General features: G+C 36.8%; 2 protein-coding genes and 1 long non-coding RNA gene across 3 annotated transcripts; all 3 read left to right on the forward strand.

Annotated features, from left to right (window-relative positions):
• Positions 1–18,261: 18,261 nt before the first annotated feature.
• LOC110709499 lies at positions 18,262–25,077 on the forward strand. Its single transcript, XM_021887720.1, has 2 exons — positions 18,262–18,412; positions 24,772–25,077. Exons 1-2 carry the CDS (start codon positions 18,262–18,264, stop codon positions 25,002–25,004), a joined length of 384 nt encoding a protein of 127 aa, XP_021743412.1. The 3' UTR covers positions 25,005–25,077.
• Positions 25,078–25,246: 169 nt separating this feature from the next.
• On the forward strand, positions 25,247–27,541 carry LOC110709515. The gene is made up of 5 exons (XR_002508968.1): positions 25,247–25,787; positions 25,991–26,117; positions 26,216–26,306; positions 26,606–26,722; positions 27,249–27,541. It is a non-coding gene; the product is annotated as an uncharacterized LOC110709515 (long non-coding RNA).
• Positions 27,542–36,413: 8,872 nt separating this feature from the next.
• Positions 36,414–54,701, forward strand: LOC110709516 (probable starch synthase 4, chloroplastic/amyloplastic). Its single transcript, XM_021887737.1, has 19 exons — positions 36,414–36,792; positions 37,983–38,016; positions 38,125–38,191; positions 38,292–38,420; positions 39,613–39,814; positions 42,338–42,472; positions 43,650–43,754; positions 43,925–44,023; positions 44,899–45,028; positions 47,766–47,816; positions 47,902–48,012; positions 50,040–50,149; positions 50,281–50,449; positions 50,749–50,826; positions 50,959–51,027; positions 53,734–53,847; positions 54,030–54,091; positions 54,202–54,292; positions 54,411–54,701. Exons 1-19 carry the CDS (start codon positions 36,689–36,691, stop codon positions 54,528–54,530), a joined length of 1,980 nt encoding a protein of 659 aa, XP_021743429.1. The 5' UTR covers positions 36,414–36,688; the 3' UTR covers positions 54,531–54,701.
• Positions 54,702–72,089: the final 17,388 nt, after the last annotated feature.

Genomic DNA, 72,089 nt, shown 5'->3' on the forward strand with positions numbered 1-72,089 from the left:
TTGGTATTTATAGGGAAATGAACCCTTGAACTTCATTCCTCAACCAATGTGGGAGAATGAATAATTTTGCTAATTAATTTATTTCTAAAATAAATTAATAAATAAATCCAATCACAATGCAACAAGTGTCAAGGGGAGAGAGAGAGTTGGGTGAGGACCATGTACCTTGGGGGGGACCATTGCCTTGCTCCCCAAGGCATGGCTTTAAGCCTTGGTCCCCACTCTCCTCACAAAACCGCCTCAAGCATGCTGCTGGGCTGGCAGCCAGCTGGCACTGCCAGCATGCCCAGCCAGCTAGCACCAGCCCACCTAGCAGCCTTCGCATCCCAGCCAGGCAGTGCTGCTTAGTGCTGGGCGATGCTTGGCGCTGGTGCGTGCTGGCGCTGGCCCAGCATCCCACGCACATACGCACACACCTCGCGCATCCAGCATGCGTGCTGCTAGCGAGCCACGCATGCTGGCCCCCTTTTGTCTCGCACCATACGCACACACCTTCGCAGCATCTCTCGCACATGCACTAGCTACGCACCATGCGCACTAGTCAAGCACAACGTGCATTGGCCTCGCACCACACGCACACCCACGCATCACACAGCAGCCTAGGTGCGTGGTGATGCTGGGCTGCTGTGCGTGGCCTAGCAATATGCTGGCGCCCAGGCCCTCGCACATGCATGGTGCGCTGCTTGGTGCTGCCATGCAAAGGCTAGCACACAAGCCAGCACGCATGCTGCGCCAATGCTAGCCAAGCACCCATGCTAGCACTTGGTGCCAGCGATGGTGCTGCCATGCCAGGCACGCATGCACGCAACACCAGTGCCAGCGATGGTGCGCCTGGTGCCTGCGATGGGCAGCGATGGTGCCCAGCCTCATGCTAGGGCTGCGATAGCTGCGATGGGTTGCTCGGTGCGCCTGGTGCGCCTATTGCTTGCGATAGGCTGCCAGGCCGCGCCTAGGCTGCGATGGTGCACCTAGGCTGCGATGGCGCGCCTAGCACACCTAGTGTGCTTAGGCTTGCGCCTAGCCATGCTAGGTGCATGCTAGCCTGAACTAGCCTAGCATCCACATGGCTAGGCCAGTGCGGTGCTAGGGCTATGTTCATACTTGTCGCTTTGTGATTTTGCAACGCTCGGTCTCGACGCCCTAGGCTCGATTTCCGACGTCTGTATTCGTAAAACTCTGCTGACTCATTAAATCCTTTCGGATTAATTCGTCGTCTCGGATCGGTGATTCGACTGGGTTCGACCCGAAGGGTTCAGTTAAGATTAAGCTGTAACATCAATTGTACATTGATATTACTGATTGGAAGCGGCCTCCACCTAGGCATTCCGATCACTTGAACTTACTGAAGAATTAGCTCCGTAATAATTCTGAACCCTCTATCGGAAGAATACACTTGTTGGAAGGACACCATTCCTTTCACATACAAGGTCATGATGTTGTAATAACTTTTACCGTCATCACATACAAATGGGTTTAACAACAAGGGTTTATGTAAACCTGAAATTAAAATTTTGCTCCATCTCCCAACAAACATAAGTAACACCACTTCCATTAAAGGAACACATTTTTATTAAAACTAAAGAGATTAAAAAGGGCAATTCCAAGAGTCAAACGACTCTATTTCATCCTCCAATTAACCCTGGATTCGACTTGTCTTCGCTTCCAAAATCTAAGTTTTATTTATTTAGAAAAATTCACTTTAATTTATTAATTCGAACTTTCATCGATTTACTCTCAATAATCGCAACTTACATTTATTCGGGAGCACTATGAAGTTTTGGGTGGATTTTCTTCCACTAGGTCGATTTACCAGTGACCTAAAGAAAGGGTGATTTTTATTTTGTAAAAGCAATGTGTGATGTGTCACAACATAATTGCTCCAAATTTTTTTGTAAAAAAAGAAAAATAATAATTAAAAACCCTTCCCAGTCAGACAGCATCCTTCCTCCCCTTAGCCCCAACCCCCAGCCCCATCGAAATTCGACCAGCCGCCTCCCCTAATAACCGATAACAGCCGGTCGGCTCCTCCCTACCCCTAAAACCACTCGGGCGACCCACTTACACCATCGAAACCACCCCCCTTCCCCAATCCCCAAAACAGCCTATCCCTTCTCAGGTCGATGAAACTGCCCCTCCTCCCTTCCCTCGTCGCCGAAACGGCCGATTTCTCAACTCCCTTAATTGGAGATTATTGCCAAGAAATTAAATGTGGTTTTGTTACTCAAGATTTTTGTGGTAGATTTTTTTTTAAATAAAATAAATAAATGGTAGTTGTTCTCAAAAATAGTCATTATAATGGTAGTTGTTGGTAAAATTTTCTTAATTTTCACAAAATTACCCTATATCTAAAGTATATACTCCCTTCGTCCCTTTTTATTGGATATGTTTTGACTTTTTCACGTTTGTCAATACACCTATTTGACTATTAATAACTTTCATTACATCCTTTTTAAAATTATAATGATTGAATATTAATAGAGTATTCGTTGAGACGAATCAAACAAGATCTCACATGGCACTTTTACTTTTGTGAGTAAATTTGAAGATTATCTAATACTCCCTCTATCCCAGAATACATGACACGGTCAACATTGCACACATGTCAATGCACTACTTTTACTTTATTAGTATATAATTAAATATTAATGAAAATTAATTTTGAAACTATAACTATACACACACACACACACACACATATATATATATAACAGCATATTTTCATGATAAAAATATGTTTTTATTATGTTAGTAAAAAATTATGATCAAAACTAATACATGAATAGTGAAAAAGTCCAACGTCTCATGTATTTTGGGACGGAGGGAGTATTAAGAATAGTGTTTAAAATCTAAACATAACCTATAAAAGAAAACGAAGGGAGTATTATGAATAAGATTTAAAATCTGATAATAACCAATAAAAAGAAACGGAGGGGTACCCTGCAAAATTAATCATCCTAAAGTAATTGAAACACTTTAATTTACATTTTTGTTGATACATAACATTATTTTACCTTTAATAATTTTGATCGTTTATTTATTATAATTAGTTGATACTATGAAATTTTACACAATGTATCAATTTCTTTGTGCCTATTATTTATAGATTTCAAGTCAATCTCTTAAAAAATTATGCTGATTAAAGTGATGCGCACTTCAAAAAATGGAGGGATTATTTTTCTTGCGTTAAATGTCTGAATTTATTATAAAATGATTTATTATAATTGTAGTTAAATAAAGATATCTTTAATGAATGTTATTTTTTGGGAAATTTTACATGGTGGCCTCATGAATTCAACTTTTCTACATGGAAGACGAACTTTTTTCTAACTCTCTTAAGTGACACCAAGGTTTAGAAAAATTAACCATAGTGACCTTTTTTAGGTTTATGGGTAACTTTTTTAGTTAAAATGGTTAACCTTTGATTTTTTTTATTAAAAAATTATTTAAATTATATTTTAAAATAATAAAATTTTAAAAAAATAAAAAAAACAAAAAATTTCACAGCCACCTATCCCCACCGTCAAACCCTAACCCTAACCCCACCTCTAGCCTCACCGGAAACCGGCCAACCACCCTTCTTACCCATCAAAACCGAATGACTGGATCTGTACACCACCTTTAACCCATCCCCGACCTCCAAAACCACCAACCCAGCCAACCTTGACCCCCCAAAACCACCTAAAGTCACCGCGAGCGCTCGTCGGACTTGTTGGTGGTTTTTGGGATGGGGTGGCTGGGTAGGCGGTTACAGGGGTCGGGGCTAGGTTAGTTGGCCTTTTAAAAGGACGGCCGGCGAGTTTTGGTGGTCAAGGGTGCGGTCGACCAATTTTCGTCGAATTTAGGGTTTCACGGTGGGGGTGGCGGTGGTTTCATTGGACTTCGTAGTTGTTTTAGGGATCGGGGTGGCGGTTTTGGGGGTCGGGGCTAGGTCAGGTGGGGTTGTGGAAGGCCGGCCGGCCAGTTTTGGTGGTTTCAGTGGTCGGGGGTTGGGCTAGAAGGTGGTTTCGGTGGCCGGATTCCAGCAAGGTTAGGGTTTGCGGGGTGACTTGGAATTTTTGGGAATTTTTTTGATTTTTTTTATTGTTTTTTTTTTTAAATTTTATTATTTTAAAATATAATTTAAATAATTTCTTAATAAAAAAAAATCAAAGGTTAACCATTTTAACTAAAAAAGTTAGCCATAAACCTAAATAAGGTCACTATGGTTAATTTTTCTAAATCTTGGTGCCACTTAAGAGAGTTGGTAAAAAGTTCGTCTTCCACGTAGAAAAGTTGAATTCATGAGGCCACCATGTAAAATTTCCCTTTTTTTTAATAGTAATAATTCAAATCAAAGTTATTAAAATCGAGATTCCACTTTGAATTGAAAGGGATTTTGATGCGTATGTGTTACTGATGATAGTAGTCGTTTCAGAAGTTTTCCTACAAGTTTTTATTTCTCACATGAAAAGGGTTTTTCTTGTTTTAGGCTTAGAATATTTTAATTATGCAATTTTATTTTGACAATAATTATTCTTACGATATAGGAGAATTCGAGTGAGATGATTTTTAGTGATTGTGACTATTCACCATAATTTTATTTGGTATGTATGAATGTATGAATTTTTAATACTCGCATAGTATCATATTAGGTATTTTATATACTTTGAAAATTAAAGTGACATCATTATAAGAAGATTATGATTCTTGGATTGTTTGATGAATTTTATTTAATGAATTATTTACAAGCATGATAAGAAGTGATAATTTAATTATGACTATGATACATTTATTAAAAGTGAACTGAATCATGTAATTATTTAATTATAAGTAACAAGAAAAAATTAATGCAAGTTTAATTCAATTTTATAAGAAAGAGCTACATTTATTATTTATGAAACATGATTATTATTTATTACTCACTCATATTTATAGATTGTGACAAGTAAGTAAATTTAATACTCTCTCATAGAATGAGTTGAGTCAAAGAAGGATTCCAACGTATAAGTGTAATTATGCACATTTTGTGTGTCATAATAATGTAATAAATTGATTAATCACAAAATTATGGGGCGAATGAAATAAATTATTATATATAACTATTTAAAAATATGACATTTAATTATATTTTCTTTCTAACGCATAAATCACAAAAGAAATTCAAAAGAGGTATGTGAATAAAAGAAAAGTGTAAATAGTGCAATTAAAATAACGGATGAAATAATTAACAAATTACATAGAATTATTGATGAATTAACAAATTACATAAATATTTATAATTATAAAAACAAATGATTTATTTAACAAAAATATTATCATTTTGCCTTGCGCCACCAAAATATCGAAAACGGCTATGAGTACCATCGGGACAGAATCTTATCAATCAGCATAAATGTAAAGTTTAACGTAGACGAGATGTGAACCAAAGCTAATCTATATCGGATATTATTAAATATACCCAGAAAAAAGTAGACTTTTTAACAAAGGTTAAGACAAGTACAATAAGTTTAGTGACAATTGTACTAAAGAGGATGAACATTACACCAATCAAATATGAATAATGCAAGTGACTTAGATTAAATGATATATTTTAGTTTTATATTATATCTTTATAGCTTCAATTAAATCACTTTTAGGACTAGCCATACCAACAAAAATTACGAAAATTAAAACGCCTTCGCCTAGAATCAACACAACTCTTGGAACTCGGTACGCGCAAAAATATATACTTATTCTAAGTACCAATGCCACTTAAATTCGTCATCCACAAACTCAACTAATGTAAACAAGAGTGTTCCGGGTCTCGAGGAAATGGGTTTCATCACCAGGGCCATTTTCATGGTTTCATCCTAATATTAAAGTGTTATAATCTATATACCAAAGCCTACATTAACGCTTTAGCAACGAAATTTGGCTCAATTATCAAACAAGACTCAAATAATTACATTAAATTCTTGAGTAATTATAATCAATAGTTCAATAATCCACTTAAGAAGAACCCTAAATTGAATACATTGACGAACAAATCAACGATTAATACTAGTTTGTGAAATTGATATTCAATTATTAAGGGAAAAAAAATTTATATATTATATATTATTAATTTTTGAACTTTTTACTGAACTAAAATTAAGTTTAATGAATTTAAATTATTTTTGCTGAACTGGAATTATTTGTTCACTGATTTTTTTTTATTATATTTCTTTTTTAAATTTACTGAACTGAAATTGTTTTTATCCAAATGAAATTGTTTTTACTAAACTGAACTAATTTTATCGAGCTAAAATTATTTTTACTAAACTGCAATTATTTTTACTTACAGAGTAATATTATTTTTGTAAGGTGAAGTGAACCGGACTTAAGTGGATATAAAATTGTGCGATTAAGGTAAATATCCATGTTCCCTTCGTTTCAAAATAAATGCTTTTTGACTCATTGCACTTTTTACATCACCCACTTTGATAGATGTTAGTAATTACTACTTCATTCTAGAACAATTGACATATTCAAACTTGATACACATGTCAATCATATTTTCTTTGTCCTTTCCTCCAATTGGCACATTGTACGCTCTTTCCTCCACATCACTTTTCACTATCTCCATCATTTTCCTTATTCTATTTTTTTTACTACATCCAATACTCTATATGTCCCTTTATTTTTAACCCATTGCTATTTTTTGGGGTCAAACTTTGAAAACTTAGACAATAAATTACTACTCCCTCCGTTTTTTTTAAGTGCCCTACTTTCCTAAAACGGCCTTTTTTTTTTAAGTGTCCCATTACTAAAAGTGAAAAGCCACTCACATTATATATTATTTCTATCTTACTTTTTACCCCACTACCATTTTATAATATTTTCTCCCTCTCACATTATTCCTAGTGGTCTTCATTCATATTTCTCTCTTTTACTTTTCCAAATTTGTTTTTCCTAATCATACCCACACATATATTATTATATTCTTTTACCTAAAACTATGTGCCTAAGGATATAGGGTACTTAAAAAAACAGAGGGAGTATTAATTTATAAGAGATAATATAGTTATGTAGGATCTTGTTAGACCGTCTCATTGTATTTTTTAATATTTCACATTTAATAATTTTTACGTGTATGGAAATGAAGATATATACGTTATAGGACATGTCTTAGAGACCATAAAAAGTCAAATGGGGCAAAAAATAGGGATAGGTGGAGTATCAATGAGGATCCTTTCTCATTTTCTCTCTCTTATTTACGTGTACTTCACCATAATATTCTCTTTTCTATTAATATACTTAATTACTAATAAAGTGTTTTAAAATGTCAATTAGGTTAATATTATTACTAACCTTTAAATAAATTAAACATGAAGAAGAATTTTGCATAAATTAAAACCATGCACATTTTTTTAGCACAGTACTACATACTTTAGTAAAATAAATTTCAAATACTAACACAACACTCAACATAAGCAACTGAGATGAGATACTTGAATTTCAATTACATGAATTACAAACAAGAAATACACGGATTAGAATAAATAACTGAAACAACATATATAAAAATAAATAAGCTAAATATTAATTTGCAACAAGCTCCTAGACCTTGCCCATAAATAATGCTCAATCAAGTTTTTCTTCAATTCAGTGCTGCCTTGACTTGTGCATCATGAATCTGTCAATCTACAATATTTTCTAGATCGTAATAATGACCTACTACATATTCATCTTTCATTTTCTTGTACATTTCTAAATCAACATCATAAAGTACTAGTAATGCTATAAAAATAAATCCAAAACTATTTCTAACAATATAAAATACAGGAAAAAGAAACCAAAATATGAAGTTAAGAACTAAAATTAAGGAAAAAAAAAAGACTAAAAACTAATAAAAATTGTAAGCAAAGACTAAAAGAGTAGACTCAAGAAGATAAAGGAAAAAGAGAAGAAAATAATGAAAGAAACATTGAAAAGCAACTAAAATTTGTTCTTTTGAGTGCCATAAAAGACACTCATAAAATTCCCCATAACTAAACTTTTGCTCTTTCTCGAACAAAACAAGAACAAACACAGAAGAAAATGATGAACTTAGTCAAATAAAGAAAAATAAAAGAGAAAAAATATACACTAAAGCTTGATGATGAAACAACCTTCACTGCCTATTTTGGTTCGGGTCGTGTGATGGAGTGTAGAATTACTTGATGAATAGTCCACTATTATATCGTAAGCCATGTTAGTCATTCTAATAGCCGAAACACTTTTCCTAGCCCGAATCCATAAACTTTAACCCGTTTTTCTCTTTACATAACCGAGTTGATCAGATTTCCGTGCTTCATAATTGTTATGCAAATTCTACATGGATAAATATCCCTTGGAATAAGCTTTCCAATGATATATCATAAGCCCAATTCCTATTTATAATGAAGGTGTTATGCGCAAAATACTAAACTCGGTCCAAAACCGACACCCTTGCACTATTGTAAGTTGTACCATATATTTAAATCTAGAAATCATAATGAATTGATTCTAAATGGGCTGGAAATTAAATACGAATTTTAGAGCTTCCTTACGATATTTATTTGCCTTATTTCAAGTTCTAGATCAAAAGGTATGATTAAAATAAAAAACAACAAAAAACTAAAAAAAGCGATGTCCCTCGTTAAATTAGCCGTGGTGCGCCAATTATAGCATGTCATGTTGCCTTCTAGCTCGGCATGCCACTTTGCGGCATGGCATAGCGTGTCGCGCGACACACTTTCGGCTTTTTTTCTATCCTTTTTCGCTTCTCAGTATATAAATACTGGCCTATTTTCTGATAATCGGGAGAGAAATTCAAACCCAACACTTAGTTTTCAATCCCTGACGACATAAAGACTTAGACAAAAAGCTTCAACGTATAATTTCCATTTTTCTTAGCTTTATTTATAATCTTATTCAATTAATTTGAAGTCAAAAACAAGATCTGAAGGTTCTACCTTTAGACTTAGCGTGAAGGTATAATGCTGAGGGTGATCTAATCTTCTAATGTCTTAATTTTAATTTCATTCTTTTGATAATTAATATATTGAAGTTACTAATAATTTATTCACGATTAGGGGTGGGACCAAGGGGGAGCTACGGTGGTCCTTAGCCTCCCCTTGGTTTTAGTTTTCTAATAAATAAATGTTGCATTAGATTATGTTAGTTGTATTATATATGAGTTGATTTTTTTTTTGGTGAAAATAGAGATAATTTTCTAACTCCAAGTTCAAAGCTTCCTCGCCCCTAAATAACTTTTCAGTCTCATTCTTTTTTGATAATTCAATATACTCCGTACTATTTTTGTGCGATACATATTACAACATATATTACGCTTGACTCCCCTTATAAATTTTTTTTGAATCTGCTACTGTTTGTGATGTAGCAATTTAAAGAGCTCGTTCGACGTAAGTTATTAATCTTCCCTATTTTAATTACTTTATTTGTTTTGTTTGTATCATGTTAGGACTAATTTAATAACTAGAATCATTCTAAGTTGCTTCCAATATTTATTAGTCACATATTTTCTGTGCTATAATTTTTTTTTTCCTATTGATTTATTGGTTTAATCACAATATTGCATGTTAATCAAGATCGATTTTAAATATCACACTTAATAACTTAATTATGGACAACCTATTAGGATCCCATTAATTATGTTTGTTGTTAGTCAAGTGTTACATTATTAGCAATTAGATGTTGATTGTTCAACAACTTAACATATTCTTGTTTGGAGCAAATCAAATAATTGCTTGTATATCTTTTCAATTGCATTTAATAAATGCCACTATAAGAACCGAGTAGAAGCCAATACAAGCGAAATTGTCTTCTTATCTCCTTTTCATACCATCTTTCCCGCACCCTCCTGTCATGTTTAGTGACTACATGGAGTTAGAAATCTCATGGATTGTGAATGGAGGGGTGTAACCTTTTTTTGTTAGTAAATTGCAGTTACCTTTGTCCTTTTCCTTAAATTCCATAAACGGTTTACAAGTTTGTTAAAAACTTGTTGACGATTCCCTACTTGTCCCTTGTACCTTTCGAATCAATATCAATTCAACATGCATCTTCCTACGATTGGTAAGCATATTCACAAGTGCTAAGGTAGGCCGCAATTCTACGACGTTCACTGCCTAATTTTGTTCGGTTCGCATGGTGGTTCTAAGAAATACTTGAATGAACCCTTAATCCTAGTCCATTATCATTCCATAAGCCAATTTAGCCTTTTCAATAGCTTAAACCTCTTGCTTAGCCCAAAATCCGTAAACCTTACCTAATATTTTCTTTTCATAACTGCAGCCCGAAACCGAGCTAATCTTATTTTTGTGCCTCATAAGCTTATGAATATCCTACATGTATTTATAGCTCTTGAAATTATCTTTCCAATGATATATTATAAGGTCAATACTAATTTGAAACGAAGGAGATATGAGCAAAATACTTAAATCGTTTCAAAAACGACACCCTTGCACTCTTTTGACCTTATCTAATATCTAGATATGATATTGACCTTATTTTAATTGGGTTGAAAATTAGACTTCCGGAGCTCTCCAACAATATATTATCTTCCTTCTTCCAAGTTCGGGATCAAAAGGTATGATAAACACAAATAACGCAAAAAAAACTAGAAAAGGGCCTGGCCACGCCAAAATTGTCGTGGTGCACAAGTTGCAGCATGTAGTACCACTTTCAAGCATGGCACGCCACTTTCTAGCGTAAATAAATCAAAACTAATCAAAGAAATTAAATCAAATAGGAAAATTATTCAATTACCACCTGTAAAAAGGGCGCTTTGTCAAACCTTTAAAAAATAAAGATGTTATTTAGTACCTTAAAAAGTGATTCATTTGTATGATTACTACCTGATGGGTTGTCGTACACCTGTCAAAAATAAATTTCTAACAAAACCAACTAACAATGTAGTAGGGTAAGTAGGGTCAAATCCACAGAGAGATGGCTATTCAATGTAACTTCTAAGAAATTGGAGAAACTAAACTATGTCACGAAATTGGGATAGGAAAGTAGTCTAAATTAAAACAGGGATAAAACAATTAATAAAAAGATATAGGGTTATGGTTCACCGACCATGTTTATAATTTTAAATCTATCAAATATCAATAACAATTCAATCAATTAATTGTCTAGAGCAATTGCTAAGCCTACGGTCGGGTCTTAACGCTCTCAATTTAACATATGTAGCTCGATCTCTAACATAATCTGAATTGCTAATTGTAGGTAAGCCTCTGAAAGAAAGATCTTTCGATTCAAACTCCTATTAACAATAATTAATCAAACAATTGATCAGGTTGCAAGATTAACAATAAAACACTATCAATTAGAGAAATCAATAATCAAAAGATCAATAATATCAATCAAGATTCATTATATAAACATGAATTCCAAAACCCTAGAAATAAACTACTCTAGCATGAAATAAATAAATAAAACTAAATCTAATGAAGAAAGCATAATTAAAAGAGAGAATTAAATACCTTAATGAATTAAAGTAACAAACTCAAGAACAATCCTTGGAGAATCCATGGAGTTGTCCATGAAAAACTAGGGCCAATTAAATGAACGTTGATTAGGGGACTTTTATCCACCAATCAGCATCCGACACGTGGACCAGCCAGGTTTCGCCACGTGTCCTTCACGTAGGCCAATAGGAGCCTGCCACGTGTCATCAAGAGATACGTCCTCCATGGACCAATTGTGATGCGACACGTGTCCATCATGCCAAATAGGTAAATCAGCCCACAAGGCCCAATCTTGGTAGGAAGCCCAGTCAGCCTTAGGTTTAACCTAAACCTAGTACTGGCACGCATCCCAAGGCATATAAATATGCCCATTAATCCTCATTAAAGGGGATTACGCACCTTAAACACTCTCACCTAGAGAGACCAAATTACATTTATTTTCCGCATTAATTACTCCTTAATCAAGTACTAACTTGACCGTTGGAGGCGAATCTCCAATCATCCGGAGCATCCGTTTGTTTTACAGGTACAGGCGTCCGGTTCTAGTCTCAGAATTGTAACTCTCCCGCAGGACATCAAAAACCCCGAAACAAACGTAAAACAATAAAAGGCATTAAACAGCATAAGGGAAAAATAAAATCCCTTGGAGTATTTATATTATCCTAAAACTAATCTAAAAATAATTAAAGAAAAGAAATAAGAAAATATAAAATACATAAGTTGTTGAACGATTAGATGATAGAAAATGACGTGGCACGAAGATGCTAGATGGAACCAAGGGACAAGCGAAGGACGTGCATCGATGATGCCTCGTGGGCTGCTCTTTACTCGCCAAAACCTGCGGGTGCAAGCTTGCGGCCTGCCAGTGGCATTGGGAGTCTCGCGTGGGTGCGGGATAGGCTCGTAGCAAATCCTGCGGGTAGCTGACTGCATTACTCATATTGAAACACCTATAAATTCTGTTCCAGCAGGCTTCTTGGGCTGTGTAACCTTTTGTTGGAATGCTCTTCAAGTCTAGTTTGCGACGCAACTTGAATCAGTCAAATCCGATCTGTAGAACTATAGTTATGATTAAAAGAGTGGACAACGGTTAGTTTTGACACTTTGCAAACCATCGGTTTCTTCGTTTCTAACTCAAATTCATTTCCGAAAGTTGTATAGAGATCCTTGTGGATGCATATTCATTCCTCATGCACATATAATTCATTCAACGACTTCGATTCATCGACTATTCATCCTTTCATTTTCCTATTATTCCAAAACCACTCCAAAAGCGTTCAAATAGTTATGAAAACTACATGAAACAATAAGATAACACAAACAAAGCTTAATAGAGCACAAAATGGACAACTTATGCATTTTCAACCTAAAAAACGACAAAAAGACCTAAAAAGAAACTATAAAACTGCCATAAACGTGCCTATAAATCCTATGTAAATGTGATTCATCAAATTCCCCCAAGCTTAACTGTTGTTGTCCCCGAGCAATACTAGACTCAAGACGGAGAAACATGACAAATAGGACTTCCAGGGAACCAGAATAAGACCAACATGACTCTCGAGCAAACAATCAAACCAATGTTATTAAGACCAAAATCTAGCTCGGATACAATTACAACCACTCAACATCATGATCCACAATTGAAACTAAACTTAGCCACAAACGATTTCCCAATCAAGCTAGTCGTTGCCGCACACCTTGTAGAATATAAATATTTGATACAAAAGGGTAATTTGACGATAGCAAGAGATAACGTTCACTCAATCACAAAACACACATTCCGATATAAAGGACTTATATACTTGTAATGGGGCTAAAGTAAAGTAGGGGTAGGATAATATTTAGGAAAATGTGAGTAAAAAGCCAATGTGGGGAGCAATAACATAAACGCGACCAAATAATGATCTAAACTTCGTTCTCCAATTGACAACACCAACTTTCTCCAAAACATTATAAAGAACCAAAATTGGAATCAACTATACATCGTCATGAATACTTTTTTCTTTTTCTTTCAATTTAAGTAATTTCCTTAATTCTTTTCCCAAACACAACCTTACTCTTCTTACACCAAAAACTCAATTTTCTTCTTTTCTCTTACTCTTCTTTTCCCTTAACCTTTTCCTACTTTTTCTTCTCCTCTATTCTAAAAAAAAACAGCTCGTATAACTTTGGAGCCAATTTTCGGGCACTTCTGCTCAGTTTTGAGGTTTTTTATTTCACAGAAAATTGTTTATCTCAAAAAATCCTTGAGGCTAGGCTCAAGAATCACCCAATTCGTAGTTATATTGAAGGAGTTATGGCCTCTGCAAGTTCTGCCAATTCTTTCCAACGCAAATCCAATTTCTTTAATTTCTCTTCTCCTTTTCTTTTCTTTTCTTTTCTTTCTTGCGCCACCACCACCAATCACCACAACCGCCACCTCCATCCACCTGCTGGAAGGCTTCCCCACCTTGCCGCCACCTCTCTCTATTTTCCTTGGTTTTCTACCTCTTCTTCTTCTCTTCTCTTATTTAATTAATTATTATTATTATGGGGGATTTATAGAATTATGAGTGGTTTTAATTAAATAAATCAGATTTTTATTCATGTTCATGAAAAATAATTTAAAAAGTTCATGTATATATAGTTAGGGGGTTTTTAATTTAATTGTTGTGATTATTTGTTAACCTTATATTAATTAAGGTTATATTTATTTGTAGGGTGTGTTTGATCCAAGTTCTTGAGGTTTCTTTGTGTTTGCTAAGCATGGACCAAAGGTACATTTAGGTGGCTAGATACCTTTGAAATTGATAGAATTGAATAAGCATGTTTTACATGATTTTCATAATGATTGAATTAAATTGAGTTGAATTATGATTTATGAAATAAAGCATGTTTTAAAAATTGGTTTTGATAAGGATTGATTTAGTATCATGTTTTTAATGGTTTGAAATTATTTATTACATTTAAAGGAGTTTGATTTTTAAAAGTATGTTGGATGGATTTAAAGAGTTTTTTTTTTTTATAAAAAAAAAGAGGTTTGATTTTAAAAGCTTATTGAATTAAGTACAAAAGGAATTTTTGAGTTATTCTATTATAAAGGTTGATTTTATTCAAAGAGGAATTTCATGAGAATTATCGAATTATTTATTAAAATCTTTACAAGCATTATTATTATATTAATCCCACTATGCGGATTCATTGAAGGCTACGAACTTTGTATGACCTAGTCTTTCTCCAAGAATAACCTTGAAATAGTAGGAGACTAGCTTAGGGGTGTGCACGCTTAGAGAAGAGGTTGAGTTTTTGAAAATAATTGATTTGACTAATCATTATTATTGAGTTAACGAGTTATTGGTATTATTTTGAGAATATTGAGAATTGGTTTTCAAAAGAGAAATTGGTTTTCAAAAGAGGAATTGGTTTTATAAATCGTTTCATCGAATCATCAAATTATTAAGAATTGGTTTGATCATGAGTTTTGGAATTCATTGGATTGATTATTGGAATTGGTTTTAGAAAGCATGTTTTGCGAATAAATTAAATTTACTTATCTTGCAATTATCGTACTTAGCATATTTTGCTAACCCGTATTTCTTATTTGTTTTGGTTTGCCCTGTTTATCGTAATGATAAGTAGTGTTGACTAATTTTCGGTGGAGTCAAGAATAATGCATATGGGAGTCCCGGGAAAGTTCTTCACCTAGATTAGGAATGTTGGTCTTTGTTTAATTATGAGTACTCATGACTATGGTTACTATCTATATTATTAATAATAAAGAAAGTATTGAAGTTTCCGCTGCAAAGTATTGGTTTTGGTTAGTAAGTTTGAGTAGCCTTGCGTAATCACACGGCGGTAATACACCTAAGTCTATCTCTACGGTATAATTATACGTATTATACTAGTATTTCCGTAGAGGGAGATTTGGGGGTGTTACACGACCTCTATTTATGGGGAAAAAAAAGAGAGTCAAACAATCGGAAAAAGATCAGAAGTTCTGGTTGAGATAAAACTTTTTGTCGCGGCGCGAGAGGGCTATCGCGGCTCGCGACGCGATGGTCCTGTCGCTGTATGATGGCTTTAAAAGATTGAAAAGTCGTAAAGAGTTTGTTTATCTTTGCAAAATATATCCGAACGTCTTCTGATAAATCAAGGATTACCATAAGAATTCTATTCGATCTCAAGCTCTTGTTCTTTATCTTTTCGGAAGGATAAAATAGAACTTTCTAGAAGATCCTAACTGATTTAGGATTAGGAATATGATCATACGGGGCCTAAATAAAATATTTGGACTCCACATAATCATTGGGTCGTACTAAAGGTGGACCTAGGCTCGGTTTGAGCTCGGTTTAGTATTTTAGCCATATTTCATTCGTTTTAAGTCTGACTTAGGCTTATAATATATCGTTGGAAAGCTCTTTTCAAACCCCATCCATCCAAACAATAATTGGACTAGTAAAAAATGAACCAAAATAATCAGATTGGAAGATTTTTATAATATAGGTACGAAATGAATGTTTTTAATGACACGAAATGAATGATTTTGGATTTAAGGACACGTAATGAATGTTTTGGGATTTAAAACATTTTGGGTAAGGTTAGAAAGATGGTCTAGGCTTAAGGAAACTTTGCGCGAACCTTCAACTCTATGTCGAACTCATCAATCAAAATGTGAAAGACACTCATCATTGGGTTTGGTGTTTGGGGAGACACAATCAGGTGTCTACACTCACCCACATGAGTTTTAACCATAAAATTCCTTTTACGTACCTTTCTCCGAAGATGTCCATATCTTCCAAGGGCAGTCTTTGTCTTTATTCTTCCAATGACCACCAACCCTGTTTTTGTCATTCCTACTAAATTGTACTCCTTCGTTCTTTTTTACTTGACCTGCTTTGACTTTTACACTATTCACGACCTCCTTTGACCGTCTATTGTGAATAATATATAAGGAAAAACATATTCATGTAGGATCCTTTTGAATTTGTCTCAATAAGTACTATCATAATATATAACTTTTATAATTTTTACTTATGGAGAATTAAAGTTATTGATTGTTAAAATTTTACATTCGCAAGCGTGATAAAAGAAACAGGTCAAGTAAAAAAGAACAAAGGAAGTATGTTTCTACCAGTTTCAATAGATTAGTAAGTCACAACTTTCTTAAAGTTGGTTGAATTCTCAAATGACTGACCAACAAAAAACTTTGAACTACTCCCTTCATATTCTTCTTTAACATTAACTCTCTTACTTTCAGGTTGAACTAGATAACCGAAGATGACTAACAAGGGTTGTCTATTTCACTAAACCCTTCACAATCACTTGCATATCCATTAGGATCCTTACCTTTTGATTCTTCTAGCCTTTTCAACATCACCAATTCATCCTCATAGGACTTTTCCTTCTCTTTGTCCTCATTCACCCTTGTTCTGGCATTAACAAATTCTACATCATCTTCATCTGAGCCCTCAGTGTCATAGTCTATGAATGGATCAGTACACCTAGACACACCTACACTACTCAGAAGCTCAACAAAAGATCCTTGGCCCCCAAGTCCAATCCCTATTTTAGAAGCTATATGTCCAAGTTCATGTATTGTTGAGGTGAGTGACTCTAAGCTAATGTAATAGTGTAAGTGTAGGGAATTTTTCAACTCATCATTGAGCCTTACTGTGGTTCATGTTTTTCAGCATGGTGGCGTCCAAAGGAAAAGAAGCTAGAGATAAAGAGTCGCAAACAAATTTTAGGAACTTGTAAACCGTTCACGGGTATGAAGGTTACACCCCATTCATGATCACGGAGATCGCTAACTTCATAGTGGTCCAGAACAATGACTGGATGTTCAAGGATGATGGTACGAATCCAACCTAAAAGAGATTGAACCCGCCCTAAATAGGCCTCTATTTAATTCTTATGATATTCATGTGCGCTTTTCTATCAACATACATACATTAAGTTAATTCTTAACGTTAAACCTGTTTAATCTACGTTGGTTGATTATCAATGCACAATCAAATTTATTATTGGTGATCACTTGAATTATATCATATTATCCTAAATCAAATTATTAATTATCTTATTAGGCGTGATTTTAAGTACAATTTCCCTTTAAACCTGAAAAAAGGGGCGTGATCTAGTAATAACAATAAATTATATTAATCAAGCAACATATGATTAACACAACAATCATCATAACAACATCATCATCAAAACATCGTTAATGGTAAGATCCTAGGTGATTAGAGGATTTTTTCCCCCCGCGTGGACCAACCAGAATCCGCCGCATGGACCACTCAAGCCCTGCTACGTGGACCAACCAGAGTCCGCAACGTGTCACCTCGTGAGAGGTCCAAGGTGGACCAATCAGGCCACGACACGTGGCAGACAGATAACCCATCAGGAAAATGGCCTCCTACGGCCTAATTTCCTAGGCAAAGCCCAGTCAGTCCTAGGTTTCTGAAACCTAGTACTGGGCGAGTTTTCCAACACCCTATAAAAGGGAGATGTTCCCTTTGAGGAACATCATTCAGAAAACAATTAATTCACATTAACTCACAATTAGAGAAATTCAGACACCTGAGAACTCGAACTGAGCAATTACACATTGCAGATACTCTCTTGGAATCCTAGAGAGACCCTTTACTTTTCGCACTTTATTCCTCAAACACGTTCTAACTTAATCGTTGGAGGCGGAACTCCCACCCACAGGAGTCTCCATTGTTTTGCAGGTACAGGCGTCCAGAGGTCAGTCTTGGTGTTGTAACTCTCCCGCATGACATAAAAAAACCCCGAAACATTTGGCGTCGTTTGTGGGGACAGTACTTCTGAGATGACTTCACAAGAACCTGTACCACCTCTTTATGAGAAACGGCCTATGACCGATGTCCAGGTCTACTCAGACCAGGATACAGATGACGACTATGAAGTCGCCACCCGTCCCACCGAAAGGAGGGAATGGAACACTGACCAGGCAGGGCCCAGTGAAACAGTCGGCCAGCCGACTGGTCAGCTCCAGGTGGCTGAAGGATCCACCCCCATCACTAGAAACGAGCTCATGACAAGTTTCAAAGGGGAGATAAAGGATCTTATTGATAAACGGACGACTGTCCCTACCAAGGAACAGTCGGCCAAGAAGCCCTCCCATTCTGGGAGGAATAAGCCGGTCAAAGATCGAGAGGCCACTCCTTACCCTAAACTAAGGGAGGGATAGAAGCCCGTGATAAACTTGGCCAGACTTCGGTTCCCTGAGCTAGGGAAGAGGAAGGTCATCCGGCATGTACAGCCGGATGGTTCTAAGAAAACATATTCCGATGCTCGAATGATAATCCAGCAAAAGAAGAATATGCAACTGTCACAGTCGCCCTCAACGTCGAACTTCAATGACAGCTTTCAGAATACCTCAATGAGGTATTCTCAATCAAACCGAGAGGACCAGACAGGCGGCCTGTCCGCTCAATCTAGTCCTCAGATGTTCCAAGCGGCCCCGTATGCGCCTCAACAGCCATACATGCCGTATGGACAACCATATATGCAGCCTACCTTCTTCGGGGGGCAGGCGGCACATAATGTCCAGCCCTTGGACTGGCAACTCCGACTGCTAAGACTTGGGGAACAACCTTCAACTTTCTCTAAGGAAATAACTTTTTGAGGCCGCATAGCCGGCCAAGATGAAGAATGTGTTGGTAGGCACTTATGATGGTACCTCCAACCCAGAAGACCACCTGATGGCATACACCAACCTTATGTATCTTCAAGGGTTGGACGATGCCACATGGTTAAGATGCTTCCCGGCCACGTTGAAGGGCGTCGCCCAGCAATGGTTCGGCAACCTGCCAGCCGGATGCATCAATAATTTCAAGATGCTTGCCTACTTGTTTGCGTCAAACTTCTCAATGAATATCCCTGCAAAGAAAACAAGTCTTGACTTGGGAGCCATACAGTAGGGAGAGAAGGAAGGGCTACGCTCATATATCAGGCGGTTCAATTTGATGAAAATTCAGATTCAAGGATTGTCTGATGAGGTGGCCTATACTGACTTTTTCAAAGATCTGAAGGACGGGTCGGCCTTCAATTTCGACCTCGTCCAAAAAAGGGTACCTACCCTCCAAGAAGCACAGATGGAGGCGGACGCCTATATACAGGCGACCGAGCTCTGTAATATCAATAAACAGTCGGACTCAAGGAGGTCTGACAAAAAAGAGAGTCGGCCATCACAGCCGGCTAAGAAAGAAGAAAAGAAGTCTGGGTGGCTGATACTACTGAACAACCATCCTAGAAGAAAAAGAAAGAAGCAAAGACAGTTACTCCATCCTCATGGAGATTAAGTACCGGGTCTCTATTGAGAAGCCGGCCCCCATGAGAGGTTCTGCCAAAAATCAGAACAAAAACAAATACTGCCACTACCATGAGGATATTGGCCATGACACCAACAAATGCTATAGCCTCAAGCGTCTGTTGGACCGCCTGGCAAACAAAGGGGTACTCAAGTCCTATGTTCTGAGGTCCAAAGTTCCTTACAAACTAACACTGGGCAGCCGCCCAAAAAGAAGCCCTACTCTGCTAATAGTTCGGATACTGATGAAACTCCGATCTATACAATAGCAGGCGGCTTCGCCGGAGGTGACCCAATAATTCGAAGTAACAAGGACTACATCCGAAAGCTCGACATCAACTTGGTCGACGAGGGGCAGGCGTACAAACATTCCTTCCCTGAAGTTGTAGTTACTGAGGATGATAGGGGCAAATCAGAAGGTCGCATGATGACCCTATTGTCATCGAATGCAAAGTGGCCAACCAAAGAGTTGGCCGGATCCTCCTTGACAACGGGAGTTTGTCTGACCTCATCAGTCACAAGTGCCTGACCAAGCTCAGGTACAAGCTCGAGAGTATGCACCAGGTCTCTCATCCCTTAATGGGATTTGGGGGTGGTGTGGTACATCCGGTAGGTCGAATAGACTAACCTATACGTCTGGACAAGAAAGGGAAGGGACGCCACATGGTGGTCCGGTTCTTAGTTTTTGAAGAACTAACGGCCTACAACATGATTTTGGGGCGTCCCACCCTGAATGAATCCAAGGCTGTTATCATTCCGTCTCTCATGCTTCTCAAGTTTGAGAGGGATGATGGAACAGTCGGCTCCCTCCGAGGAGACCAGAAGATGGCCAGGGAGTGTTACCTCTCTGATCGTCCTGGATGACTCTCGTCCTGACCAAACTGTTAAGGTTGGGACGACTGCTTTTGCTGAACTCGGTGCATACTTGCACCACTTGTTAAAAGAATTCAAAGACATCTTTGCCTTTGAGGTGGACGAGATGCCAGGCATCAGCCCGGATCTAGCCGTCCACAAGCTTGCTGTGGATCCCAAAAAGAAGCCTGTAAGGCAAAAGAAGAGGAACCATGGTGAAGAAAGAAGCCAGGCGGCAGCCACCGAGGTGAAAAAATTGTTAGATGATGGTTTCATTCGGCAATACTACTTCCCTGATTGGGTTGCCAATGTTGTCCTAGTAAAGAAGCCGAATGAAACCTGGCGCATGCGTGTAGATTACACAGACTTAAACAAGGCATGTCCGAAGGATAGTTATCCTCTCCCAAAGATCGACAGTCTGGTCGACTCTACAACCGTCCATGCCTTGATGAGCTTCATGGACGCCTATTCAGGCTTCCACCAGATACCCTTGTGGAAGAAAGATCAAGAAAAGACGGCATTCGTCACTGATCAGGGGTTATTCTGCTATATTGTGATGCCGTTTGGTTTGAAGAATGCGCCTACTACCTTCTAGAGAATGATTAATACAGTCTTCGTTTATCAAATTGGAAGGAATGTGGAGGCGTACATTGATGATATGATTGTCAAATCCAAACTTCAGACGGATCATCTTACAGATCTCCGAGAAACATCGCCACACTCAGGCGGCACCAGGTCATGCTCAATCCCAAGAAATGTGTTTTTGGTGTTGAGTCTGGGAAGTTCCTCGGATTTCTGATCGATCAAAGGGGGATAAAGGCCAATCCAGAAAAAATACAAGCGGTCATAGACATGCAGTCGCCCCGTACTGTAAAGGAAGTTCAAAAATTAACAGGTTGTCTGGCAGCATTGGGGAGATTCCTCAGTAGGTCAGGCGACAAGTGCCTCTATTTCTTCCAAGCAATCAAGAAGAAGGCTATGTTTGACTGGGGGACGGATGCATAGGCGGCCTTCCAAAAGTTGAAGAAACACTTGCACTCTTTGCTAAGGCTCGTCGGCCCTCTGTCAAAGGAAGCGTTATACATGTACTTGGCCGTCTCTGATCATGCTCTCAGTGTTGTTCTCCTTGCTGAAAGAGACGGCTGCAAGCTCCCCGTCTATTTCATCAGCCATGTTCTGAAAAATGCTGAGTTACAGTACCCCATGGTTGAAAATTTTGGCCTGGCCCTCTTCATGGCAGTTCAGAAGTTGAAACCTTACTTCTTGGCACATCCGGTCGTGGTCTACACTGACCAACCAATTAAGCGGCCACTGACAACCATGGAATCATCCGGCCGAATGATTAAATGGGCAATTGAAATGCAAAGCCTAGAAATTACTTTTGAGCCAAGGAAAGCAGTGAAGGGGCAGGCACTTGTAGACTTCATTGTTGAAATGACTAGGCCGACTGATCTAGATAATCTTGACCAAGTCTGGAAGGTATATACGGACGGGAGCTCCACAATGAACAGCTGCGGCGCAGGCATCATATGTTAGTCTCCTGAAGGAGACAAATATGAATATGCACTGCGTTTTAAGTTACAGGCCTCGAACAATGAGGCAGAATATGAAGCCCTACTAGCCGGAATGCGCATGTGTAAGGCGGCTGGGGCAAAGAAAGTGGACGCTTGTTCAGATTCGCAATTGATTGTTAGCCAATACCATGGTGACTATGAAGCCACACATCCGGCTATGATCAAGTATTTACAGGTGGTCAAAGATGAGGCTGGGACACTTGAGGAATCCCATCTAAGTCAAATGCCCAGGTCCGAGAATATCCAAGGCGGATGCCCTCTCTAAATTGGCATCATCCGCCTCTTGTGACACACCAAGGTCTGTTTTCTGGGAAGTGATGGAAAAAAGAAGCATCGAGGAGGAACCTATTGGAGTCCTTGATCGAAGCTCAACCTGGATGGATGGCATCCGGGTATACTTAATAGACGACACCCTGTCGGATACTTACCCAGAGATGATCGTAATGAAAAAGCGTGCGTCTAACTTTGAGATTCACAAAGGTGAACTTTTCAAGAAAAGGCTATCTACAACCTCTTTTGAAGTGTGTTACCCCATAAAGGGCCGAGAGGTCCTCGAAGAATTGCATTCAGGGTTCTGCGCCTCCCACATAGGCGGCAGGACCCTATCAAAGAGACCAGGCGGCAAGGCTACTTCTGGCCTACCCTAGAAGCAGACGCCATGGAGATGGTGAAAAAATGTGACAAGTGTCAAAGGTTTGGCAAGCTCATCCATCGTCCGGCCACTAACCTGATGGCTATCCATAGCCCAGTACCATTCGCCAAATAAGGCATGGACATTCTGGATCCTTATACGCCTGCTACAGGCGGACGAAGATATATTTTGGTAGCAGTCGACTACTTCACCAAGTGGGTAGAAGCGGAAGCAGTCAAAGGCATTAAAACAAAAGATGTCATCTCCTTCATTTCACTAGTAGAAATTTTGAAATAGGCACCCCCCCCTTTAGCACCGGTTCTTGAAAACCAGTGCCAAAAGAAATGGGCGGGAAAATTCAGAGTTGGCATCGGCTCCAACCAAAACCGGTGCCAACCAAAAAAAAAAAAAAAAAACGAAGAAAGCAATAGAGTTGGCACCGGTTCGTCTCAAACCGGTGCCCACTATAGTAGTTAGCACCGGTTTGAACCGGTGCCATAAAAAAAAAACCGGGCTTCTCGTATTTCTTCTTCTTCTTCTCTTCTTTCCCCATGATTTTTCAACTTGTTTTTTCCCTCATAAGCTCGTTCTCACCTTCTCTTCCAGGCCACCACCTCCGAATTCCCACCTTCTCCATTGAAGCCGTTTTTTAGCTCTCTCACTCCATTGAAGCAGCTGCATGCACCTCCTTCTCTCTCCATATCTCTCCTCCATTGAACTCGTGCTCTCTATTCTCCATTGAAGCGCATTCTGAGTTTTCTCACCTCCATTGAAGCAGCTTTGAGGTAAGATTTGGGCCATTGTGGTCTTCTTAATCTACCAAATTTCTTCGCAACCTAGGGTTTGTCGTTGATTTGGTTTTCAATTTTGTAATTTTAGGGTTCTGGTTTTTAACTTGAGAGCTTTTTTAACATTTTTGGGTAAAATTTCGCCTTTGAATTGATTTAATCAATAATCGTAGTCGGTCGATATAATCATGCAAGGTAGAAAACCCAATTTGTTTGCCGAATTATTCAAATTTTGAGCGTTTACTGGAGTCGATTGATATAATCAATGAATCCTGCTAACACTGTTTTTGGTTGTTTTCTCTAATTTTTTTCAATTTTTTGTTGCGATTTTTAGTTTTTGGATTAGATATGTTTATTTTCTTGCTAATTTTGTATTAAATTGTTGCTAATTATTTTCTTGCTAAAATGTACGATTACGTTTTTATGTTGATGTTCCTTGTGATGTTAAGTGGGTGACTTAGACATAGCATGACATCAGTGTCAAAGCATTGAAATGAGAATATTGGGCTTGGGAATTTAAATAGATTTCATCCTGGGCATACATACATCATGTTCAAGTTTTCCTTTGGTGTAGTTGTAGTTTCTTCTCCCTGTTTATTCTAAAGAATCGCTGATTATGTTTGTTCCAAGCTTATACTGCACTGTATATGAAGCCTGAAATTTTCATTGTACATTTGCTCTGGTATTTTGGGGTAGGGAGATATGTTCCTCTGGTGAACCTTAATGACCAATGCATACTTTTCGTTTTTCATTAGTCCTTTTCTAATAAGGGGGAAGTTGTGCTAACATTTACTTCTGATATTGGTGCCTTAGGTTTGTGTTTATGTGATTTGCTTATGTCCTGGGATTAGGCTATCCATACTTGTGTCTTTTATTTGATTGATGTTGGCTACCTTCTTGTCCTCAATAGAGTTTGCTTTTTGGGTATAACACCTACTAAGTTGCTATAGTACTCAGCAATTGATTTTAGTAGCATAATTGAGTTAAACATTTGATGGGGAATGTCCACACTTGAGGTATATTTTAGGACCCTTTGTTGTTTCTTTTGATTTTTATAGCGTGGTACTGTTCTAGTGAACACTGTCTTCGCAAATATGGTTTGGACCCTTTTTTGCTCTCCTTTTTTTTTTTTATTGATTTTGACCTAATTATTGTGATTGATTTTGTGTTTTTTATTTGATTTTAGGTTTGAGATTTGATGATTGTTATGATCCAATGGAAGATCATGATATCAAAGAAGCCCCAAATCGACTTCATCGTGAGATTGTTGACGCTCGTAATCAGCGTCTTTTGCGTGCTATGGACCTTTCTATGATGCACGAGTACCTTCCTGAAGATCTTCAGGTTCTCTTTCTATCTCGCTTGTTTAATAATCTGGTTTGTAATTTGATTTAGGATTATTGCTTTAATTATTGCAGACAAAAGTATATTTTGGATTAGTAATTACTTTTGTTGATGGTTTTATGGATTAGTGAATTGCTTTGTCAGCTAATTCTGTAGATTGTGAAGTTGATTTTGCAAATGAAATGATTTTTTTGTTATAGAAAGAGAAATTTGAATCAATATTTGCTTGAAATGGCTTGTAGGTTGTTATTTAGTATTTACTGATGGTTTATATAGTGATTACATTTCAACTTAATTATTGTTATAATTTACTTGCTGGTGGTACAACATTAGTTTTGCTTCTCTCTCAATTTTATGCCTCATTTTGCTGCTAGGTACTGTTACTCTTACCACCATTTTCACTCTCTTTTCTATGATTTTTTTTATGGTCTGTGATAAAAGATTGGACTTTTATCTCTGGGTTGCTTGATTGATTGTTTCTTTCATATGGGTATTTGATTTTTTGGTAGGATATTAAATTGGTTTTGTTGGGCTTTTTTTGGTTTAGGTTTATGTGTGATAGTGAGGTTCAACTGATAGCTTGGGAGTTTTTTCTGGGCAGCAACCATGAGGAGTCGAAGCAGAGAGCAGCGCTGTGTAGCTCTATTGCGACGGAACAGACTAACTGTTTTGTTGGAGGTTGAAAGCCGTATTTTGTGAGGAATTTTGGGCATCAAATAGAAGAAAAGCGGCGGCAGCCTTGAAGAAGCAGTAGATTTGAAGCTCCGGTGAAGCACTTCGCTTCCTTGGGGTAGTTCGTGGCTGCTGTTTTCCCCTCTCAACTCCAGGAATTTGGTACTCTTTGTTTATTTTTTCAGTTCATAGTTTTGCATGTAGTGGTTTAGAAACTTATGTTTTGGTTCAATTAATTGATAGAATTTGCTTAGATTATTCCATTGTCTTATTAGATTAGATGGTTTGGGATAATTATAATTAGAATTTTGTTAGTGCTTTCTATATATGCTATTGTTAGGCAGCTTATATTTATCTGTTATCAGGCGAGCCGAACGTGATTGTGAGTTCCTTGAAACAGAAAAAAGCATGCTTACATTCTTTTAGTGGGTGCTCATATCTTCGATGACAATACAGGGGATAAGATGGGCCTATCTCCATTCCTACTTTGTGGTACTAATTCAGCCATCCTTCTTCTCCCTAAATTTTTAAAAATGTCTTGTGCTTGATTATATAAGTTACTTAAGTGAATATGTCCATGTCTTTTCCAGCCAAGCAGGATTCGTATCAGAATGAGTACTTGCGTGGACACTGCTTCCTCATAGCTGAACTACAAAATGTGGATCTTGTTCTTGATGGCAGGTGTGTGCTTTCTGTCATGGTCATTTTAAAGTCACCATTGAAATTCAAAATTGTAATTAGGAAGGTTTTGCATTGTAATTGTTGGCTTTTAAGGAATATATATGCTATCAGTATATGCCAAAACATGATTGAAAATGTATATATGTCTACTTGAGCTGATTGCCCAGTGAAGACATGCACTTTATAGCAAGCAATTTTTCTGGATAATTCCAAAAGTAGTATAGGGATTTCTTATACAATTTATGTGATAATTGCCGCCGCAAATCCTTTTAGTTGATTCCCATTTTCGATTGAATTAGGAGAAAGAAAATTTCAAGAGAGAGAAATGGCATGTGTACGCGCGATCATAGCTGTGAAGATTAAGATTGTTCAACAGTTCAACTAATTGATCTCTTCACAGAATACTTCTTCCTAAGGTAAGAATCTTTTCTTTATGTTCTCAATTTACCCACAAATTCCAATATTGTTAATTTTTAGTCAGCTTAATGTTTTTTTTAATAAATATCCGGTTTTTTTATTCAATTTAAAGGCACCCCAATAGTTTGAAATTTCTGGAAAACGTGTTTGTAATTAAAGAATTTCAATTTGTAAGTTTTGTTTATTTCAGTTATGTACTTCTTCCGTAGTAGTATGATTTTTTTTCTAGCGTTGTTATTATTTCAATTTTGAGTATGTTAGGCTAGATTTAATACGGGATAGAGGTATATTATACATTGGATTATTATGCTGTGAGAATGAATATGTTATGATTTGAGATTATTATGTTTATATCTTGATTGGATTGATAATTTGTATTTTTTTTTTCTTTTAAATTCTGTCCCTTGTTTCAAAAAAAAAAAAAAATTATCTATTTTGCAGTTGTTAACTTCATATTCCCATCAAATTTTTTGTCCCTTGCTTCAAAATTTTATTTTTTCTTTTAAATTCTGTCCCTTGTTTCAGAGCTTCTGTTTTCTGTCCCTGCTGGTTTGCTATGGTCTGTCTTTCTGCTGGCCTGTTGTGTAGCTGTTCTGCGTTCCTGAGCTTGGTTCTGATGTGGTGGCTACTGTGCTGGTGTCTTTGCTCTGGTGCAGTTTGTGTTTCTGTGACCCTGGGACTGTTCTGCTATGGTTCAGATTGCTATGATGCTGTTTGCGTTTGGTCTGGTCAGTTTTTCAGTTGCGGTTTTGCTGATTTGCTTTGCTCTGATTCTGTGTTGCTGAGTGCTAGGTTTTATGGGCTGATCCTTGAAGCTTTCTCAGCTGGTGCTGTCTGACTGTTGTTCTTCAGGGACCTACTGGCGCCTGCTCTGCACTGGTTGGGCTGTTGGTTTGGGTGCTGTACAGTAGTGGTGTGGTTTCGTGTTGCTGTTTTGGTGGGCTGCTAGGTTGTAATATTATTTAATTTTTTTTGGACGAAAATTGTAATATTACAGCCTTTTTTAATGAAAATATGTAACTTTATATATATGTTAATGTTTCTATATCAATATAAGCGAAAAAAATGCAAAAAATTTATTTTTTTTTTTTTATTTTTTTGGGGTATTTCTGGCACCGGTTTTAAGCAAGAACCGGTGCCTATAGTGGGGTTTTTTGCACCGGTTCTTGCTTAAAACCGGTGCCAATAGTGTTGATAATAATAAAAAAAAATTCGCGCCTTTGAAGTTGGCACCGGTTAACCAGTGCCAAAGCCTTTAGTTGGCGCCGGTTTTGAACCGATGCCAAATTTTTGAGGATTTGGCATCCCTCAAATCCCCAACGGCTCAAAACCGGTGCCTTAGGGGGGTTTGAACCGGTGCCAAATTACCTTTTTTGTCTAGTGTTTGGAGAAATGTCATCACTTGGTATGGGGTACCCATGCCTATGGTCTTTGACAATGGACCTCAATTTGAGACGTCTGCTCTCAAGAACTGGTTGGGAGACCAAGGGATCTCTCACTGTTTTGCATCAGTCGGTCGCCCCCAAGCAAATGGCCAGGTTGAAGCCTTTAACAAGTTAATCTCTGATGGCATCAAAAAGAAGATTGAAAAAGCTGGCGGCCTATGGGCTAACGAGCTACCGCATGTTTTATGGGCCATCAGGACGACTGAAAAAGGGGCAACTGGTGAAACTCCATTTCTCATGGTTTATGGGGCAGAGGTTGTTCTGCCTATTGAGCACTATGAGCCGACTCTTCGAGTCATGATTTATGACGAAGAAGCTAACTGGGAGGCCATGCGGCTAGCATTGGATTCACTTCCAAAACGCAGGGGCAATGCAGCCTTGCGCCATGAGATCTACCGTCTAAGAATGACGAGAGCTTACAATAAAAGAGTGCACAAGCGGCCCCTAAATGTAGGGGACTTTGTGTTATGAAAAATGGAAGCAGTCGGTAAGGCCAACAAGCAGGGAAAGCTGACTCCTAATTGGGATGACCCCTACCGAATCTATGAAGAAGTTAGAGGCGGCACCTACCGCCTGGAAATTCCAGACGGCAGGCAGCTAGCCAGAACTTGGAACGTAGACAACTTGAAAAAGTACTATTTCTGAGATTTGTAAATTATTTGTATATGTAAGCCAATTAATAAAACTTACAATTTATCTTTCAGTTTTTTACAAGTCTCCTCAGTGGGGCAAGCCGCCTGTATAATACACAGTCGGCCTTATTTCTTTTAATCACTTACTCTCGCATGAGTAAAAATGATATGCCTAGACAACTTAGCAAACTGTTCTCTGAACAACCTAATGAGGCCACAGGCCGGATGATCAACCTGAGGCCCATGGCCAAATGATCCTTATGAAATTAAACTAATACGTCTGTCCCAAAAAAGGGCAGGCATCCGGCGACATCCATCCGGGTAAATTCGTCGCAGAGAGCATCTCCCATTTGGGTGGCACATTACTCTATAAACCTAAAACAAACGACCCTACCAAGCGTCTCCAAGACAACCTCGCAGTCGTTTGACCTGAGACGAAGATAAACGTATTTATTGCGAACACGCGGTAGACAGTTAAAATCTAAGTCAGAAACCGCCTGTTATTGCTTGGGGCAATACAGTCGGCATGATTTGAGTAAATAGCTAAGCAAAACTTGGCAAATAAAGAGGTACCATGCGGCCAAAGACGCATGTTTCTTCTACTCACTCAAATAAAAGTGACAGAGATTGATTAACCCAAAGGGTTAACTCATAGTCACACTGGCAACCTTTGAATGGAACCTAAACAGTGCGAACCAAACCGCCTGCTTTCTGGTAAACAGACGGTATTCGGCCACTATTCCTTCTATTGGTTAGCAAGAAATAACCGCTTGTAAACCTACAATCGACTACTACGGCTGAATATTCCAAGCGCCGCCTGTTTCCATACGAGAAACGATTAATGGCCTAAAAATTGTAAACAGAGAAACAACATGCGGCCACGGTCGACTGATTCTTCTGTTTACTCAAGTGACGGAGAGTGATTAACCTCAAAAGGTTAACTCATAGTCACTCACCCAACCTACAATGGAATCTAAAAGGTACGAATGAAGCCGCCTGTCCTTGTAATAAATAAACAGACGGCATTCAGTCACTATTCCTATTTAGGTTAGCAACACCGTGGAAGCTACTTTGATTAAAAACATCCAGATTGGCGCCTGTTCTGTACAAGCACCAAGCAAACAGACTATTTACGATCAATAAAATAAACTAAGTACAAACTTAGTATAGTGCGGTTTACTATAAGGCCGAGAGCCGAGTTATGCTAGGTATTCGCCTATGCAATGGCCGACTGAACGCCTGGTTTGGGGCAATCACCATAGTGATTGATTGACCTAGAATTAGTAATAATCAAAAGTATAAAAAATTCCAGGTCAATCAACTCACCTTCGAAAACCAGGCGCCAGTCGCCCTGGGGTAAGAACAGTCGGTATATAAAGCATTCATGAAAACAAGAAGCAAACTACATACACTTAGCAAAATTCGTGAAAAGAAAAAATTCAAAAATTCAAAATTTGGAGAAACCGGCAAAAACGACCGGATAATTAATATAAACAGTTGGCCAAGTGACCGACAAGAATGTTAGAAATTGAAATTGTCAATAAACCCAGACCCCTTGGTCGGGTAATGATACAAAGCAAGTGGCACGCAGGCCAAAGAAAGACTTTAAGCTTCTGGAGGAGGCTTCTCAGATTCAGGAGCCGCATCCTTCTGGTCCCCAGCCGGCTTCTCCTTGTTCTTGCCATCCGCCTCCTCCTCCTCTTCATGGTCCGACTCCCCAAAGGTGGAATCAGACGACTCGCCACCCTCCTTTTCTTCATCATGGTCTTGCCCCATGATCTTGTCATTGTACTCTCGAGTACAGGTGGCGAACTGATTCTTCCAGCTATCATAGCTGGTCTCTGGAAAGAGGGTCGCCCAGGTCATCTTCATGATGAAGTTGGTGTCCTCCATCATGTCCTTGACAAGCGCCTGCTTATCCTCATCGGCCCTTGAAGTGTATTTTTTTGGCAAGCTGGGTCTCCTGGTTGGCCAGCCGCTGCTTCAGTTTGTCTACCCGACTGCGGAGGCCGGCTGCTTCTTGGTCCGCCTCCTTTAGAGGCACGAGCTCAGCCTTGAGGTCTGATACGGACTTCTCCAGTTCTGAGATCCTCTTCTGGGCCGCCTCTAAGTCCTTATTGACTTGTAAATTGGTAGACGCCTGATAATATAGTATGTTAGTGGTCAGAATTTCGTTTTGTGCAATCTGGAACATAGCTTTGTCCTAATCAGAGGCGGCCCGGGCCTTCGCAGCCTTTATCTCTTTGTTCTTTTCGCTCAGGGGCTTGTGGAGACCATACACTCGCAGCATAGGCTGCACTCGGCCAAAAACAGTCATCAGTTACAGGCGCTAGACAATTATTTAAGCAAACAAAGAACTTCTTACTAAGTATACCTCGGCCAGGAGAGCCAGGATGGCTTCAAGGTTAAGGGTGCCGACTCCCTTAACAGACTCCCTTTCCTCGACAAGGATGGCCTTCAGCATGGACTTAGCCATCTGAACCAGATCCGGCTTTTGAGGGACATCTGCACAATCAATACCCTGTAAGTACTTGGTGTAAATTCGACCAATAGACCGACTCCTCTCAGAGGTCCTAGACGACTACCAATTGAATTTGACCCTAAGAGGGTAAGGGAAAGGACACAAGTCTTTAATACCTTCAGTAGCCGCCTCCTTCTCCTTCCCCTACCGACTGCCAGCAGGGACGGCTGGAGATTTTGGGGGTGGATTGCCTCCTGGCCTTGAGGCCACATGTTTCCTGGCTCTCCCAGGAGTCGTCACATCACCAGCCGTCTGCTTCCTAACCTTAGGATCCGGCTGGGAGGAGGAGGAAGGCTTTGTTAAAGTGCCCTGCAAAATAATCGCAATAAGTAAGAAGTAGGCAGCAGAAAAGCTAAATGAAATCTGTTTAGTTGAAAGTTCACCTTTGACGCCTGCACAACAGGCAATTCTTCAGCTGGCCGCTTGCCAAGGATGGCCGAGCGGTACTGAGCATCAGCTTTCTTAGAGGCCGAGAGCTTTTCCATAGCTTTTTCTGCAAAAGATGAATCAAGGAGTTAGTTTGACAAAAAATAATTCAAGTTTCACAAGACATTTAAACAGGCGGTCAGCTACCTCTCGGCATCTCTTCACTAAGGCCACAGGCGGCCAGATATGTCCCATCGTATAACCACTTATACTTGGGAACATAGTTTTGAGGAATGAACTCCCTCGCCCCAGTCTCGGGGTTCGCCTGTATATTTACTTTGAAGAGCCCTCTGTCAAGGATCTCTTCTTTGGCTTTACGGGGAACAGGCGGCAGCTCAGAGCCGCCTGTTAGGAAAGGTGGGTTCCTGTTCCACCTGTTAAATTTTTTGTTCCTAATTGTGTCAGGACTGGAGACGATGTAGAAAGTGTTCCTCCAATCTTTCCACTTGTTCTTCTTCCCCACAGTCATCATATAGCCTTTGTGGCTAGACAGCTGATACCAGTCGGTCCCGCTTGTCTTTGGGGTCCGGCTGAGGTAGTGCATATGAGCGAATGCCTCAAAGCTTGGCTCTACCTCATGCATTTCACAGCCGGCAACATAGCCCAAGATGTTGAACCAAGAGTTTGGGGCTAGTTGCCAGACACCTAGCTGGTATCCGTCCAAAATATTCTCTACAGCCGGATGTAGAGGAAATCTCAGGCTGGCCTTAATTACCGCCTCATAGCAGCAAAAAATAAGCTTCCCTGTAGCTGGACTGCTCAGGCCAGACTAAAGTGTCCTCGACATCCGGCGTGCAAAGGACATACCCATGTCCCATGACATGGTCAGCTCTGAAGCTCCCAATTAATTCAGCCATCATTTTCCGCCTGCCTACGGATGATGATAGTAGGCGGTGTATTGCTCTCGGTTGGTGGCAGACGGCTCCGCCCAGTTTGGTCCCAAGTCTACTATAAGGGACTCTCGCGCAGTCTCTAGCCGAGAGTGCCTCTCTTCAGACTCATCCGAAAATTTGCTTGAAGTGGTTGGCTCAGAATTGCTATCTGAGCTCTCGGATGAAGAGTCCGCCTGGCGGGCCAGATCAACAAAGGCTGGCATAACATTTTCAACTTCTTTCCTTGATTCGTCTAAAATGGAATCACTAGGGGTACTTGGGGCACCAGGCGGCACGTCAGACAACTCGCTGACAGGCGCATGAAAGAAAGAGCGGTCTGAATTTGTCACCCTTGTTGTTCTCTTAGTTCTGGCCATGGTGTCCTGCACACACACATAGACAGTCAGACTTGGGGCAGTTTGCAAAGGGTGATCCAGCAAGGGGCAGTCGACACTCCTAATTCTAGATTCAGCCTTCCCCGGTGACCGGCTGATCACTAACCTAGGCCGTGCCGTGTGCTTTTGGGAAACCATCTTAAAAAAAAACAAAGTACGAAAAAATAAAAAGAAACAGACGGTTACCTTTAGTTGATGAAGATGAAAGTACTTGAAAATCTACAACGGCTGTAAGAGCAGGCGGTTTGTAAAACAAGCGGTCTGGTGCAGTCGGATGCTCTCTCTCAGAAAAAGACAAAAGCTCTCCAGAATTTTTTGGAAATGTCCAAACAAATGATTTGGACATACCCTATTTATAAGGGGGGTGAATTCCAAGAAACAGTAAAAAAAAAAACGGTAAAAACCATGGCGTGACACCTGTCACAGGCGCCACGTGGCATGCCACGTCACCCCTGTGAGGGGCAAATGATTAGGGGATTTTTCCCCGCCGCGTGGACCAACCATAATCCGCTGCATGGACCACTCAAGCCTTGCCACGTGTCATCCACGTGGACCAACCAGAGTCCACCACGTGTCACCTCGTGAGAGGTCCAAGGTGGACCAATCAGGCCATGACACGTGGCAGACAGATAGCCCATCAGGAAAATGGCCTCCTACGGCCCAATTTCCTAGGCAAAGCCTAGTCAGTCCTAGGTTTCTAAAACCTAGTACTGGGCAAGTTTTCCAACACCCTATAAAAGGGAGATGTTCCCTCTAAGGAACATCATTCAGAAAACAATTAATTCACATTAACTCACAATTAGAGAAAGTCAGACACCTGACACCTCGAACTGAGCAATTACACATTGCAGATACTCTCCGTTGTTTTGCAAGTACAGGCGTCCAGAGGTCAGACTTGGTGTTGTAACTCTCCTGCAGGACATCAAAAAACCCCGAAACACTAGGTATGATACTAAATGGATTAATAACAAACCCTAGCATGTCACTAATAATCACAATCAAAGCTTTATCCTAAACATGATACTAAAAATCATAAAAACACCCTAAGCATGATATTAGGAATTAAAACATGATTTCTACTTCAAAATAAAAAAATAAAAATAATAGAATTACTCACTTTGATGCCTCGGCTTTCTTGCTATCAAAACAATAAACACGTTAGTAACTTCAAGAAATTTAAATCAATAAAGTAAATAAATCAGCTATGAATTGAAATATAGTTTTGGGACCAAACCCTCAGAACTATCAACCTTTCATGTCGAGGTCAAAGGTAACGTCGAGAATGGCTAGGGGTATTCAAGTCTCGTGAATGAGGTATAGTGGATGATTTGGGAAAGTATCAAGGATAAGAACATGGGGATCAAGAGAGAGAATAAATGATTATGAAGATTGTGGTGATTGTTGATGGCTATTGTCCATGACCTGAAACGGGGAGAAACGACCTCTATTTATAAGGAAAAAAGAGAGTCAAAGCAATCAGAAAAGATCATAATTTGAATCAAAATAAAACAGGTTTCATCGCAGGGCGATAGACCTATCGCGGCGTGCCAGGGTCCATCGTGGCGCGATGGTCCAACAGTTTTGCGGTTTTTGTTTTTATCATGACTTTTGATCCAGAAATCGGAATAAGATAAATAATATATCGCTGGAAAGATCTTGAAGTTTAATTTCCAACCCAATTGGAATCATATTAATATCTTTTTTAGAATTTAAGATATGATCAAAATAGTAAAATAGTGTCAATTGTGGATAGAGTTTAGTATTTTAATCATATCTTTTTCGGTTTCAATCGGAATTGGGGATTATGATATATCATTGGAAAGATATTTCAAGGGCTATCGAACCATCCAAGATTTGGATAATAACTATGAGGCACGAAACTCAGAATGGCTCGATTTGCAAGTATCCAACAAATTATGGACTCAGTTTAGTATTTTGGCCATAACTTATTCGTTTAAAGTCGGATTTGGGCTTAAAATATATCGTTAGAAAGCTCATTTCAAGCCCATCCAACTAAGTAATAATTGGACCAGGATTATGGACCAAAATTTTCTAGTTTGGACGTTTTTATAAGTTGGACACAAAATGAATGATTTTGTGTTTAAAAGCACGAATTGAATGATTTTGGATTAAAACATTTTAGGAAAGGTTAGGGGTATGGTCAAGGGTTAAGGGAACGTCACGAGACTCTTCAACTCTTTACCGAACTCGTTAACCAAAGATGTGAAAGGTACTCATCACTGGGTTTGGTTTTTGGGGAGACACAATTAGTTGTCTATAGTAAGGAAAGGATCACAAGACCTACTGTCAAACCCCAAATATCTTATACCAGATTGGAAATCCTTTCTAGGGTCCCAAAAGTGAACTTTAACTATGTCTGTATATCCTAAGCTATCAACTATTTGTTGCACATATTTAACATCAACATCTTCTGGTATATCATCAAATGAATTCACTCTCCCCCATTGTAAATCATTTGACCAGTTTCAACCCATTGTTCATATGCCAACATTTTTTAATTCCATTAGAGAGGTCTTCTTACACTATGGCTCTCTTTAACAAACTAACAACACAGCTTAATTTATCTATTATTTAACAACAAAAACTTCAAACACCACACACTAATCAAGATTAACAACTTAGTTTAATCAAAAACAAAACCTTTGCAAGAAAATTATCAAAAAATTAGTATTTACTCATTTGTAAAAGACAAACAAAGACTTTATATAGTAGTAAACAACAAACAACCCACACAAGATTCAAGAAGGAACATACAAAGAAAAGAAATATACCTTTAGGTGAGGTCAATTTCGAAGCTTTGCGATCTCTTTCCTCTACTTGATAAATGGCAGGCCAAGTCATGAATATTTTAACAAAACTTTCTATTTTTGGAGAGCTTTTTTAATGGAGTAAATGTGACTGTGAAGGTCCCCCCTTTGTACTTGCTTATATAGGGAAGTGGGAAATAAAGGTTGTCTGAAATGAAATGAGGAGGGAGAAATAAGGGTAATCTTGGGAAGCTTCCTGAAGTGCATTCCCCCCACAAGTTGTTGGAGCCTTGGAATATGAGAAGGCATCAAATCCCATTTACCAATGCAATGTCATCATTGCTCTATTTTTTCGAATTTGATTAAATTATTATTTTAACTAAAACCGATTAATACCGATTAGAACAGGTAAAGTAGCCGGAATATTCTCTCCGACATGTACTATTCCATAGTTTAGTACCCAATTTGCAACTTCTGTTAGTTGAGTAACGAATTTACAACAAATATAGTACCTAGTTTTTTATATATATATATATATATATTTTTTTTTTTTTTTTTTATTTTTTTTCTTTTTTTTTTTTGAGGAAATTAGTACCTAGTTTTATACTCGTAGTTCACTCAAATATTGGGAGTAATCTAGTTGAGTCGTTAGAGGAGGTTCTATTTTCCTTTTGAAAAAAAAAAGAAAAAAATAAAGGTTCCATTTTAGCTGTGGTACGGGCACAAGCCACAAGGCGAGGAAGAGTAAAACTGTATTTGTAGGAACTTCCTTCATCAATGCAGATATTCTTTCTTTCCGACACTCTCTACATTCAAACAAGATCATTCTTCTAATTCTAACTCTATCAAAATTGGAAAAAAAATAAAAAATTCTTTGAAATATTTTGTACTTTATTCAACTATTAAATGGCGGTTTTAGCGAATCCGCTTATTCATCTGCCACTATATTTAGCAAAAACCTCTTTCAAATGCTCCAGAAAGTCTGTTAGAACTCCAATTATTCGTTTGAGGTAAATTTAATTTCCAATTTCGTTAAAATTGTAAGTACTGTTGAAATGATATCAAAAGTAGATTATAGGCCACGGCGATGGGGTCAATAGAGTTTCACGTATTAATATTTTACTTTAAGAGGATTACTTCAACTATTGCGGGGTTTAGGAACGCCTTTTGTTTTATTAGTGTAGATTTATCTGTTAATTAGGTACTCAATTTAGTTATTTTTGTATTTTAAATTTGTTGTCATGAGTATTTATGGATAAAATCTTCAGAAATAGTTTAGACAAATGTGTTATGAGTTAATTGTTTGTTAATTTTTGTATTAGTTACTTTATTGTCAGGCACGTACTATATGTTTCCGGGATACAATTGGCGAAATTTGGTAGTCATTGATCAATCTTACGAAAATAAGTTACTCATTATGTGATTAGGAGTGTGTAGTGGTAACCAACTATCAAGGCTGAATGATTATTCAGAAAAAAATGCTACAAGAAATGATAATATGAGGAAGTATGGAGTAAAATGAAATCATAGTCGTTTCATGGTCGAAGTTGCAGGTTTGTGGATGATTCCTAGTCAAGCTAGTAAGGTATAGAAAAATAATTGGGGAATCGAGTAGTAGATTGGAAAATAAGGCTCGGTTTGTTTTCATGGAAAACAATTTTTGGGAAAATGATTCTCCATGGAAATTAAATTCTAAGGGAAAACTCAATTGTAAAAACAATTTTCCTTTGTTTGTTTCCTTACAAGAAAAGTTATAGAGAAAGGGGAATATAGGAGTGGAAGGAAGAAGATGGATGAAAGGAGAGATAAGGGATGTAAGGAGTAGGAGGGAAAATGTGGCATGCCTTCTTTTCAAAAAGAAAACATTTTCCACTCTTGGGAGAACTATTTTCCACCTTTGAGAAAATTGTTTTCCATTCTTTACTAACCAAACAATGAAAATGATAAAATTATTATCTTGGAGAATGTTTTCGATCAAAACAAACGGAGCCCACGTGTGTTTGTTATTTTTCATTTCTCTCCATTTGTCAGTGGAATACAATATAAGGCATGAATTGATTTTGTTATGAATATTCTTGTTTAAGGTGCCTTATTGGAGTATGTTTTGTGGAAATTCAAATTTTTAAATATAATTTTATCTATAAAAAAAATTCATTGTTGAATATTGTAGTTATGTTTGTATTTAATTTTTGTTTGACAGTTCGGAAGATCATGATAGCATGGAATTATCTCAGGTATGGTTGTTTGGTATTTCACTAGTTGACTTGATACTTTCTGTTGTCCAACAAAATGTAGATTGTTATTTATTACTGATTTTTATTTTTACAACGAATAATGAACAGCCGTCTACTAGCCAATCGGAACTGCAAACTAGTGATGTATGGCTACTCTTCACAGAAGCTCAGCAGAGTAAGAGCCCTGCTGTCATAGAATCAAATTTGAAATCAATGTATAATTCAATAAAAATAGTAAAGGAGCAGTTGCCTATGAGATTGTTTGGTTTTTGCAGACATATTGTACTTGAACAAACAACGTACGGCAGCTTTAGAGGAGCTGAGTAAGGTGAAAAATGAAATTCAAACTTTGCATCAAAGAATAGAGACTCTGGAGGCTGGGAAGCATAAAAGTACTGGAAGAGGTGATTTAGTCATAGATTTTAACTTTGAAGGAGAACTAGGAACTTGATGCGATTTTTTTTTTTACTTCCTTCCTGACGGTCCATTTGTGTGATAATGTCTGTATTTATTCCTTATCAGCGATGCAATAAATATCGTAAAATGAACTTTTGAATTATTGTTCTTAACTAGACTCAAAACTATGGGTTATGATCTTGGATCATCTATGAATTTCAGAAACATAACTGTGCTGTTGTGTCTGTGCTTCTTTAGTATAGACCCTTCGGGCTATTCATAAGTTTTTTTTTTTTTTTTTTTTTTTTTTTTTTTTTTTTTTTTTTTTTTTCACATGAAAAGGACTAGTGTTATTATTTTTTCTACGCAGTATCACAGTTGCCCAAGCCATGAGGATCAGGTTTGGCTTTTCTTGGGTGTATGTATGGTTTCAGTTTGCAAATTTTAAGTTTATAAGATTGTAGCTGCTGACTAACAAATTGAGAGCTGGGTTGAGGGTTAAAAAAGGGATTGTGTTTCCCTTTCATTCACAAATAAGAGTCAAATGGGAGACCTCCCAATCGTAAGTCTGGGGACTGGGGGTTTGATTCTCACCTTCCCAAAGCTTATGGTTGGGTGTTATTGTGAATTTTTTCAAGGGAAAATACCAGTTTAATACTTACCAGCAAGGCTAAATTGTGGGCTGGGTCCCCTTCCCCTTAAACCATACACCCCCCTGGAGCAGCTTTACACAATAAGATTAACTTTAGTCTGATTTGTGCAATATACCATTCCTCTTCCACTTCACATACACATTCTTAGATTGACACATAAATATAACAATACGTACCAATTTTCTTGAAGTGGTTAGAGCAAAAGTGGCGTTTGTTTCTTTTGAGAGCTAATATCCCAGCCATCTATCATGTTATATACAGATGCTTAGTTGACATTCAGACCCTTTTTACATTGTCTGGTTAAAAGAAAGGGAAAGGAGAATGTGTTAATATGGATGGCATGTCTACTGACTTTGTCCTTGGGATAATATTTTACATATTTTGAATGCTTTGATATTCACTTCTAGATGCATATGTCATTTTTGTCATACTGATTCTTTGTAACCTTGTATTTTTAAGTATGATACATTTTCAGGGAACTGTTTGCTTTTACTTGTGGTTCATCTGAAGTTGTAATAATTTATTTATTTATTTTTCTATATAACAGATGAATCAATTCTCTGGGAATTACTTCTTCGGATTGATTCAATGGTCCTCACAGGCATGATTGAGAGAGGAGATGCATGTGATTTACGAAAGCTGGTCATGGATTCTAAGGTCAGTTTACAGGATGACTTCATTCCTCTTTTGCAGAAGAGGGATGCTGAGCTTTTGGCAGAACTGCGCCGATTGTCAGAGCAAACTAAAAGGTGAAATTTTAATTAAAAATTTGTGGATTCCTGTAGTTATTAAGTTTATTTTGTTTTAAAGATTGTTGCTAGGAGTGTTTTTGAGAGTGTAAGTTGTAGCATTGAAAAAATTGAAAGTTAAAGGGAAGTTCTGGAAGTTGCAAGAGTTTACAATCAAAAGAGGAATTTGTTGATTCTTCACTGTATCTGTAGTTAAGATCAAGGAAATGAAATTAATTTCTTGAATATTGAAATCATCACTTAATACAGTAAAAGGAGACCAAGTACAGAAGGTGTTCCTATTATCTACAGGTATTACATTTTACATGCAGAAGATGGGTGCAACTGCTTTAGCTGCTAAATGCTAGTAGTCTATCACAGAATTTGACCCAATTCTTTAATTTCTAAAATGTTTCTATAGATGGCAGCCCATAACAAGTTTACACCATAGAATTCCCAAAGGTTTTTTTGGTGTAATGAGTAGTACTTGGTACTCTGTTAGATTGGATTCACACTATTGTGTAAGGATTATTTTCTCCAAGTTCTTGAGTTTCTCTTTTGAATCTACAGGTGTATTGAGATTTCTAATAGAGGAGTGTCAGGATTTTAATGAAAACGAGGGTAAGAAGACTTCCGATAGGCGTTGTAAATCAACTAGTAAAGGAGATAGTATGTAATTTATGGCTTTTGACAAGAACAATGAGGTGGATCAACCTAATAACGTGTATGAACCAAAGAAAAATCCTTTTACTAGAAGTGTGACGTGCTCAAGTGTTCCAAGTGCCAAGTAAGAGGTCATTAAGCTTGTGATTGTCTGAATAATTATATTATGACCGCTAAAGAAAAAGGTAAGAGTTGGAGTACGAAGAGGTGATTATGTGCCCCGAGAGGGGTGATGATAGTTGGGTGAATGACTATAAACCCACGAGTGGTCATTTTCTTTTTTGTTCATGAATAGAACTTACTACAAAGAGAGCAAGAGAAAAATGGCATTAAGGAGGATAATATATTTGTCTCATGTTTGTTTTCAGACCCAATTATGATTCATGGAAGAATCATGATTCAAGAAGAGATTGATATGGATATCAAGGGTATTTAGGTTTTTTTTTTTTTTTTTTTTTTAAATTTAATTTTTTAAGTTTATTTTATCAAATTAATGTGAGCCCAAATTATAAGAAACTTAAGATTTTATTTCAAGTAGGATAATTTTTAGGGAAGTTGTATGGGTTTTCTTATTCCTTAAGATTAGCATGTGACAAAAAAAGATTGTGTTCCACTGCAATTTAAAAACCTGGCTAACATAGGATTAATAAGCCTATATAAAGGCCTTAGCTCCTTAACTTGTAACAGTTTAATTGGAGTGTTGAGATTAAAAATGGTCAAAGGTTAGGTTTGATTTGACTCTAGATAAAATACCTAGATTTTGTGATGTCTCTTTGACGTAGCAAAATCATACCACCTTAATTCTCATTAGAAAACAAAGAATGCCCTTGTAAGTGTGTATTCTACGAACCCGCTTACCTCTTTACCTTTTTTCACTTTATGTTTTCCTTTTATTCTTCCTTAATTCCTTTTAGCCTCACCAAAGTTTGGATTTTTATTTTTTCAAAACTTTTGGTAGGTAGAACATCTGATGTTTATATGCTTGTCATTACTGGCAAGTCGTAATGTTGCCAAACTTCTATGAACAACTTGCTTCTTTGTCAAATTTAAGGTCACTGTTGGCCTGCAATTGTCTGTTCCCTCTATTATTTTCTTTTCCCTTTTGTGAAATACTCATCTTGTTGTGCCCTTCGTTATGTCACTTGTAGATTGTAATTCTTATTCTCCCTTCCTTTTGACGAGGAAAAGGCTATTAATAGTATTTTCCATCCAGGCACGTGAAAATCAGGTAGGCTATAAAGTTTCAACAGACCATACCCTTTTTTTGTATACAATTTACTATATGAAATTACTTTGGAAAAGGTGTAATTTACTCATTATAAATGAAAAACCAAACCATATATACAAACAATATTTTAATGATTTGTGGAAATGAAGATGTACTACTATGAAATGATTCTAAAATTCATGGATTAGTACAGTAATGACCCACTCGATACAAAAGAAATAAAAATAAGCATTTGACTGAATGAAAACTGAATAACCATGGAATTTAAGAAAATGAATACCTTGTAAGTTGTTAATGTGCAATTTATCAAGTTTACGCTTTATAAATACAAATTCATTTCTAAAACACAAAAAGATCATTTGTGTTTTTGAAATTCTTAAAGCAATTAGAAATTAAACTAAACAATTTCGAGAACAACCTTTTATAAATAAACTAGAAAAATTTTTTGAAATGAAAAACTAAATAATTGAAAGGATTGAGATCCCTATAACTAGAAATTAACAAAAAAGGAAACTTGATGCCCTTTGATCTATAATAATTGAGATTTAGACTTTACAGGGCTTTATGAAACTCTTGTTGCATGTGTATTCCTTTTATATCTTTTGATGTCGGGGCTGTTCCTTAAACTAATAAGCATTCAACTTTTTGTTCAGGAATGGCTTTTATATTATACACGTTTGCACCGAAATGGAGCCAATGATTTCTGTTGGATCTTTAGGACCTTATGTTACCGGCATATCACGTGCTTTGCAAAGGAAGGGAAATTTGGTTGAGGTTATTTTACCAAAGTAATCATGGATCTCATATTTCATGTTTTAGCTATGTTATTGACAATATACATGCAATGGACTACGTTTGCTTTTATCTTTTTGCATTCTACTAATGTCTGATCTTTAATTTTTTAGATTTGACAATAGATTTATATTGTCAAAGAGCACTAACATTAACCCTAAGTTTGTCAAGATTTTGATTAAGATTATCTTTACGCAATTTTGACCTTTAGTTATAATATGGTGATAGAAATTTGGGGTCAAACCTAACAATTTCATACTAGAAATGTGAAATGAGGCCTATCGTTTTGGGACAATTAGGAATAACACTCCCTTACAATCTGGCTTTCAAATTGAAGATTAGGGATTGAACCATAGCCTTAAGAATCAACCCTAATATTAGGAACTTATATGTTTGTTTTTTTTGTATATTTGATTATTATCTTAAGAGGGGATAGAAATGTCAAACACATGTCTTACCTTCTGATGCTGAAGCTAGAGAAACCAGAATATGTGCTCTGGTGTCTATCAATGCCTTCCTGCTCAGTTGTCTATGGGTTACTACAGTTGACTTAATTTTCTATGGTTGTTAAGGTAAATTGGATATCTTGATATGTTTATATCCATGGTGTATGGTGGCATTGGTATTTAGATGGTGAATATGTGAGTTGAATGATCAAGCAATGCAATTTATGGTCCATTAAAGTGAGAAGTTAAAATGGCTAATGCATTTCCGCTGTTGTTTCTAGGCTCATATTTTTCGAAATACATGCCTCCTCCCATCTCTTTTTGAGTGCCTTAATAGATTATGCTTGCAATGTAAGCTTGTAGGTAGCTGTTGCCAATAGATACATGGGCAAATGGTGATCATAATAGAAAGCCAGTATTACCAAGATTATTTTAATTGATTAATCATATGTTTGGTAAGAGATTCCTTTTTGATCCCCTATAATTCATTCCAGTAGATATATTGATAAGAGATTCCTTTTTGATCCCCTATAATTCATTCCAATTGATATATACAAAGTATATAGGATGATGATTAGAGTATTTATGAATACTTCAGTGTGCTTACCCTGTTTGAGAGTCTCGGATCTGCTACTGAAATAGAAAATATAAGGTGCTTGAGAATCCAGTGATTTGGGCCCAATCTTAATTGGCACATGTCTCACAATCGAATACATTTTATAAACAGGTATAAAAGCTTGGATTTGACTGAGGTACAAGGATTACAAGAAATACAAACGGAATTTTATTCATATTTCAATGGACAATTACATGGAAACAAAGTATGGACTGGGTGAGAATTTATCCCTTTTGTCTATATGTCCCTTCTGTACATGAATTTGGGTAACTAAATTTGTTATTGAGTATTTGATATGGGAAAATTGTATTTGGTCTATCTATTGAATTGTTTATAATTCATGTGTAATTTGATGCTGAATGCATATGAATTCAATTTTGAAACAGTGTGGTCAATGGGATTGGAGTGACTTTTATTCAGCCTCTGTACAATTTGTCATTCTTTGACCGTGAGATGGTTTATGGCTACTCTGATGATTTTGAAAGGTACATGTATGCACATGTTCAGTTTTACCTCGTGTAGTCATGCTACATTGGCTATTGTACAAATAACTTTGTCAATGGTGTCCATCAAAAGAATTATTAGAACTTCAGTTATTTTCTTATTGCATTATGGTGAATTACATTTTGCTAATTGGTACATGTGAAATCACAATCTTGTCTCTTGGTAGAATTTGTAGAGGACTGCATGCTTGCTTTTTCTTCCAAGTAACTAAAGCTTAGGACATGGTTGGAATATGTCCTACAATTATTGATGATATAAAGTTATAAACTTCTGGTAACATCATCACTAGCCAACTTTTATACCAATATGTCATCACATGTTAACTTTTATACCAAAATGTCGCTGTTGGCTAACTTTTATACTAATCTGTCACAACTTGCTAACTTATATACCAATCTGTCGTCGACGATAACTTTTATACCAATATGTCACAAGGGTGCTAACTTTTATACCAATATGGCTAATTGGCCATACTTAAAATATGCTTTCCAACAACTTATGGTGTTACTTCATAGTGAGATGAGAAGTTTTAAACGCTTGTAAAGATTAAAATATGAGTTTGAAGTTTTCCTTCAATAAAATCAGTAATGGTTGGTGTATATTCTTTTCTCAGAACTGTTAGTTGAATATATCCTTCATAATGCATAATTAATTTAAATAGAGAATATTTATCTAGTTACATAATGTAATTTCTTGCATTACTTTGTGAGAGACATTTATGTAAAAGATTTTTTAACTTTAAAGTTCTTCGTTGTATTAGGCTTATGAAGTGTGGAAAGTGCAAGGTTTTTTTTTTTCCTCTGTTGTATGATGAACACAATTATATCCTAATGGGTTGTTTATTAGATGTTGTCAGATTCACATACTTCTCTCGTGCTTCATTGGATTATTTGGTAAAACTGGGAAAGTATCCTGATGTTTTACATATACATAATTGGGAGACTGCTATAATTGGGCCACTCTTCTGGGATATATTTTCTAACCAGGTATAAATGAGATACACTACCTTTTTTATTTTTATTTTTGAATGTTTCTGATAATTTTTAGGATTATGAACATAATAATTTCTAAAATATGTCTGTTTTATGTCAGATCCTTCGATATTAGTTTATCGACAATTAACATCTCCCTTTGTACTTGATTTAAAGTTGCATCACTGTGAGGAAAAAGTTTACTTATTTCTGTAATAAAAAACAACATTAAATGGCTATGGTTGGCGACTATTATGACTGATTGTCTTACAACCATTGTAAAGGTTGATGCATTCTTAGTAAGTAGGTTTATCTCTTTTGTCTACATATCCTCCTTGCCAGTCATCTACACATGCACGCACACAACCAAATAACTGAAACCAAGGACTTGGGCCTCTAAGTGCTAACCAAATCAGCTATATGGATCTCATAAACTCCTATTTATTGAATAAGTGATGATCCAATTGTTCTAGTACTAGGAACTTGCTGAAGTATATTAGTGAAATGATCTATGAGCAATTTGCAAGGTTGTTCAAACAAGCAAATAATTCAAACAAACAAATATATACCTCCTTTTACTAACACGTGTAGTAATGAGTAAGAGACTGTTCTCTAGGAGTGGTGCGGCTAAACTGAATGCTAACAATTGTTTAAGTTAATTTGAAGGACTGGGTAATGATAATCTTAACTAATGCTAATAAACTAAACATGACAACAAAAAAGAAAAAAAAAGGGGAGTTAATAAGAATAAGATAGGATAAATGAGTGATCGGGCATGGAATCAATGATACAAGAAATTTTGATGATTAATGATCGCATGAGCACTTATCGTATGAGAAACAAATTTATCAATTTGCACATTTAGAATTCTCTTTCGTGACGTATTTGTCCTAAATACTGGGAAACCATATTCTCATTAGAAGAGTGAGTATTAAGGTGTCAAAAACAAGCTCAAATTAGTGATGATAACCTAAGATGAGTAGGATCATGTTCTCATGCCATTTTTAAGCTATTCACCCCAAACAATGCTAATAATTTGATTGATCACATCATTTGCTAGTCCCTTACCCTTACAAGGAATTTACTCACTCATGGAAGTGAAATCAAACATGATCATCATAAGGAGAATACACTTACAACAACAACAACAATCAAAGCCTTCATCCCAAAGATGGCCCCTGTACTCGTCAACCATGATACTCGCCTTTTATTCCATAAGAGAGAAAGCAATTAAACCAAGTAATATCATCAACCTAGCAATTACTCTACTCAAAACTAAAACCAAAATTCTAAACATAGTTAAGCATGTAAATCAACTCATTAAGCGTGAAATTAATAAGAGATAAAGCAAAGATATGAAAAACAAAAGCAAAGGATAGAAAGATTACTGAATATGGTCATTGGATTGAACTTGAAATTGAAGTACAATGGTTTTCTCTCTTTAATTAAGCTTCTCTCCCTGGAAATTGAAAATATACTAAAAACTAATTCCACAAAGCTTTGAAATCAGATTCTATATATATAAATAAGCAAGGAGAAAAGAAGAAAATATGGTGCACATGCAGGTTGTTGGTGGTGCCAGCGCATCACGTGGGTAGGTTGGTGTTGGCCCACCGCCCAATGCCCGGACTGAGGACAAAGTTGCTGCGTTTATGGTTTGGGGGTGTGGCCATGCTGATGCATGCTCGGGTGTTGCTATGGTGTGAGATTTTGCTCTTTTGGTGAGGGCACACCGAGGGGCAGTATCCACACCATTTGTTCACGTCACTACTTAAGGCTCTTCTCCTTTGACTATCTTATTTTCAATCTTCCCAAGTCTTCCAAACTCCAATGCTTCAACATCAAGCATGCTCAGGGAACCAAGTAACACACACATGAGTCCAAAACATCGAAAATCAGGAGAGAAATCATCAAATTAGGGCATTAAACCAACTAAATGAATCCTCTCTCAACTTTCACTTAGTAATTAAAGATCATGAAAATGAGCCAATTATTGAACTAAATTAGCTAAAATCCTTAATGAAAATGGCCAAAATGAGCCAATCTGGCACCTTGAGCAAGGTTGATTTGTCTCTGTCTTACTTTTACTTACACCCACCAACCTCTTTATACATTCTCTTACTATATTGACCTTGCTCTTACACCCACGCACCACATCAATACTATCTCTCTAATTGCCTTAATTTCTACTTAGCATTACAATCAATTACCCATAATGCTTGATTTCATTTCATCTTACTGTATATTTTCTCTCATATACATCAAACGTCCAGTTTATTACTGATAATAATCATCTACTTCCCTTGGCTCTCATCACTAACTTTCCAATATTATATTAACTTTCACATTAAACTTGCAAATATCACAAAAATAAGCATAGGTAAATGAGTAGAAGATGATCACAAAGAATCACTTGCAAACATCAAAAGATGTGGTTCACTTTGATCCCCTAGAAGGTTGGAGCATTTAATGCCAAGGAGATATGCCTTCTAAGTTTTGTAATCAAGAAGAGATGGTCTCATGCAATTATAACCCATGGGTAAGACCAATTTTGTGAGTATATGATAGCCATCAGACAAAAGGTAGCTTATGTAACTTTTGTGGCTCATAATGCTTTGAATGCATGACTTACTGCACCAATGTTAAATAATGGTTCTCAGACATGGCAATGACATTTGGGCATTTCAATAAGCTTTATGTTTCTGATTATCTCTAGAGTGTGGTCCTCTTGAATAATGACTGTTATGTTCAGGGATTTGCAGGTACCAGAATACTATTGACATGCCAAAGCTTTGCTTCCCAGGTATACATTTTTTTTTGTTCTTTTCCCTTTATTTTATGTCTCATTATCCTATGATATGCTCTAACCATGAAAATATGACCTCTAGTGCCTTGAGCAGCCTGAAAAGCTTGAACTCTGTGGACTTGATCCCTCTAGAATTAATCGTCCAGATCGTCTGCAAGATAATAATAAGCCGCATCTTGTGAATCTTTTGAAGGTAAAGTTTTAGAATGATATCCAAGAGGAATGATTACTTTTGACTCGAGATTATAGTTCTCAACCATGTTTTTCTTTTTTCTGGATATTATCTTGGAGTGATGGTTTCATCCATGTTTTTCTCTTTTCTTGCATATTATTTTTAATCAGTCGTTGCATTGTCCGTGTAAATAGACCTAACAAAAATGGATGTAACTTGAATAATCTCAAAATTTGGGAGTTGAAAAAAAAAAATAAAAATCATTTCAAACCTAGATCTATGTCATCAAAAAATTTCTTATTTTGGTTGGGTGGAAACAATTGGTGTATTTTGTGAAAGCACCATGTGCAAAATTCGTGTAACATATCATTCCCTACTACACATTACTACCTCCATCCAAAATTAATGCTGGAAGTGCTTTATTATGCTTCCCAAGATACAACTTTAAGCAAATATCATTTACTTTGTATTGAAAACAATAAATAAAAATTGATATTTAGGAATGTCACATAATGATCTCATTTGACTATGATTTTTTCTTTTTTATTAATGAGAATGTATAGTCAATAATTTTGGGATAGAGGGAGTACATGTATTGTGTTCTCTTTTTTCTTAACTTCTTTATTCAGTTTCCATTAATTTCATTGGTTTCACTTTCCTACACTTTTTCTTTGGTACTGTGGTGTATGTGTTTCTCCCACCTCCTTTGTTCTGCGAGTACTATTTTTTTTAGGGTAGTATTGATTTTAAGTGGTTTTTTAGACTACATGTTTGATTTTATTGACTTTTATCCTTGATAAAAGTATTAGCTTTGCCTCAATTTAGAAAGTCTCAAAATATTTTCTTTTCCTCATAGTTTGCCAAGATAATTGCCTTTCATAATAGGTATGCATTGAAGATTTGAAGCTGCATGTTGTACCCCATTTTCTAATCATCAACATAATGGCAGAAATGCTGATCCAAGATTTAAGTCTATTCATTTATACTTCTCTGTTTTCTGTTATATTTCACATTTGAAGGGAAATAAGGAAATTCCAAAAAAGAGAAAAAGTAGGTAGAACATAAAAGGAAGTTCCAAGTTGGAGAGTGGAAAGGCAACGGTAGTACTATATTAATATGAAAAAAATACATCATGCAATATAATGGTTTCTTCCTTTAATATCTGTTTTGATGTTTTGCCATCCCTATATACTCAGTTGCTTCTTTTTGTGTTTGATCTGTTGGCAGCATATATTGTACCAAATGGTGTTAATTCATTAAGAAATTATTGTATTTGCATGTTTATGATCATGATTTGTACTTGTAATAATATAGAAGAAATGCGTTTTTTCTTACACTTCATTTGAAAGTTATTTGGTGTCATGGTTTGAAAATGCGGTTTTGGTTACGATCATGGGAACGGTTGCGGTGTCGCGGGAACGAGTATGATGCATTGATTGCGGACCGTGTCACGGTTATCGCGATGCAAATTTGATTTAAAGATAGTAGAGTTTTAGAGCCATCAATGGAGAGATATGGTAGAATAGTAAAGGATTTGAGCCATTAGTGGGGAGATCTTTCACTATATCTTTGAATAGGAAGTAACTTTTGAGTGAAACAATTGATGTAACTTTCAATAAGGGGTGATTTAGGGTTGGAATGTTTGATTCGGACAAAATCGCGGGTTTTTTTAACACCCCTTGTTGATACGGACAATCTCGGTTCGGTCGATTGAAAATCCTTTACAAAACGGCCCAACCTAGATGTCGCGGCCTTGTTTTTACACCATGTTTGGTGTTGCCAAGTATTAATTGCCATGTTAACCAAAATCTGGAGACTTTGAATTAAATTCACAGTCGCTTTCTACCTGTCCACCTTCAGCATGTCCCAAGGCCCCAACTAGTGAATTGCCCAAACGGCAAAACCCAAAGTAGACCTGACGTGCTTACCCAATTTTTCTCTGTAATACATGTAGTTCTTTTTTTAGTTTGTGCCTGTATCTTAGCTTATTTCCTAGTGATAATATCATCAAATTTTCAATTAACTTTGTTCTCTTGTTAAAATTACAGGGTGGAGTTGTTTACTCCAATAAAGTAGTGGCTATGTCATCCATGAATTCAAAAGAAAGAATCATCCAGAGTCTAGGTCATGGCTTGGAGACAACGTTGTCCATTCATAAGTAATTCTATCATACTTTTATTTATATTGAGAATTTCTCTCCGTCTTCTCTAGCCAAGATGGTTTAGACCTAAATTAGTGGGCTGCCTATGTGAAACTCTTACAAATATTGTCATTACACTCTGGATACAGGGATAAGCTAGTTATTGCTCCATATGGATTTGATCAAACCACTTGGGATCCTTCGAGGGATGAATTACTTCCTGAAAACTATAGTGTCAGTGACATGAATGGAAAAGCCATTTGTAAAGGTTCACTACAGAGACGCATGGGATTAATTGAGGATGCTTCATCTATACTGGTTTGTCTTTTGAATACTCTCATTTTTTGTGCTTGCTGTGCCTACACCCTCTAGCGGACCATGTTCTTTGCAGAAAACACAATGTTTAAGTAACGAGAAGGAAAAAGGGACCCAATATATTTTAAGCATCTGATGAAACATTATTAATAGAATATTTGCTCAGTTGGCGATGAAATGTCTAGAACAGATATTACATTTTAGTCTTCTCAAATCCTCTAATAGGTTGACTACATATTGGGGAGTTGCTATATTTGTTCTTGACCTTCTTGTTGTGTATCTAAGCATTGATCCGCTGTTAGGTTGGATGCATCTTCTTTGAAATTTCAGATGTGGATCTGGAGAATCTGATGCAGATTACTGCTTTGAGTGGAATTCAGGTTCTGCGACATCTCTATCATGTCTATTAAGCCCCTTTAAGATGCATTCAGTTTTCTGTTGGTAGTGTTTCTAATAAAATGTGTAAATTATATTACTATTAAAATGCTAAGTATGTCCATGTTTTATCACAGTTTGTCATTATTGGAGAAAGCAAGCTACCTAGCATCAACAATGTGCTACAAACTCTCAGTGGAGTTAAGGTGAATTATCTTGTAACTGCTTCAAATCACAATTTCTCGTATCTTCATGTTTCAAATTTAACTTGTTTGTCTTTGCATTCAATTTTAAATTTATTGTTCATACCTAATTTGGATGGAGGTGTAAAATCATTAAACGATGTTGGAAAAGATAGCTAACTTTGTTTTCAAAACTTCATCATTACCCCTGATTTTCCTTCAGGGCATGCTTGGATTGGGGGAGATGTATTACTAGGGTAATAAAAGTCAAACTAAGCAAAATGAAAGTGAAAATAGGGAAGGAGGAGATAGTGATGGTGTGATTGTAAGGAAAATTATGTAGTGATGGTGTGGTATGAGGTGAAAATAGAGGAACTAATACCCTCATTTTGGGGGTAATAGTTACACTAGGGGGAGGGTGGGTAACTATTACCCTCATTATGAGGGTAATAATTCCTCCATCTCTCTCTTTTCCTCATGGCACAATTACTTTATTTCATTTGTAAACACCATGCCTCCTATAACAACACCTCTAGTTACTTATGTTTTTTCAAGTTTGACTTTTATTACCCCTTAATATATTACCCCCAATCCAAGCAAGGCCTCAGAAAGAATCTTTGAGATTTGAGATTACCCTGATTATGTGGTATTATTCAGAATGATCAAATCTTTATAGGCTTGCCTCATTCAATTCTTTCATGCGTATTATCTAAACTTATCTTGCATAATTATAACATCATAGATATTTGGAAATCTTAAGACACTATGCATATCCGCTATAAGACTTTATGATTGCCGCCTGATGTTAGAAGATTTCTGAATTCTGATACAAAATTTCCGAAGTTACATGTAACCCGGTAATTATCCTTTCTATGATATGAGAACCCTGAAAATGGATTTTAATGCATACAGAGTTTAGATTTTACTTAACTCAAACCTTATCCAGTTTCTGTGGTTATAGCCCTTATAGCAACTGAGCTGTAAGTGTGGTTTATTGATTAAGGTCTAAATCATACGGCTGAGCACAGATCGCATATCCGAAATTTTATGGGTCAGATATATCAGATATCCAATATCTGAAATACTGTTTTTTTCCTTGAATAATTTGTCAATAACAATATCTAAAATATCCCCAAAGTTTGAATAATTATATCAGATATCCGATTAAACAAATCATAACATCTTAGCCTAAAAACTTTCAACTTTGGATTTATATGTACATTTTTATGAATTTTTTTTAACATATCACAAAGTTTGGATATTGGAGTAGATACCCATAATCCAATACTTCCTCCGTTCCCCTAATATTGCAACAAGGGGGTAAGACACAAAATTTAATATGATGAGAGAGATAGAGAGAAATAAAAATAGGGACTCATGTGATGAGGAGTGAGAGAGAGAAGGAGAGAGAGAGAAAGCATGTGTATATATGGTAATGTTGCAATATTTGTGAAACTTCCTAAAATAGTAATTGTTGCCAATGGCGGAGCCACCATAGGACCTGGTCGTGCCCTACCAGAAAAAAGAAAAGAAAAAAAAGGTGCAAATTAATTAAAAATTACATAAATAGAATACAAAGCAACTAATTATGTTCAAGCTTAGCAGCAGCTTAGTGGTTGGAAATATACCTTTTCTATCAAAGGTCATGGGTTCAATTCTCGTCCAACATTCAATTTTTCCAAATTATTTTGCAGATTTTGGAAATAGGATATCCAAAATCTGAAAATTTTGGATAAAAATCCTAGATTATGGCCAGACATTTGGATATTCAGATATTCAAAGAAATTTTGCTCAACTCTATTAGTAAAACTTTTTATTGATGTGGCGACTGCAAATTGGGTCAATGATCAATAGTGAAAGAATACTAGCTGTTAAGATGGGACGTGTACAAAAGAGCAAATGAGAAGATGCAGAATTAATCTTGTTCACTTTCAAATGAAGAAAATCCGAAATATATCTAACCCATTTTGGTGGCAGTAAATTTTTTTTTAATTATACCATGGTAGATTTACTTGGATGAAGAGTTTGAAATTAGAGTCTTCATCTAGTATTAGGTAAGGTTTGTTGGAGGTTTTTGAAAATTTTGGCAGTTGTATTTTTGCTAACATAATTAAAAAGCATGAGTGGTGGGTGGTTAGGGTCTGATGGCTAGATCTCTCAAATAAACATAATTTGGTTGGATTTATTTCATGTTTAGGTTGATAAAATTTCCATTGCTTTGCTTTTCCTGGTTATAATCATCACTTTAGCTCAAATAACATATACCTATAATATTATGTTGTGACTGGAAAGGCAGCAGTGCTCATTTAAAAACATAGCAATTAACAAAAGTTGATGCATAAAGTCGAGAAACAAAAATGGATATAAGAGAAAAGAATGGTGTGTTGATAGCTTGTAATACTCTTACAAGATACTTCAAGGTCATTACTCATCTCATGTAATCTTTGAATTTGCATCATATGATTCAATTATTCAAGTATCAAAAGCTTGGGAAAGCTGGTCATGCTTCTTCGTTCAAAATCTTACTTCAGGAACTCTCAACTTTGGAGTGGTTGGGAATCCATTTAGCTATAAGAGAGCATGTGTTTTGTTATTTTTCTATATATTTCTTTGAGGGGATGCTAATTCGATCCGAAGCTTCACGTTTGAAAGAAGGGGTATGAGCTACAGCTCCATACCTCATCCTTGTAATTTTTTGTAAATCACTTGCTAAATTACTTTGTTCTACAGGATAAGAATGTGAGATTTATAAACAAGTATGACGAAGCTTTATCGCACTTGATATTTGGAGGATCAGATATAATATTGTGCTACTCATATGAAGATCCAGTGCTGCAAGTGCCGGTATGTTGATGAAATAACTTTGGTGAAATAAAGTTTGTTCAATCTGATATTTTTTTCTTCCCTTAAAAAATAATGTTCTTCCATTGAAAAAGTATGTCTGACTTCTGGCATACTGTCTTTTGGGAATTTCTTTCTTATGTTCCTAAGCCATTCTGATATGCTTAATTGTTGGTCTAATACAGCTTAAAGCTATTAGATATGGAGCTGCCCCCATCTTGGTGACTTCAATTGAAAGAAGATTCAGGTTATACTTTCTCTAATCCCTAAGTAGCGCCATTCCCTCTGTCTCTCCTCTGCTTTTACCATTCTCGCTATCTTATAAAGGACTTATTTCATCCGGCATTTTTGTAACAGGCATTTTGTAGAGCTTGACTTTGGAAGCACTCAGTTTTCTCAGTACATCTCATTTTCTGGCATGTCATTAAAGCAAGCTCTCTATGAAATTGTGAGTTCTCTGGTTTAATCATATTGTTTCTTAACCTACTGTACTGCTTCATTTCTTCTTTTTACCTTAAAAACCCAAGTTCATGTTGCTTAGCTTTAGATTTCATTTTCTTTCCTAGAAAAATAATCCTGTAGAGTGGAGCCGAAAGATAGAAGAGGCAATGTTGAAGGACTTTTCATGGGACGCCGAGTGTTATGATGTGCATATATCTGCTTATGAATCTTTAAAGAACTTGTAAAACCTTGTATTATACATTTGGTGTAAAATCATGGCTCTGTTAGTTGGATGAAAATGTTATCCCAGAAAATGCTTTCCCCACTTTCCGCTGTTTAATTTAGAACGAGAAGAAGCGGGAAATCAGGTCTAAAAATTGATTATACATCATGAAAAAAATTATTTTTCTCTTTTATTTTTTTTATTTACAAAAAAGAAAATATATAGGAAGAGTTAGGACAATTTTCGTTCAAGACGAACTCCTAGCTTATTATGAAGGATCCTAATAATTAGTATGCATGAAATGTCCTAGGTAAGCAATATAATCTGTGGGAAATTTTGACTTTTGGTACCCATTTAAAATTTTATTTTATTTTGGTACCTCCAAAAGTTACAAAATATAGATTTTAGTACCACTTAACAGAATTCGTTAGGGTGAGAGTGAGGGATAACTCAAGTGGTAAGAGCTCCCCTCCCGATTCCAAGAGATCTTGGGATTGATTTCCATCACCTGCCCTTTTGGCTCTCTAAATGTCAAAAAAAAAAAAAAAAAAAATCCGTCAGAGTTCCGTTAAGCCACTGCCACTAGGCCTGTACAAAACTATCCGATCATCCGATCTGCAACCGATCTAAATTTTTAGATATCCGATCCAAATTTTCATTTCGGACCGGTAAGATCCGAAAAAGCGGATATCGGATGCGGATTTGGATATTGATTTCCAAAATTTCGAATATCCGATATCCGAAATATAAAGGCTGAAATAGTGAAATATATATAATTTTTTAAAATTATTTATATAAAATTGACCCTGTATTAATAACTTATTATAATATTCTTAATATATTTGATGATAATATTTATTGCAAAAAGATTACTATTTTGTTAGAATATGTTGTACAACTTAGCGATAAAAGAGTGGTAAAATTAGTGAAATTTATAAAGTAATTATAATCAATTTTACTTAATATTGGATAATGGATATCTGAAGCATCCGATCCGAAAAATTTGGATATCAGATATTAGAAATTTTCGGATCGGATTTGGATATCTATTTCTGATATCCGAGTATTCAGATATCGATCCGCAATCACATTTGGATTGGATATTCGATCCGTGAACAGACCTAATTGCCACCCCTCCCCCCTCGCCGTCAGCCGCCCTACCCCCTCCTCGTGCCGGCTGTCGGTGCCCAAATGTTCCCCTAGCGCCCGCGGCGACCCCACCCCCTCCCTTTCCCACTCTCGGCTGCCCCAACTCCCACCCCGACTCCACCAGCCGCCACCACACACTGCTCTCACCTCTCAATCACCCTCTCACGCACACCACCACCAACATCAACCCCGATTTCTCTACTCCATCTCTTCTCACTTGAATCACCAGCAACATCCTCGCCGCCCCCTTTAACTCCAGCAGCAATTCATCATTGTCGCTACTCTTCCACCAACAAAATCACAGCCTTCACCGCAACTCCAGCAACCGTAACATCGGCAGCATAAATTCCAGCCGCACCAGTCGCACCGTTACTCCCTCTGCGCCTCGCAAACTCCGGCACCTGTCGCCAACAGAAGCAGCATCAACCTCAATCGTTTGGCACCTCAAGCAACCCAATTATACCAATTTTACACCAAATTGAAAAGCCCTTATTTTGATATGATATCGTCGCGGTGGGCAGCGTGGACGGGGGAAAGGGAGGGGGGGTGGGGTTGCCGGTAGTCGGCATGGGGAGGGGGTTGGGGGGCTGGCAGAGAAGGTGGTTGAGGAGGAAGGGGTGGCTGGAAGGTTGCAGGATGATGGCTGGGCCCTACTAACGGAAATCGTACCGTAACAGAAATTAGACAGAGGTACCAAAAGCTATAATTTTTACCCTTGATAGGTATCAAAATGAAATAAAATTTTAGATGAGTACCAAAAGTTAATAAAAGCCATTTTTTCGTGGTACCAAATTTCAAAATTTTCTAATCTGTTGCTAATTTGTCTTTTGCCTTCTCTACAGATTTGATGTGACATTTTCAAATCACAATAGCTGATAAGCCTTGCACTTTAAAATATGAATGATAAATAAATTATCACCTTCAATTAAAAATATAACTATTATGGAAGGGCTATGAATCCATGATAGAGTTTATAAATCAATTTTAGGCTTTAACCATTAGTTTAAATTTTTGACTGAGTTGGTCCCTTGACATGGTCAAGACCAAGAGGTCACGGGTTTAAATCTCAAACACCCCTTTTTAAAGCCCATAAGGCTCTTGTGTAAGGGGCGTGATAAATTGTATAGCTGGACTTTAACCATTAGGTTACCTTTAGATTGTGTTGGTTCTTTAATAGGCTTAAAAAACATTGCAGAGAGTAGTAGCATAAGCAATAAGAGGGGTACTCGTGCCAATATTTACAGATGGACTATAAATATCATTACCTAAATGATCCTTGGAGCCACACGAATGATCATAGGGTTAGGACAAGAAATACATGAGCTAGGAGGGGTATCAAAAGAATCTAGGCAAGAACAAAAGTTCCATACAGAAACACATTTTGAGCTCAGGAATAAATGACCTAAATAAAAAAGTTGTTCCATCAAATATAAATGCCCTTTTAGTTTTCCAACTACTCTAAGAAAAAGCTATAATTTGAATAGTTGACACTAAGTTCCCATCCATCAAAATGCTTAGGATACAGTTTGATTTGTTTTGATTCCAAGGAAAATACATAACCATCACCTAATACCACTTTACGTCACCCTTATTATCGGCTAATAACAAAATTGATGAGGTGAGTAGGCTAACTTTAGCTCCAGGATATCCTCAAAATCTGTAGTTTTTATTGTGTCTCTCCTTGATGAATCAAATTGTTGGAAAGTATGGGTGGAAGTGTTGGTGGACTTTTAAATTTTGAAGGAATAATTGGTGAATGATGAATTGGAAGCAGTAGGGACTGCAGTGTAAAAGAAGATTAATTATTTTATTATATGATATTGCTTAACTTACACTTTACATTGCATCATCTAATGCATATATAAGTGAATGAGGAGTAGCTCATGGTTAGAGATTTCCTCCCGATTTTTATGGCTCTCTAAACACCAAAAAATAATAAAAAAATAATCTAATGCATATATATAGTAGTAGTATGTTGGTTAATATTTCTCGATACTTAATTTTCCTACATGCTAGATTTTTCGCAAGATATTCCATAAAATTTTACTATGATATTTTTACATTGTGATAAATCATTCTAGAAGTTTTTTTAGATTACTATATTTAAACACAAACTACTCTATCAATTGAGTAAACGCTTCCACCTCAAAGACCAAATTTGGTGCCTCTTTGTGTTCTGCCGATGTGTCATCGCTATAACTCCGCAAGATTTTACTTTTTTCCTATACTGCTACCTCATCAGATATAAAAAGACAAATACTATAATAACAACTTCCTAACTCACATTTGTGTAAGATATTACACCGAATCTAATAATTTTTAATAGTTCAGCAGTCTAACTATTTTGGTAAGTTGGCAAAATTATAACGAAACAATAACCAAATCATCAATTTCATTTATATCAACCTTACGAAAAATGGGAATAAATTAAATTTTTTATTACCTTCTACCTTTTCCTATTGTCCCTTCTCTTTCCACTAGTCGTCTTCTTCTGTTTCCGTCCCCCCCCCCCCTTTTTTTAAACATTTCTCTCGGCTGCTTCTCAAACTAACCATTGCTTCGAATTCCCTATCCTCTAGTTTGATGCATTAGTGTCGATCATCATATAACACATCCAATTTCTCCTTCTCAATACATTCAACATCCTTCTTGTTATAATGGATGTGTGCAATGGAACGATTTGGAAATTCACCCTCTCATACAATATAAAATAATAGCAAAACACGATAATAAAAGAGACAATGTTTATGAGAAAATTTAGATTTCCTCCCCTAAAAAAAATTATTGTGTTATTGAGTTCCTACAAAATAAGGCAATAACCCTCTTGATGAATTTTATCCTCAATAAACCATCGTTATTTTCAACCTTTTTATATTAAGCCTAAACCCTCTTACATAGGCTAACCGCCAGAAACCCCATCAATTAAAATATTTTACTTGCTCTCCAAAACTATATAATCCTAGATTGATTATATATCTAAGATCTATCTAGTTTTCTAATTACAAACCTCATCTAACTTTTTTTTTGAACAAAGATTGATTTATAAATAAAAAGTCATACGACATCTACAAAGAGATTTATATCAAACAAATACATGACAATTGAATTAAATAAAAAATCCTTTCAGCAAAGCTACGATCATTGTAGCAAACCCTACATTATGTATACCCTCTTTCACATCGCTGTGATTTATAGCCTTCTTCGACGATGTATAACACCCCAATAATTCTCTATGTGTAATAAAATACAAGAGAATTACTGACGTGCTACGCCACGTGTTCAAACGTTAAGGCTAATTCAGAATTTAGCATCGGAAAAACTAACTCAGTTATAAATAAGTTTCAAAACCAACGAACAAAACAAAATTAAATCTTACAAATTGGAACCATTAAGGCCCTTATTCAAAACCCAATAAACAAAGTATTAAATAAATCAAACCAGAGTTTAAATAATTCAAACTTATGAAATGAAATAAACTGCGAACAATAACCAACTCTCCACTCAAAATCCCACCACCTTGATGCATGTCCAAACTATGTAAACACCTGTGATAAGTCTGCTCCCCAATATTACAAGTGTAAAGATTGGATCATTACAGGTCATTGAAAGGCGAAGACCATGACCAATAAAAAGACACACAAAAGCACGCAATCAGCAACACTGAGTACATACAAGCTACGAAGTATAACAAAGAATTCCTAGCATGCTACTAATTATCAATCACACACAACAATTTCATTATTGATTCAAACACATGACTCAATAGTTAACATTACTAGGACTTTCTAATTAGTAGTGATTATTTCATTTCAATTTATTCATTGGATTAAGTTCATTGGATTAAGCTATAGAGAAGGTTGTCTCCCCGTGCTCCAATTTGGAACATCAATAATAGAAAAACCCCATGCCTCCTTTCGGAAACATCAATAAACTTCCAATGGCAGACGGGCGTGATTCCGTGGCCATAGCTAGTATGAGATCCCATCTAACTACTTATAGTTTTAAAAAGTATTTGAAAACAAGAGACTCGTAGATTAGACGGCTCTTAGAAAAGTGCATGGCTAATACCCGGTGTACCCTAACCCCTGTTTGTCATTACTCTAGATGTGCACAAATCCAGAGTTTTATTGCTCATCCTTCTTGCACTTTATGTGAGTTACAAGTTTAAACTTGGTGGTGACTCATTTACAAAAGCAATACAACCAATCAAGCATTAATCATTCAAGCAAGTTCAATTTCCAATTTAATTCTTGAATTAGTAGTGACAAATAACATTTAGTATTGAATTCTTTAAACTACCTCGATGTATAAACACCTTAAGTGCATAAGGCACCTCAAATTCTCAACCTTTTCCTATAAGACTTTTATTCTTCCTTTACTCATTCCTTTTCAATAATCATGAACAAGTAATAATAATAATTCAATCCATATGCTCATGTATTTTTGCCTCCAAGTTCATCTTGCAAGTTAATGCATATAAAATTACTTACAAAATAACTTAACAAACATGAAGTTATAAATCATGCACACTCAAGCATAAATACCAAAGAGATTTATTACCAAACAATTTCAATCAACCACAAGTTTCCTAATCATGATTCTAAGTTCCAAATCCTTAAACATGCTCCTAAAGTCAAGGTTTTTCGTATCATTGTACGTACCTTGAGTAAACGAATTGGATGGCCACTTTAGAAACTAGAAATCGCCCTCTACTAAGTCCTCTCCTAAACCAAACAACAATAATTCAATCAATACCCAAGCAATTAAATTTACTGCAATACTAACTTACTTTAAAACCTTCAAAATCCAATTAAACAACACTTTAAAGCCTTCCCTTTTACTAAAACTAAAAGCTTATATATAGTTCTTTAAGTTTCCTTCATAAAAACCTTAAAATACATACTTATTCATAAAATTACAGCAAGTTTAGAGCTTTATAAAAATCTGAAAAATTTACTTTATGCATAAAATCTTAAAATTATAGTAATCTTTGAAACTATCTACATTATAGATTAAGCTAGTAAGCTTTAAACCCAAAAATACACCAATTCAATATAACTAGAGACTTCAAAAACATTAAACAATAATATGAAAAATTAGACTTTAAAGTTCAAGGCTTTATAATCATAACATACTCACAATCATTGTTTTATAAGATTAGGAACATAAAAATATGAAATTAGTACAATTTAAACCTAAAATTGAAATCTTAATAAATCTGAAATTTTATTTGTAATCATAATATTTATGCTTTAACATAATTTAGACATAATACAATTAGATAACTTAATCAACACGTTTTAAACCCTAAAACCATGAAAAATCAAGAATTTAAACCTAGTTTTCATACTTATTAAAATTTGAAATTTTTGTCATTAAATTAAGCATAACAAAGTTCAGAGTTTTGTAGTCTTTTGCAATTCATATGCATAATCAAATCATAATAATAACAATTTAAGAACAAAAACTTAATAAAGATTGAAACTTGAATCAATTCAACAAAAGAAAAGAAAGAAGGAAGGGGCGAGAGAGAAAGGGGCGAACTGGGTCGCTGGTGGTGTGCTGGGCGGTGCGGTAGCAGGCGGACGCCGGTGGTGGTGCTCGGCAGTAGCGGCGATTCAGCAGAATTTTTTTTTATTTTTTTGTAGGTGCGTGAATGGAAGAAGAGGCAAAGCAAAAATAGAGTTTGTGAGGGAGTGAGGTTTACGTGAGATTGAAGGGGATAATAAGGGGAAAAATTTAAGGTGGGGTATAAATAATAAGAAGTGGGTTTGAGGATTTCCTAATCCTAATATAATTAGGATAACTTGTTTAGGCCCAAATATACACCAAAGCTTAAAAAAAAAAGATGTAAGGTTGGACTTTGAGGTAAATTGGACTAGGCTCTTAGTTTGTATGGTAAAATGATTATTGCCAATAGCTAGTAATGACTAAATAATTTAAAACTAATTTATTATTTTTGAAATATTTATAAAATAATTATGTCTTTAATAATAAAGTTTAATTATAAATAATGAAATATAATTTTAATAAACATAAAATCATGGGGGATTACAGACGAGGGGGTCTATCGATCTGTTGTAGTGGTGAAGAAAATTTTTGCCTGATTCATCTGATTGTAATTGAAAGATTAACCTCTATTTCGATCCCGCGTAGATCTTTACCCATGAAACAACCCTACGACAATCCATCAAACAAAAAAGCAAATCCTCCCTCAAAAGAGAGAATAAAAACCTTTTCTTTCGAAGGAGAAAAAGCCTCTTAAAGAAGAAGAAAAGCCCTTTCTTTCAAGGGAGGAAGGTTCCTCCTAGAAAAGGAAGAATTATTATAAATCTAAAACAAACGAAAACAAAGAGAAAAGACACGCAAAAAAACAAAGATTGGGGCTTTCCACCGGTAAAAATCGATGGAAGCCCCTCCAAAATTAAACAATGGAGGCTAGGGTTTGTAGAAAGAAAAATACGGGAGAGAGAAAAGAGCTTCTTTTTGTCAATAATACAAACCTCATCTAACTAGGAAAACATAAAAGCTAGAAATAAATAAAAGATACATTATATCATTTCCCGAAATAAATCTCGTTGGTACGTATTTGGTAAGTTTAGTTTATTTCCAAAGACTTCTTTCTTCTCATCTTTAGCATTGCTTTTGGCTTCTCTATATCCATCACTCCTTACGGTATCCTCAAAGATAAGAAGTAACCAATTTGTTTAACATTCAATCACATGAAACAACAAGGAAAATTTGCCAAAGTGAGTTTCCTTTGGAAACAATTTCCAAAAGTAGACGCGTGGAGAAACTATTTACCAAACTAAGCTTCCAGGGTAAAACGCCAACCAGGGTGGCGTTTTTACCCTGGACAAATATTTTTTTAAAATTTCAGGCAAGGCAAAAACACCATCCTGGTTAGCGATTTTACCTTGCCAATTTTTGTAAAAAAACCCAGTCAAAGTAAAACGCCAACCAAGGTAGCGTTTTACTGTTGGACCTAAAACACCAACCTGGTTGGTGTTTTTGTATCGGGTATTACAGTGTTATTTTTTTCATTGTTCTTCATTATTCGCAAAACCCCAAATTGCAAACCCTAACCCGCGGCTCCTTGCTCTCTCAATCCTCCATATTTGCAGCAATTTCATCACATCCCATTGCTTAGTTTTGCATCATAGTCACTAAAAATTAATCCTCCTTCCTTGTTCAACACTTCTACGCACTATATTGATCGAATTTGAGGTATGTAGTGAATTTAACTATTTTACTTGTGTATGATTTTTTTTGGGAATTCATGTTTGTAATTTACAATGTATGTACTATATTGTTCTTCAAGTATGCGAAATTAGTATAACTACATAATACATTGTTGTTTAATTATTGAAATTAAGTATATTTATATGCATGTTGTTTAATTTCGAATAATGTATATGAAGCATACATTATTGTTCTTACTTAGTGAGTTAAAATGTTTACGAACTACATTGTTGAAATAGGTACATTTAAATGTATACTACATTGTTGATTAAGTAGGTAAATAAGTACGCTGTTGAACACTACGTTGTATATACGCTTAGTTTGAGGATTTAATGGAATCATTGTAGTTTTAGTTGTGTATATGTGTCATCTAATATGTGTTCCGGTTGTTATGTAGAACATGGCTTCACAATTGATTGTTTTGTTATGCCGTTGGGGGGGTGAAATTTTGTGTGTCGGATCGAACGTCGAGTATAGAGGAGGAAAAATGGAACCATTGGCATTGAAACCTTGTATGACTTACAATGATTTGTTGAAGAAGGTTTATACTATAACTGGTTCAAACCCAACGAGTGTTGAACTGAACATTAAAATGAGGTTTGAAAGTGTTAGTGGTATTCAAATCTTACCTGTTTTGAATGATGACCATTTGGAGGTTTTGAGAGGTGTCGTTGCAATGAGGTCTCTTCCCAATGATTTATAATTGGAAATGGTGCCTATATGTACTCTACAGATTGTCCGAGGACATGGTCGGCCGAAGTCGAAGCGTATACGAAATGAGATGGATGAGAGTAACCGTTCACCAAGCAAATGTAGTTATTTTGTCAGGAAGGAAAATAAGAGATCTTGTCCGTTTCGAAAGGGCAGTGATCGGTAGTGGTCTTAGTTTATGTCTTATTTTAATACCATGTTGTGTGTATGTTTGCAATTAGGATGTAGCTGACTTCTTGTTTTACATTGTGCACTGAACAGAGATCATGGAGGGACAGGAGCAGGGGCCGCCACGACATGACCCAGGACCAGCTGACCCTTCTGTCCTGACACTTCAGGACACCCATCGGAGCCGTGACATATGGGAGCGGGCAGTAAGTTTTCATCTACCAAATATTTAATGTTTTGGCATTTTTTTTGTTAACTGATCCAACAATGTATTTTTTTGTTGTTGTACAGGGTGATCCAGCACAGTGCTTGCTTTGCAGGCACCACGGTGGAAGATTGGGTCGTCGACCCGCGTGTGCTACAGTACATCGATTTTGTGGGTTTTGGCGGATTTCAAAGGATGGTCTTCACACCGATAGATCGAGCGCTAATTACTGTGCTCGTTGAGAGATGGAGACAGAAGACTCACTCCTTCCATCTACCAGTTGGGGAGGCCACCGTCACGCTCCGAGATGTGGCGATACTTACACGGCTCCTAGTACATGGTAGGGCAGTTACAGGGCCCATTATACAGGACCCTCGTGGCCTTGTTGAGAGGGGGTGAGGCCTGAGGCCACCGATATTAGAGGCACAGGGCTGAGACACATATGGTTACGAGAGACATTTGGGGAGTTGCCTCCTGATGCTGATGATGGGGTCGTCCAGAGATACGCTCGAGCGTACCTGTTCATGTTGATAGGATCATTGTTTAGTAACAAGAGTGGTAGTCACATACGGTTGATCTACCTACAGGTGTGATAGGTGTGTCGCGTACCTAACAAAATATAATCTAACTGACCACTACTATGTAGCAGGGCAAGCAAGGGTCGAATCCCAAGAGACTAAGGTTCAAAAATAATTAAATAGACTCAAATTCCTACTAAGCAAGAATCAATAATGATCGATTAACTAAGGAACTTGTATGGAAAATTCGAAAATAAACTAAAGAATATGAAGAAATCAAGTAATTAAAACATCCAAGATCTAGTATCACCACAATTACGCTTGATGCAATTATAATTCTACCCCTAACGTACAATTCCAATTGAACGGGGAAAAGTAAACCCTAATAAATACCGAGGACCTCTCTCGAGTATCAATGGCTTCCCTAACATACAATCATTCCTATTTCTCATGGTATCATGCATATTAGAGACATTAAACACATTACTCTCACTTCCCAATTATCAAACACAACTACTCTCGTGTTGAAAATCAAACCCTAAATTGATCTACTCAAATCCGTTTAAACCCAACTCTCGTTGTGATATAAACAATGGAATAATCACAATACTAAGATTACGTCTAACCTAGTATTGGCATAATCACAATCAATTTAGCATAACAATTGCAAAATTCATTAGAGAATTTAAAGATTTAATTAATGCATCAAATAATTAGGCTACTCTAGATCTTGGAAAAAAAATTTACTCACACATATTGAAAGAAACAATAACAATCATAAATATGGAAAACATAATTGAAAAGCAAATATAATTGAAAGAAAATGAAGTAGAAGTGAATACCAAAGATTCTTCAATTGAAGGGAATTAAATTGTTTAAGAACAATGCTCAAATCTAATGCAAGGAATTAAAATTGCTTCAAAATAATAAACTAGAATTCTAGAGAGAGAAAGAGGAATAATGGAAAACTGAAAAAACTTTTTCTAATGAAGATTACAAGGGGTATTTATACCCTTAATGACCTAAAAATAAGAAAATAATAATACGGAGTGTCGCATAACTGTGCCCGGTCCAACCGGGCAAGAACCTCCCGATCGGGCGGTGAGAGTACGGAGTTGCTTTCCTTCGTAGCACTTCTTCCACCACGTGCCCGGTCCAACCGGGTGGACCTTGCCTGATCGGGCGCGTGGGGCGGTCTTTATAAATTGCTTGCTACCTTCGAAAATACCAAAAGTCATCTAACTCCTATGTGCCCGGTCCAACCGGGCGGACCATGCCTGATCGAGCACGTAGAGGCTGCAGCAAATAGTTTGTATTTAACTCATCTTAAATCAGTCATAACTTCATATCCGGAGCTCCGTTTGAGGCGTGTAATATATCGTTGGAAAGGTCTTCAAGTATAATTTTCAATGCAATTTGAATCACTCCATGATAATTTGTATATCAAAAGTTATGAGCATAATAGTGAACAGGTGTCATATTTGTCAAGTATTTCATCAATGTTTTGCTTCATTTTCACTCAAGTTCGTCTCGAACACATGTTTTGATATTCTTAAGCAATATGTTTTCATACTCCATGATTATTATACTCAAGATTAGCCAACCATACTCCATTTGCATATAAATCACCTGAAATTCATCAAAACACACAAACGAAGAGTAGTAGAGCACAACTTAAGCAAATAATGCAAATTTGCACTAAAGATCTCTAATTTTGTAATCAAATGAGCTTAGATACCCACCTAAAACATGTGAAAAATAGGACCTATCAAGGTGTTAGAGAACAATTGGGAGGGTATACGTGACTACAGCTGGGGTAGTGCGTGTCTGACAACCTTGTATCGACATCTTTGCAGAGCATCCGAGCGAGGTAGATGGGAGATCGACGGTCCCTTGATTGTGCTTTAGGTACACCTTTACTTTCATACCATTTTCTACCTATTCCGTACTTAACGGTGGCTAGACTTAACTTGTGTTTGTTTATTACAGTTATGGGCTTGGGAGCACTTCCACGTTGGTAGGCCAGCTATGCCTGCTAGCCGTCGACGCCAGGAGGAGGAAGACAATCAAGAGCAAGCATATGAGGCGCCGCCACTCCCTCCACCAGACTTGGCATACGGTTGCCGGTATGTATGACTTATTGTTAAGATTTCCACATATGGTTTACATTTGCAATTAATTTCTCATGAACACAGTTATTATACATGTAATTAGGTGGCTGGTGCAAAGACTTACTCGTGTGCATGCAGCGAGGGGTCTGCCGTATTACAGAGATGCATTGGACAGACTGAGCGAGTCTCATGTGATAGTTCACTTTAAAAACTAATTAAACACCCTGTTCATTATTTCAATAAGTTGATTATGATGTTAACGACAACGTGTTAATGCAGATGACGTGGGATCCGTATGTCCCTGACCTAGTCGATGCCATGCCCCATACCTTTGTGATCATTAGATGGAGTGGCGTGGCATGACAATCCTCATCTGTTTTGAGGTATTGGAGGCTCACCTCCCGGACAGAGTCATGCAACAGTTTGGCCTTTGTCAGGCCGTCCCCGCCTCGTGTGACACGAGTGTCCAGTTGCACAGGACAGACCGACGAGGAAAGGGGGATATGAACTGGGCAGTTCAGCATGCCCCTTTCATTGACATGTGGGACCAGCGGTTGCAGCACGTCGCGGATGGTGCGCCTTTCCAAGGTGTGATGGAGTATCACGATCCATACATGGTATGGTACAGGAACATTACCTGACGCTTCATCAACCCTAACTACACCCCACCCTCAACGCATTACCAACCAGCTTTTGGAGACATCAGTGGATATGTGAGTTTTTGGTGTCAGTTTTTTTTTTCCTATTTATAATTTGTTGTATTATTAAATTGACTGATTGTTAACTAATGCAGGCGTTTGATATGCTTGCTATACATGACGCAGTGGAAGTCTTGAGCATATCATATCCCACCATACCGCAGTTGGATGAAATTCAGGCAATGACTGTGAGTAGCTTACAGAGACATGGTCATGGCCATCTTATCCAGGGTCGAGACCAATCACACCGCCGTTCACACTGTGAGGTAGGCGACAGTAGTAGGGGACAGACTCACACGGCCCCTACAGTGTCCCCGCAGTTTTTTGACGATCAGGAGGATATCACCATCCCCATGTCCGCGCCATACTCATCACAGGAAGAACCATCTTCCAGCCAACATACTCCTCCCAGACTTCTGCCCCAGATCCTTTCACAACGGTATCTCGGTAGTACCGTCGTAGGAGACCGCGATTTGATAGACAACAATTACGTAGAATAGATGAATCAGGATCTTAGAACTTCTTCTGTTCGTTTGTTGTAATCACATTCTCTAGTACATTGTATCCAAACAAATATTATCAAATTTACTGACCTTTTTAGTTGATTTTCTGTACATTATCAACTTCACCATACGCATTTATTCTTTTCATTGTACTGGTTGTTGTTGTTGTTGTTGTTGCTGGTGTTGTTAATGTTGCTGATGTTGTTGTTGTTATGGTTGTAGTTGTGGTTGTTGCTCTTGCTATTGTTGTGGTTGTCGCTGTTGCTGCTATTGTTTTGGTTGTTGCTGCTGTTGTTATTGTTGTTGTGGCTGTGGTTGTTGCTGTTGTTGTTGCTGCTGTTGCTGTGGTTGTTGCTGTTGTTGTTTTGGTTGTTGCTGTTGTTGTTGTAGCTGCTGTTAGCTGTGGTTGTTGCTGTTGTTGTTGTAGCTGTTGTTGGCTGTTGCTTCTGTTGGCTGTTGCTGTGTTTGTGCTGAGTGTTGCAGATAAAAACGCCAACCAGGCTGGCGCTTTATGGGGAGGAATAAAATGCCAACCATGGTGGGTTTTTACCTTGGGTAATTTTTTTTTAAAAAAATCCAGTCAGGGTAAAAACGCCACCCTGGATGGCGTTTTTGCCTTGACTGAAAATTAAAAAAATTAAATTGCCAGGGTAAAAACGCCACCCTGGTTGGCGTTTTACCCTGTAAGCTTAGTTTGGTAAATTAGTTTTGCCACGCGTCTACTATGGGAAATTGTTTCCAAAGGAAACTCACTTTGGCAAATTTTCCTGCTCAAAAAACTCATTAAAAGGCATAAGAGCATTTTACTTAAACTTGTTAAACTGGTAAATTTTTTTTTATTCCTTAAATTTTTTCCTCTTATCTCCCAATCCTTTTAATGGCAACTCCATCCACCCCTCCATAACTCATCACAATCACCACACCACCACCTAATCACAACTATCACACCACCACCTGACATCCACCCCTCTCACCTGACCATTGACCCCCTACCTTTAACCTCACACCTGACCCCGCAAAGCCCCGCCTAACCCGGTCCCTGCAAAACCCTACTTGACCGTCCTTTACTAGTCCTTTTCGTACTAATATTGATATAAAAAACTATCCAGTGTACCATTTAGTTATTGCTAATGTAATAAGGACCAATAATAGTGACACTCCATCCAAACAAATTTCTTTCCTCTAATAAAGTTGCTAAAAACTCATCAACTAAATGTTTGCAAAGATCTAAAAATTAACAACAAATTAAAAAAATCATATAAATTCAACAGAACATTTGAAGAGATTATCTTTTATCTAACCGAATAAGGATAATTTAGAGTTGCTTTTGGAGGGGAGAAGCTTAAGTAGGTGAGCCTATGGAGGAGAGAGAAAGTCATTTGAAATTGGAATTTTTTTTTTTTGTTTTGTTTCAATAGCTATGATGGAGATAGTACAAAACTATGAGTTTGGGTTCTTCAAATGAAGACCTAGAATAGCAATTGAACTCATAGCTATTGCGGGGAAGTCATGGCTAGTGGGGGGGACTAGTTCAGGTGGGGATCAAGGATAGGGAAGATAAGAAGGAGTGGACTGTTTTTCCTTCTTCTTTTTTGTTTTTATTTTTTTTGTTTTTTTTGTTTTTTGTTTTTTTTTATTTTTTATTTTTAAATTTTGCACCATGAGATATGTGTAGGCATCGCAGGAAGTGCGACTACCTTAGCACGTGTTAACGGGTCAGTAATCGATGGAAAATGTAGAATTGATGTTAAATCAAAAGGGACAAGAGAAAAGTAAGGAGTAGCAATAAGTTATAATTTTTAAGGAACTTGTAAATCATTCATGGATTTTAACGAAAGGGACAAAGGCAACCACAATTTTTTTTTTCCATGGAGGTTACACCCCAAGCACAATTCATGATGAGATTTCTAACTTCATGTTGCTACGGAACACGTTTGAAGGTTGTAGGGGTTGTACCAAATTGAATCAAGAAGCCAATTCCGCCCGCATTGACCTCTACTCTATTCTTATAGCGACATGTATAATTGCAATTGAAAAGACATACAAACAGCTATTTAATTTACTCCAAATAGATTATGCTAAGTCCCATTTATTCCACATGTAATTGCTAATATTGTGACCACTTGATTAAACAACATAATTAATGGGATCCTAAAAGGTTGTCTATAATTATTTTATAAGGCATGATATTTAATACAGGTCTTGATTAGCGTACAATATTTTGATTAAACATATAAAGCGAAATATTGAGAATAACCTATCATGATACAAGTAATTAAATTAGCCCTAACATGATATTAGCAAAAAAAATAAATAAGGAAAAATTATTGAGAATTATAAGACCCTTTACTAGTCTTGCAAAAATAAAATGAACTTTGATTAATCCAAAATAAACGATCTTTGACACACATGCATTTGCCAAAATAGAACGTGATTTTTTTTTTGTTTTTTTTGTTTTTTTTTATTATTATTATTATTATTTTTATTATTTTTTTTTTAAATTTTGCACCATGAGATATGTGTAGGAATCACAGGAAGTGCGACTACCTTAGCACGTGTTAACGGGTCAGTAATGGATGGAAAATATAGAATTGATGTTAAATCAAAAGGGACAAGAGAAAAGTAAGGAGTAGCAATAAGTTATAATTTGTAAGGAACTTGTAAATCATTCATGGATTTTAACGAAAGGGACAAAGGCAACCACAATTTTTTTTTCCATGGAGGTTACACCCCAAGCACAATTCATGATGAGATTTCTAACTTCATGTTGCTACGGAACACATTTGAAGGTTGTAGGGTTGTACCAAATTAAATCAAGAAGACAATTCCGCCCGCATTGGCCTCTACTCTATTCTTATAGTGACATGTATAATTGCAATTGGAAAGACATACAAACAACTATTTAATTTACTCCAAATAGATTATGGTAAGTCCCATTTATTCCACATGTAATTGCTAATATTGTGACCACTTGATTAAACAACATAATTAATGGGATCCTAAAAGGTTGTCTATAATTATTTTATAAGGCATGATATTTAATACAGGTCTTGATTAGCGTACAATATTTTGATTAAACATATAAAGCGAAATATTGAGAATAACCTATCATGATACAAGTAATTAAATTAGCCCTAACATGATATTAGCAAAATAAATAAATAAGGAAAAATTATTGAGAATTATAAGACCCTTTACTAGTCTTCCAAAAATAAAATGAACTTTGATTAATCCAAAACAAGCGATCTTTGACACACATGCATTTGCCAAAATAGAACGTGACTAGTTGGCAATCTGTTCAATATGTTAATTGTGACACGTGTCACATTTTAATTGGTAGATTGTTTTTTTTTTTAAAATTTTATGTTTTATAAATTTGATTTAAACTTTTTCAAAAAATACTACAACTCCCCACCTTATCAATAGCCCCCAATCTCGTGATTAAGCAACCACTACCACCACCTCATCCCCCTACCTTCACCCCCACCATCCCCAAAACACCCACCTAGCCTTCCACTGTCGTCGACGAAAACCCCCACCCTAGACTCCACTATCGCCGAATCCCCCCCACCCTAGTCACGGTCGGTGTTTTAGTGAGGGTTTCGAGGGAGGAAAAGGGCTTGTCGGAAGTGGGATGACCGTTGCGGGGAAGGAAATGGGTTTGTCAGTGTTTTAACGGTATTGTAGGAAGGGAAATGGTCGGAGATGGCTTGTTGGCTAGGTGATGTTGCGGAAAGGAAGAGGGGACCAGGAAGGTGATGCTGCGAGGAGAGGGATGAAGGGGGATCTAAACATGGGCTGAATGAGAAGGGGGTTGGATGGGGAGAAGAGCGAATTTTTTTTAAAAAAAATTAAGTTTTTTTACAAATTAAAATCATATTTTTAAAAAGTAAAATTTTTAAATCAAAATTAAACCAATCACTACGACTGAAGGCATCGCTCAAAATGCGCGTGCTTTAGCATAAGTGAATATGCTTGTAAATCGTAGGAAGTTCGAAATCATATTATAACAATTTGGGACAAGGGATAAAGTAGGGAGCTGAAAACAAGTTTTAAAGGAACTTCTAAACCATTTATGAATTGTACGAAAGGGACAAAGGCAACCACAAATTGAATATTAATTAATGAAGGTTACACCTCATTCATAATTCATGATATTACTAACTCTATATGGTTAACAAACCACGACTAGAGGATTAGGGATGATAGTACAAAATTAAGTCAAGGATACAATCTCGCTTATATAGGCCTCAACTCGATTCGTATTGCGACAAGT

The sequence above is a fragment of the Chenopodium quinoa genome, unplaced genomic scaffold, assembly GCF_001683475.1.
Source record: "Chenopodium quinoa cultivar QQ74 unplaced genomic scaffold, ASM168347v1, whole genome shotgun sequence".
Lineage (NCBI taxonomy): Eukaryota > Viridiplantae > Streptophyta > Magnoliopsida > Caryophyllales > Amaranthaceae > Chenopodium > Chenopodium quinoa.

What these genes read in the sequence shown, in the direction of transcription:
- LOC110709499 (XM_021887720.1), top strand. Translation starts at nt 18,262, where the DNA reads ATGACTTCACAAGAACCTGTACCACCTCTTTATGAGAAACGGCCTATG. An exon ending in CACTGACCAGGCAGGGCCCA is followed by an intron (nt 18,413 to 24,771) that starts GTGAAACAGTCG and finishes ATTGTGATTGAT; the next exon opens with TTTGTGTTTTTTATTTGATT.
- LOC110709516 (XM_021887737.1), top strand. Translation starts at nt 36,689, where the DNA reads ATGGCGGTTTTAGCGAATCCGCTTATTCATCTGCCACTATATTTAGCA. An exon ending in ATCTTGTGAATCTTTTGAAG is followed by an intron (nt 48,013 to 50,039) that starts GTAAAGTTTTAG and finishes TTAAAATTACAG; the next exon opens with GGTGGAGTTGTTTACTCCAA. An exon ending in CTGCTTTGAGTGGAATTCAG is followed by an intron (nt 50,827 to 50,958) that starts GTTCTGCGACAT and finishes GTTTTATCACAG; the next exon opens with TTTGTCATTATTGGAGAAAG.